This window comes from Blennius ocellaris (genome assembly GCF_963422515.1).
Source record: "Blennius ocellaris genome assembly, chromosome: 1".
Lineage (NCBI taxonomy): Eukaryota > Metazoa > Chordata > Actinopteri > Blenniiformes > Blenniidae > Blennius > Blennius ocellaris.
Window position 1 is genome coordinate 11,859,408 of NC_137650.1, and position 60,296 is coordinate 11,919,703.

General features: G+C 40.6%; 1 pseudogene across 1 annotated transcript; it reads right to left on the reverse strand.

Annotated features, from left to right (window-relative positions):
• Positions 1-4,457: 4,457 nt before the first annotated feature.
• LOC308132356 (collagen and calcium-binding EGF domain-containing protein 1-like) lies at positions 4,458-48,186 on the reverse strand (annotated as a pseudogene). The gene is made up of 11 exons (XR_013937244.1): positions 47,916-48,186; positions 44,679-44,759; positions 12,943-12,995; positions 10,878-11,012; positions 10,646-10,783; positions 9,795-9,928; positions 8,491-8,605; positions 8,056-8,186; positions 6,940-6,975; positions 6,686-6,721; positions 4,458-5,133 (listed from the first exon to the last, which is right to left on the reverse strand). The product of XR_013937244.1 is annotated as a collagen and calcium-binding EGF domain-containing protein 1-like (transcript).
• Positions 48,187-60,296: the final 12,110 nt, after the last annotated feature.

Sequence of the window (60,296 nt, forward strand, 5' to 3'; positions counted from 1 at the left end):
TTTTATCTAAGCCATTACGTACGTGCCTCTCTTGCTGTCACTACAGGAGGTTTCTTCATGGGTGACCAAGAAAAGATGAGTGATAATAAATGAACTGTGTTGACTTTCTTCCGGAGCCAGCACTGATTCTGAAAATGCTCTCTCTCTTGAGAGTTTTTTTTTTTCCTACAGGGAAGGGAAGGACGCCAACTTGTGCTGCTTTTCAGGATGAATGAGCTGTGCTACTTTTAGACAGAATGAAAAGCAGGAGGAGGGGGAAAAAAAAGCAACAGCAGACTGCTGCTCAGTTTCACTGTGATGGAATGAAAACGCTTGCCGCAATATAACACGGAATAGAGAAACAAAAACCGTTCATAGGTTCTGGGAAAGTGGCATTAAACAAAAAAGATAACTGATAATCCCCTGATGTCATTGTCAAAAAAATACACAACAACAAGGGTTTTCCTAGGTGACAAAAATACACAAAGGAATTCATGAAATTCATCATTGGACACATTTCTTGTAGGAATCTATGTTAAAAAACGAACTCCTGCAACTTCAGCTGAACTCAGTGAATGAATGAATGAATGAATGAATGAATGAATGAATGAGTCATTGGACTGAGCCACACAGGGCTGACAGCTCCTCTCATGTGTCACAGAAACGCTACAATAACATGGCTTTCTTCCTTCTTTAAGACAGGCTTAACTGAAAGGAGAGAGAAAGTAAGACACAAACCTGTTGTTAATTTCAAAACATTGACAATCCAACTCCTTTACTTTCTAAAAAAAAAAAAAAAGCAACTAGAAGTGTTGGGAATAACATCACAATAACATAATGAGTGACTGTAACACAAATATTGATTAAAGTTAGTATGCATGTACGATTTGGATCATTTCAGTATAGTTATTACATTTCTGCAGTGTCTCTTCGCATCACTTGATGTTCCTCACATACTCTAAACCAACTCAGTCATGCTGACAACATGTTTGACTGTAAAGACAATTAAAACTAGCCTGTATCTATAGAAGCTGTGATTTATGTTAAGCAATAATTAAGCATTGCTTTCCTTTATAGAGCCGCCTTCATGCTTGAAGTTCACCTCAGCTGTTCTATTGCATATTCTTCTTGCTGGATCAGTGCTGTTATGTCTGTTTTCTGTCACGTAAAAGTGATATGCTGATGTCTCTATGACTAATGACCCATTAACTCAAACGGAGTAACAATAACATATTTGCACCATCATTTAACTTCTAGCTAACTAAATCAACTTACAGAGAAAATCAGACATTAGACTGACCCCCACACAACACAGCTGTACACATTACGAGAAACAACAACATTTATATTTTTGATCTACCGATTGTGTGAGTAATCTTATTTAAAGAAATGAGAATTTTCAATAACTTGCACAATACTGGTAGTTAGCTGGAATAGTATGTTTGCCGATGGTAAGTTAAGTCTGTACTGATATGAGAAAATAAATTATAGCTTGAAGTGTACTATCTGCCATCATTTTGTGGTTTAAATATATAAAATATGAAATATGACGTGTAACAATCCCTCTGAGGTGACACAATGGTTGTAAAGTTCATACTGAGGTCAGCACGCACTCCCACATTCTTAAAAATATAGTTGCTTTATCGTAACAGTGGAATTAACTTGAATGAAAATGACTAAGATGGAACACAGTGTATGAAAAGATTAGACTGTAATAACCATCTACTTTCGGTATGAGTTAAATTTTTATGTGGCACTTATTGAAGTACTCATGAATTCAAAGAGTTCTATTATAAAATTATTCAGGATGAAGAGGTATAAGGGAAGCAATGTGTGTGATATTTTCATACACTCAAATTTGTTAAGTATTGAAAGACTCACCAAAATCAAGCAGTTATAATTCTCAGTGGTTAGTTGTAAAAGGTTTGAGTCCTACTGTTCTTCAATTTTGTCTTTTGAATATATAAATGTATGTTAGAAAGGAACAAATATTGAATATACTGTAGGTTTTTACTGTGAAGTGAGAATTGAAGTAATGCAGGAGTTACCAGAGATGTTCACTTGACCGGTAAAGGGTTGGTTGCTGTCGCCAATTAAATTTCAATAAAATGCTTTAATTGCTGGTGTAGATGAGTCAGAGTTAGTGTTCAGTAAAATACTGTAACTAATATAATGACACTGGATATGTGCCTGTATAAATGAAAGACTGAAAGAACAGATCTAAATTGTAGCTTAGCAGGACGCACACACACACACGCACGCGCGCGCACGCACGCACGCACGCACGCACACACGCACACACACACACACACACACACACACACACACACACACACACACACACACACACACACACACACACACACACACACACACACACACACACACCAAACAGGACCAGACTGTTTTAAAGTGACAGGCCTGTCGTGCAAGACATGTATTTATGGATGGCCGGAGTGTGCCAGCACGGAAATTCCTCTCATACTAGGAAACATCTGGCCAATTTTTATCTGTCGTATCTTTATTCTCATCTAAAGATGCCAGCAAATGGTTGCACAACCTTCCTCGCAGCGAGGCATCAATGGATCGAGGCTTCCTATGGGCTGGACCTGAAACCGCTCATGAAAATGTCTTTATGCCAGCGACTGTTGGGACACATGACTGTGAGAAAAACGTTTGAAAGGCAGAAAACTGTAGGAAAGATTTTGACTCGTGCGTTTGCAAAATGTTGTTCCCGGGCGGTTTGTGTTTCGTATTTGAAATGTGGGCTCACTGGAGGTTTATTTGACTGAGACTGGGACTGTTGTTGCTCCCATTGTGATGGATGTGACAGATCTATTGTCACCACTGGAATGTGAACTTTGAGCATCCAGCTGCACTCCGGTGACCTCTCCTGTGCCGTCCCCTACAGGCTGAGCGCAGGGCCTCCAGCTTGCATGACAAGTGCTGAAGGAAATGAGATAATCTCTTTCAGTCTGTCGTGTTTCTCCCGCTGACATGGTTTCTTTAAACTGTTTCATGTTGTTTTTCCTGATCCCCGTTGCCCCGGCGACGGCATGCACAACGCGCGGTGACCACACGCCATCGGTGTCAGCGTGTCAGCTGCGGGGTGGGGTGGGGGTGGGGGTGGGGGGGTGGAGCCGGGAGGTGTGAAACTGCCTGTCAGGTAGCAGATGCAGGTTTCGGGACACATCGAGGACACTGCACATGATACACAAACAGACCTGACATCCTTCTGTTGGGCGCAGCCAAGCAGAGTTCACGCTGAACCGTGGCGGCCACACATCATCCTCTCCTGACCCCGACCCAGACAGTGTGAACCCCTCCACATCAAACATTGGCGTTGTTATTTTCCTGCTCTCGTCATCATCTCCACCACTCCTGAACGGTGGGTTCAAGCCCAAACAAGCCCCCTCGCTGACATCCAGTGGCCTATAATTATCCCTCCAGCTGTTTATCCACAAGCATTTGACCTCTGAACCCCTGATACCTGCACCTTTCATAATAGCAGCCAGCCACGCCAGGGTTCAACTGTCAGTCCTGTGGATAATAGGTGTGCGTGCCGGCTTCTCACGTAAACATGATTTATTAATTCTCCATGACTTGCACATTTGGGAAACTGTGAATGTTTGCTCGTGGTAATTGCAGCATTGTGAAAGCTCATTCTTCTTTCTTTTTTTTTTTTTTTTTGAGGTGAGTGACTCCCCGCACTCAGGGAAACAATATTCAAGGGATTGTCTGTGATTTTGCGCCCTCTGCTGGTTACAGGGAGTGAAACGTTCGCTGATCATCAGATATGTGATTGTTCTGGAACAAATTCGGGCTATAAATCCATAGTTAAGAATTTTACATGTCAAAGTTTTAACTTGATATTTTAAGTGTTTTGCCTTGCAAAAAAAAAAAAAAGGTTTCTAAAAAGGTTGGGACAAATTTTTTTAATCATATGCATCTTCTATCTATCTCCCAAATGAGCACAGATAAGACCCCCCCCCTTCTTTTTTTAATAATTCAAGGTATCAACAATACACGTGTCAGTGCTCGTATCTGCTAGGTTAGGTAACATTCATGCAGTACCCTAACCCTAGTGATGGCAGGGAGTCAGTACCATTAAATAAACAAAAAACGGACTTTTGCTGTGTGGTGAGTGGGGACTGCTGAGCACCAAACCAGGAACACTTCAAATCGACACTTGTTCAACTATGTTGAAACCAGATATTTGGAAAATAAATATACATTATTTTTAATGTGCCTGAATTAAAAATATTAAATGAATAGCTAACAGCTACAATAAAATTGTCTTTCTTTCTAAACCTGACATTTCAATATTACATATTTTTACATTTTACACATTTGGAAGGTGGGGACATCAGTCTGAACCTACTTTCCACATCGTTGTACACCTCACTCCCAAAGTGACAGATAAACAGACGTTATCATAATTATAACTTTAATAAAAATGTAAAGTTGCATTACTTATTTGTACAATTCCAACAATGCCGCACTCAACAACGTGCTGAAGCTGCCTCTGAGGGTCGGTACGTGTTCGCGCCGGTTCCCTGCAGCCGCGGGGCCGGTGGCACAGCAGAGCCTCCACGGACAGACTCAGGAACAGGAAGAGATGCAGACGATAAAGTTCGCCGTTTGAAGTGGTTCAGTTAAGAGGCGCAGCTCAGCGACTCAGACGAAAAGGCTCATGCTGGCATCTTCCTTGCGCCGCGTCCTGCACGCACATCCCTCGCCCACGGAGGCGGAGGCGCGGCGCTCGCCCAGCTTCAGGAGCGTCTCATTCTGCCATGCTTGGATTTCTCTGCAGCGTTGTTGACAGTTCAATCCAGGCTCATAATCCGGCTCATCCAAGACGTTATATACATGTTGATGCTTTCCCAGTTCTCAACAGAACAAGAGTTTGATGTTTGCTTGGCGGTGCTGGAGTGGCTGTCCACTCTGAGCTGGACGTCAGGGCGGTCAGGTGTTCAGCATGAGATCTCCTTGTCCGGAGCCCCACTCCACAAAGTCGGCTTCGCCGCTGGAGTGAGGAGGGCTGTCCAGAGAGATGCCCCGCCGCTCCCCGAACACCTTCTCCTGCAGCTCGATTATGTCGTTGCGGATGTCGGCCATCATTAGAAGAAGGAAGTCGAAGGAGCCGGGCGGTCCCTGGGAAAGAATACAAAGTTGAGGAGTTCATTATGTTTCCCAGCATGCTATGCTTCAGAGGCTGGAAGTAGGTAAATACTCACTGGGGTCAAATTGACAGATTTTGTCAGGTTTTTGTAAGTTTTACATTATGAAACTGTAATCTGATTCCACTTCTTCAATTTTGCCGAGACAGCGGCTTGCAAAGGTTTTCACACCTTTGAACTTTTCTACATTTATTGGGACTATTAGTGATGGACCAAAACAACGTGCCTCGTAATTGCAAAGTGAAAGGAAAATTACATATCCCTTTCCATTTATTTTTGAGCAAATAAAATATTGGAAGGTGTGGCGTGCAAGGATTCAGCCCCGCTGAGTCAACACTTTTTAGAGAAAACTTCATCTACAATCCCACCTCAGCTGCAGGTCTGTTGAGGTTTGTTTCTATCAGCTTTGCGCATCATGAGACTGAATTATTATTATTTTTGCCCATTCTACTTTGCACAATGACTCAAGTTCAGTCACAATGAATGGAGGAGAGACTGTGAACAGTAATCTTTCAAGTTATGCTGGACATTTCTAAGGTCTGGACTTTGACTTGAATGAGTATTTTTTGATGTAAACATTTCTGTTGTCACTTCGGCTGTATGTGTGGGAGATTTCTTTATAACTTAACTCTGTTTTAAACTTCCCCACAATGTTCTCCATGACAACGGTGAGTGTAGCTCGGTAGTGTGTTGTAATGTCACAAGATGTGGAAAAGTTCGAGAAAAATTAATACTTTTTAAAAGCCGCTGTATTTAGGCTTTTTTCTTTCATTATATATTTGCCAGGTATAAATGCATTCTGATTATGAAAAACAACTAAAGATGGCCTTTATATACTCGGAGACTCAATCATTGGTGTGTTTTTATTTATAAATGTGTTTTCGCTCCGCTCAGTGACACAAACACAGGCACTTGTCATCTTTGTTTGCAGGATCTTCTTTTACTCTGATCTAAAGTCAGGACTGAACTGGAAAAAAAAGAGGAAATAACTCTAAATAAGACAAACAGAAAACTGTTACTTTCATAATTTCTAAATGAAAAGCCTCTAACCAGCACACACCAATAAATACTATGTATGGCTTGAAAATCCCAACAAGCTTTTTTAAATGAGAAAGTCGAGCTTTCAACCAAAAATTACTATTTGGTGTTAAACGAAGAAGCATGTGTGGCGAGTTTAAAAGTAATTTTGAGTTTCACGCTCCTTTTTAAAATTTGAATCACTATTAGAAGAGGAGCATAATAATTTAGTGAAAGCAGCAACACTTAGAAGTGAAAATAAAATATGGAGCAAATGAAGAGTATAATTATTCATCAAACAATTGTTTACGTTAAATATACAAACAATGTCTACATGAAAAAAACCAACAACTGGTAAGAGCCTGAAAACATGGTAGACATTATTATTATGGGTTTCTAAGGAATGCCTTGTAATGTTTTTTTGCTGAGAGCAAAGTGTGGAACATTTTCAGTTCTAAAGAATTTGATTTACATGTACAACGTGTGTTTAATCTAATCATTAAACTTACAGGTGGACCTCTGGGACCCGGAGCTCCTCTGTCACCCTGTAAATGAGAAAGAGCGGTGAAACCAGTTTTCTTAGCATCATGCACGGCACAAACAACGCAAAGGTGACTCAGATTATTAGCCATCAGATGTTAGTCACATCCTAACTATACGGATCAGTGAGTATCAGAACTCCTGGATAAACCGTGTTAGATACAACATGTGATGGTGCTTTTTTTTTTTTTTACTAATGACTAACAGACATGCAAGAAAATACCTTTAGTCCATCTCTTCCTGAGGCCCCTGGTGGTCCCTAGATGGGTCGATGAAACACAAATATACAAATGAATTACTTGCTTTCCAATTTAGAGTGAAATTCCACCAATCTCTAAATCCGTTGTGCAGAGGAGAGCCAGTGTTGCAGGGCAGTTTTGGGAACTAAAGACCAAATTATTTCTGATGTCCTTCTGTTTAGAATGCCTTGCCCAAAGGGAGGATGCAGACTTGCTACATATCCACACAGCGTGGCGTTAGACACTGGCCTCGACTCTGTAGAGTTGAAGCAGTGACATGTCGGAATGACCTAACTAGCGCCAAGTTGTGGCAAAGAGGGTGATCTCGACGGAAGTAGAGAAGAAGAAGAATGATTAGAAAAGGAGCACGACTGAAAATTAGTAAATGGAACAGGCCCAATGGATGTGGAGCTTTATATAAAGAGGGAATTAAGATTCTCAGCAGGTTTCAAAAGGTGTTCATGATATATGCTATTCTCAAAATACAGGAAATCCACATTCAGCCACAAATACTCATAGAACATATATACATATGTACAACGTAAGAGTTGGCAGCACTGTTTATCGAAGTTTTGTTGCTGGTGAAGTAGCTTTAATATGTTCGACTGTATCCCCCACTGCAGCGAATATGTTTACACAAAAAGGTAGATTTTGATACGAGATGAGGGCACAGCTCTGTAATTCCTCAGCAACTCACAGTCAGGCGCATTCTCCACCTCGATGGAGGCTATAGTTCATCTGTGTGCCACTTACAAACGCATCCCTGCTGCTCGGCCATCTCCCATAGAAATATCATTTATTAACTGCATTGTTAAGTGTATGTCAACATCTCCTTTGCAATGGTGGTCCATGGAGAAAATGGTTTTCTTCCTTCATGGAACTGTAATGTTGCTACTCAAAACATCCAAATGGAAAAGAACAAGTTTATTTTCTGGATTGAACTTGATGGTTAGCTCCAGCCCACCAGCACTGTGCAATGGATGAAGAAGAAGTATGGATGAATGGATGGACTGTTATCTTCTAAGAAATCTCTAAGAAATTAATATCTAAGAAATCCACATGGAAAGTGTTGTGGTCCTTGAGGCAGTTCCGTTTCTTACCACTGGCCCCCTGCGACCCCTCTTTATGTGCTTCAGGTCCGGCTCTGGGCCCATGGGTCCCATGTCTCCCCGTGGACCCCGAGGACCAGGAGGGCCCGCCTCCCCGGACTCCCCCCTCTTCCCAGGTTGCCCTGGTGAGAACAGATGGACGGTTAAAACACAACACGGATGCATGCTGAAGGTAATCATTATTTATTGAATCAATAACAGAAGGAAGAGAAAACTGGGGAATTTGCCAAACTAAAAGTGACTCGAACTCGCCTGAAGGTTTGATTAATTATTTGTGTTGTCACATCTTCTTTGAATTATCTTGTGGGAGACGATTCATTTAAATCTGATGGTACATGCTAAATTGATTTCACGCCTTTCCATACACCTCACTGTGCACTCATGGTCATAGTATCTAGTGGTACATTACAGTCTGTTTCACATTACCTGGAACCCCAGGAGCTCCTGGAAGGCCCGGTAAACCCGACAAACAGGAGTTGTCAGGACTTTTTCCTGCACACCCCAGTGACGGTTTATCACTGCTGTTAGCCAGGTCGGGGACCTACGAAGGGAAAGAGGGACCGATAAGATTGAAAGGTGTGTTGTACACATGTTCATATTTCAAGTTGTCTCCGCTGTGTCTTTGTAAGGTTACAGTTTGTTTCAGTACAGATTTATTTGCCTCGGTTGGATCCTTCTGGTGTCGTCCTCTTGATGTGTGTATGTGTGAACACTGCCACCTGAATCACATGTGGCTCAGAGGGTTAAAATGTCGGTTTTAATTTCACTCCCAAATAATTTGACTTTTGTTTCGGAATGCAAACAAACAAACAACGACGTCAGGTCCTGCTCTCCTTATTGGTGAAGGTGTGTGCAATGGAGGGATGAGTGGCAGTTTTTATGTCTCAAAGCAATTAAATGGGCTCAAGTGTAGACAACTGAACCCACTTCATTAGAGACAAAATGTCGACCACACAAGTCAAACAAAGACCAGCTCATCTGATTCAACTTAAAATTCTCTGCTTGCTAAATGTAAATTCATCTCTTGATCTGTGCCAATCAGATTGTCAGCCAAACTTTAATTATTGATGTATTTGACCAATAACTTCTCTTCGCTGTCCCTGTTGAAAATTAGAAAACTCATCCCGGTCTTCAGATAATTTTCTGTTTCTGCAGGCAAAAGAAATGTGCAGCTTTGCACTGCAGTGTCTCTTCTGCATCATCAGCAGGATCGTCTTCAATATGAGCTCAAATCATTTAATTTCAAGCACTTTCACCACAACTGTCTCCTCAGAATATAACTTTATCTATCTATCTATCTATCTATCTATCTATCTATCTATCTATCTATCTATCTATCTATCTATCTATGAAGATATGACATTTTTGTACTATAACATAACAAATTCAAGCTGTAAGCAAACCTAAAAAGACAACAACTTGAATTTTTATCAAATCAATTGTAGCTGGAAAATATATAAAGGTGCAGTCCAGTGGAATTTTAAAAGAAGTATTTGACACCATTGGTCTGAACTGGCCTTCAACAAGCCCATTTAGCTGCTGCCAACCTTGAGTATTACTGTAAGTCCACTCAGCTTCATTGTCAATTCATCAATTCATGTGCAGTACACATGAAGAATTGAAATCACATGTAGTCTAAAAGAACAATAAAGTAAAAAGATCAAATGAAAAAAAAGGTTTATTGGCTCCTGCACTTGCTTGAGAAAACTGCCTGTGAGTAAAGACGTTACCTGGTTGGATGACTGAGTGTTTCCCAGCCGCAGTTTTAGCTGGAGCAGACTGTTTTTCATGTTTGTAAAGTCCTGACAGGTGAAAGAGCAGGTGCCGGCGCTCATCAAGGTGTCCGACTTCCCAGAGGAACTCACTGCAACGTGAAACACATCGTGGAAGATACACTTTATGAAGCATCCTCGGAACCCAACCACTGAAATCTTTCATTCACGGGTTTATTTTTCACCTTTAGAGATGGCCTACTACTGATTGCTCATTAGAAGAAGACATGAAACCATGTTTTGACCACTTGGCAGTCTCCTACCTAAATGGATTGGATGGATTATTTACTTGTTGGGGCAAGAGTCTGATGATTTGGGTAAGCCTGTTACTCCACTGACGTCATCAGGCCCTCTGATAACATCACATTTGAAAGGTTGTGCTTGTCCACTGTATTGTCTGTCCGATTGATCCCCACAGAGATGTTAATGATTGGGTGCAGCCTTATTTACAAACTAATCAAACTATCTTTTGGATCTCACTGTTTTCTCAAGAGCTAATTGTTTTGCGTAAATAAAACTCCAATCATTGAGAAACAAGGGAGCTGAGACCAGATGAGGGCTAACCCAAAGGACAACAAATGAGGAAGTAAAAGAAAAAGGGCAGAATAATTAAATATGCTCATAACAAATCCAGTATTCTATATCTCACACAATGTAGTTCTACATACCCTAACCCTATGTGATGGAAAACGTGCCATTTATCCAGTCAGTCTATTCATGATAGTGTTCTGACATAACATTTACAATAACAGAGACACGTTCTACTAAAAAGCTCAACAGACTTTGATGAGCTGGATGCAGAAACTCACGGTTGTGTACGGGGATGCAGGAGTGCTGGTCCTGTGCGAGGATGTAACCGCTGTGGCAGCGACACGTGAAGCTGCCCGCCGTGTTGACACACTCGTGATCGCAAAGGCCGCTGTCCGACACCTCGCACTCATCAATGTCTGCAGAGAGAGAGAAAGAGAGAGAGAGAGAGAATGTTGGTGCACAACAGAGATTTGACCTGAACATGAGGGGAGGAGATGAGAGGGCACTGACCGAGGCAGTAGGGAGATTTGTGGTTGCGGTGTCTGTCTCTGTCGAAGCGATATCCGGGGTAACACGTGCAGACGACTCGTCCAAAGTTATCGGTGCACTGCTGCTCGCAGGGCGATGCCGCACACACGTCAACGCCTGCAGAACGACGGGGAGCAGACGGTGTGTGGACTGAGTACGCAAAACAGTTTGGCTACAACCATAAAAATCAAAAACAATCTGTCAAAATCTCATAACTCACGGAGAATAAAAAATGAGATGAGAGATGGGTACGTCACTTTACCGTCACACTGTCATGGCATCATTAAAAAGAAGCCTTTTTAAATCAAGCACACTTGTTTACAGTGATCAAGTAATCATAGTTCCTATAAATACATCTCTAAAATACAACATACTGCATTGTTGGATTGTCATCACAAAGAAAACTTGTATTAAATATGGTGAATATGGCCACAACATCCACTTTGAAACAGACTGACGTGTCTTCTATTGTACAACAATAAAACAGTTTTGAGCCCACCAGAAGTCTTAAATTATCACAATATCTGATGTTGGTGTTGCTGCACATAAAATAAAGCTGTGGGAGGAACAGGACTTTTTCTTAAAGCCCTAAAAAAAATGGTTTATCGCTTATCATAATAAGGATTTGGTTGAATGTTTCAGTTTTGGTTTATTTTCTATTAAAACATGTTTATGTACCAAATACACTTTAAAAAAAAATCAGTTTAATTTGTTTTCCAAATAAATACAAAATGTATTTTAGCGTGCTAGTTGACTTTAAAATGAACATATTGTATTTCTAATTTGTGACAAGAAATATTTCTGGCTCAACAAACTACATCCTGCCTTACTTTAACTCAGTATTATAAAAGTGAATAAACTGTAATAAGAAAGAAGAATTACCACTAAAGATCTATTACAGCCTGCAGGCAGCTGGATCAGCTGGATTAGTTCATTTATTGTGTATTTTTGACCATCTTCACTTTGATGAAAATCACAGTTTGAATCAGCATTGCTGGACAAATCCTGCAAAGAATTACAAAAACCTGACTGATCTCGATCAGGAAATGAAGCTTATCAAACCCATGTACGAAACAGATTTTTCTTAGCTTTTTCATGTGAAGCAGATGTGAGATCACTTCATGAATTGGCCTTCAAATGTAGTTTTTCATGTGGGTTTCTTTGGAATATTAGTAATCCAACACTGATATAAAGCCATATTGATTACAGTATACCAGACCGCAACACTGTAAAAAAAAAAAAAAAAAGAAGAAGAAAGAAATATTTGAAACAAAGGCAACACCTGAAGGTAATCACCACATGTACTCTTTGATTTTTACCGTTTTCTGGCTCAATAGTTTTCAATTTGTATCTTGTTGTGAAGACGTGTGTCAGCCCCAGGCTCGATGAACTCACAACTACAAACAGGAGTCAGTGTTGCAACAAAAACATGTTCAGCAGAAAAACCCACCTTCAGTGGACTTCATTTCAAAATAGCATACACGGCAACTTGTCAGCATGGTGGAGCTACGCCCTCTATTGGTCGATGCAGATCACTACAGATGCAGTCTGTACTGCAAACTCCAGTACAAGTTGTGTCTTCAAGGTAAAGATATTGAACGTGTTTGTCAGTGCAGTCCACCAGCATTTCTGCTTGTGATTTCAAAAGTTGAAATATTTACAATTTCTAGATTTGGCATCTGCCGAAACTGTGGGTAGTTTCTCTTTTGGCAGCAGCGAGTGTTTCACTGCAGTCTGCAAGTTTAATGCAAAGACTCCAGACTGACCACAAGAACAACAATATCAGCAGAGGTCCATGAAGGCAAACGTGCTCTCCAAGGTTGTTTGATGATATGTGCAGCTTGTTTAAATTTATCAGGTCCTGTATGGAGGAGAGTGTGACTGAATACAGTAACCTCTGTGAATTAGATGTGTGTGTGTGTGTGTGTGTGTGTGTGTGTGTGTGTGTGTGTGTGTGTGTGTGTGTGTGTGTGTGTGTGTGTGTGTGTGTGTGTGTGTGTGTGTGTGTGTGTGTGTGTGTGTACAGCAGAATGTGAGGTTTACCTACTTTCAGGTATGCACTGGCCCATCACAAACCTGAATCCTTCACAGCATTTCCTCCTGGAAAACAGGGCAGAGTGATCACATGAGGGAGCTTTACTTCAAGTTGTCCAAATTGATTACATTGTGACCTCTCTGAGCTATATACCCCCTTTAGTGTTCATAGCCTATTGTCACAACCCAACTTGGTGAAAAGGTGAGTATGAAAGATGCGTCAGTCGTTGGAATTTCTATTATTCTGCGTAATTAAATAAGAAGATCAGATTGTTTCTCAACCACACATTCTCATAATAAAGTCTGGAAACTGGGAAAATGTTCTGTCTCAAAGGTTAAAAATATGACAATATACTCATTTATATATATTTACTAAATAGGTTATTGTGATTTTCCGTACTTTGTGTTCCATATATGACTCGTCATTTACAGTGTCAAATAGTTCAATTAACTAAGAGATTCCTTTAAGGAGAAAACTCAGTTTGAATGTGACTGTCAGCTTGTCACACATCTCCTTTTTCTCGTCATTTTCTCCAGATCAAACATATTCTACTCTGAGAGATATGGAGGCTGATGTCAAATGACAAGAATCTGGTAGCATGTTTCAGAAAGATCATCACTAATGAAAATGGAAGATAGATAAATGGAAGAAAGTTGGTTTTGAGGGGGAAATTGGGCTGAAATGATTAATAGTGACTAAACAGCCTCTCTATTGGTGTTTTTGTTTAAAACTGTAACTCAAGCAGATCCTTTCCATGAGATGCACACCCTCTAAATCTACCCACCACAGTCCTGCATGTTTTAGTGTGTCACCGCTTCAACACACATGCTTGTAATAAGCGAACCCATATCAGGCTTTATGTCGAGCTTCATAATGACACATTCATTAATTTCATTACACGAAGGACCAGGAGTGCCTAACCTGTGGTCTACAACATATAAAAACCCTTCAAAACAAGCATAATTGGTCCCTATTTAAATGATTACAAAAGTGCGGTTCGTAAATTATAGAGTGGAAATGTTGTTGCTCACTGAGCCATCAGACAGCCACGCAGGTGCCGTACAGCAGGAAGCACACTGCATTAATGTGAACGTCACACTGAAGGCAAATCCAACAGGGTCTGTTCAGCCTGGACGGTTGAAGGAGCCAGTGTAAATGTGGTGTGCTCATCATATTCACATCAATATGGCAATAAATAGCAGATATGGAAATGTTCATTCATAAAATGACATCATGTTAAAAAGGTGTCACTCAACACTGCAGATTAAAGATCCATCGACGACTGACAATTGACAAAAATACCCACATAATCATCCATCATCAACCATCCATTTTCTATACTGCTTAATCTCAGCCCATGATGAGGTTGGCTGTCACGGTTGCTTCTGTAAGACTGGCTAAGGACAGCTCCTCCTCCTCCTCCTCCTCCTCCTCCTCCTCCTCCTCATCTTTTCTCTCCTCCTTTCCCTCTGCCTCCCCCACTACTACAAAACCCTCTCCTGAAGGCCGTCTTCCACTGTCCGTTACACTGGATGAAGCCAGGGCGGGGCTCAGGAAACTTTGTGCAGGGAAGGCTGCAGGCCCGGACGGAGTCCAAGACGACTGAAAGACGGCGCCACTCAACTGGCAGAGCCCCTCCAGTGGGTCTTCAGTCTTCAACAGGAGCCCTCAAACAGGCAAAGTACCAGAGCTGTGGAAGACATCCTGTCTGGTACCAGTGCGCTACGGCAAAGTGTACTCAGAGCTAAATCTGGTGCGATTGCTCTGCAGAAAGTGTATAGTATAGAAAGAGCTATACAGATATGTGACATTGCAACAGTAATCTCAGACGCAGATCTGGATCTTAGATTGCCGGTGAGCTCGAGTGCCGCAACTTTCGTGTTGTTTCGGAGAGAGCGAACGCAGGCCAGCATTGCATCACGACACTCCGGTGCTCCGGCAATAGAGCATTGGCCAGCGACGCGACCAGCGGTCTGCTCCCGAGTCCATCCCTGCCTCGCGTCTGCTCTTTTGGGAGCAACATGAAAATTGCGCAGCAAAAAAAAACAAACAAAAAAAAAGTGCGAAGCTGAATATGTTACAGTAACAACAGAGGATTCATACAACCGACATATTAAAATGTTGAGGGTGTGTAGTAAATCACTGACCAATCAGCAGACAGCTCCTCAAAGGCATTCTATGGTCCTGAGTACCTCAACAGAGGAGCGACGGAAAAGCGTCCACCTTTGGAGCGGTTGTTTCCGGAAAATCCCAAATTCTTGCAGTGGAAACGCGAATCTTAAAGAACTATAGGCTACTTGTCCATCCCTGCACTCTTTGTGTGGTGGAAACGGGGCAATTCAGAGTCACCAATTAACCTTGTATGCATGTTTTTGGACTGTAAGAGGAAACTCACACACAGGGAACATGGAATCTCAGTATTTAAATACATTAAATAGTTAGATGTTTTTTGGGATTGGGTCTCAACATCACATTGACCAGTCGCACTCATCCACCACTGATGAGACAAACAACGACACTCCATTCATTTCACTGCTGTTTAATTTATTTGATGACTAGTTTTTTTTTTCTTAGCAAGAGAATAAATACCAAATTATGAGTGGACTTCAGTGATTTTAAAGGGATCTGTAAATATTGTATTTTTTTTCTGAGGACTTTTAACTTTTATTTCTACTTACGTAAGTAAAGAAAGTGAGCACTTTTGCCAACTCTGAATATTAACTGCCACATAATAATACAAGGTTCTGACTTTTAGATGTAAGCATATCCTGCGTGTTTCCATGTGTTGTTATTGTTTTAGTGAGGCGTGTGAAGTACAGCCAAAGAACACAACAAGTTAAGAGGTGTGAAAACTATACACCCAGTTTAGAGGTGCACAGACAAACATAAACGTGATTAAAGCGTCAATTATTATGGCAGCTGGCAGTCAGACCATTCATACATTCAGTTATTCAAACACTAAACACAAGATTATTTGCGAAAAAAAAAAATATAATAGGCTTCTAACCAAAATAACAACCTATGACTGTAAACAGAAAAGGAGATAGCTGATAAAACTGGGACACTTGTGACTCTTGCACAAGAGTTTGAGTTCATTCACATCAGTTCTTCCGGTCATTTCTTTATCAAAGCCTGAACATAAATCTTTTTTTTTTTTTTACATCGTATTAGAAGAAGCTGTATTCTGATTTGACCTATTCCTCCTTCCTCCTTCCCTCCACCTCCTCTCCAGCAAGTCAACCATACTTACTAAAAGTCTCATAAAGTCATTTACGCTCTTACAGCTATACTTTATTTTTCCATGTCTGCTGCTAACGGATTGTTGGATTCTATTCGTCAAACATGGTATTGTGAAATAATTGTTTGGCAATGGCTTCTCGGAAATAACCAATACGGTGTTTGGAAATGACGCCCGTCGAGCCATCCCACAACAAATCCACCACATGTGCAGACGTAACTTAAAAAAAAAAGAAAAAAGAAAAAGAAAACTGAGCGGGAAACTGAGGCAGAAACAAGTATTGCACATGCTCAGAGATAAAATGGGGGGGGGGGGGGGGGGGGTGCCGCACGCTGTTACCGGAGGGGACCTAGCGTGCACGCCGCCTCGTTCACAGCCACCCCCCCACCCCCCCCCCCCCCCCAAGACAACAGGTTGCTTTTATTCTCCTCCAGCCTCCATGCAGTGTAACTCTAAATCACTCGGAGATCTCCCCCACCACCACCTTTTTCTCTTGAATGAAAAATAACCCATAAAACCGCGAGGCCGGCCTTAAACTGATGAGATCCAGATGAGAGCAGCTTTAATCTGCAGCCTGGAGCTGGGAGTGTTGAGAGGGATGGATCAGGCCCTGCATGGAGCAGAGGTGGAGAAAGGAGAGTGACTGCAGAGATTAGGATTGTCGCTCCTTCAGTCACTCGGCCAATCCATCAATCAGTCAGGCCATCAGGGCTGTGAAATGGTTAATGTGTTGCAGATGCAAGCCCGGCCAGGAAGGTTGGTGCTTTAGTGTGAAACCTGCTGAAAAGTTTATTTTCCCTAAAGATCAAAGTTTGGTTGTGACTGTTCTTTTCTAACGCAACCTCTCTGCACACCGGTCACAATACACTTGTGCGTGAATGTATTTATTTATTTCAGTCATGTAATTCGCCTGTGAAGGTAAAAAAGAAAAGAAAAAAAGGGGCTGTGTGTACACATAGTGCAGGAAATACCAAAAGTAGAAATCCATTCAAGGTTTTTGAAATGTTGCAGGTAGGTTGAGTCATTTCCAGATTTCATGTTGATGCTTTCATAACCTGCTGATCTCAACGGTTTCCATTCTTATCAAACTGCACAGACGCAAAACCGAAATCTGACTTTTTGGTGAAATTGCCGCATGTCCAGTCATTTGTTTACTGTGTCCCTTTAAATATATTCACACTTTGCAAGTCCAACATCTTGAATTTGTTTGTGATATTGTATTTGGATTCCTCAGTGGAAGTTATGAGCAAAATATCAAAATCAGAATCCGAGTCAGAAAGAATCTTTTTGCCAGATTCATTCATGGTACAAGGAATTTGTTTTGGGTTATTTGGGCAGATTTAATTAAAACTAAAAATAGACAAGGGCACTTTCACTCACATATGGTCATATAACTTACATTTACACATATTTGCAGTATGGAAAAGATGTAATTTTACTAATATTTCTGTATGATAAACAGCATGTATACTCTCTGACGACGCCCACAATTTGAATGAATATACAACTCTATTCAATAAGTTGTTATATTATTTAAACAGTGATTTCCTGTTTTACACCAGCATTATTTTCAAAATGTTTATGTCCTTTATTGTTTGAGAAATGTGCTAATTGTTTATACCAGTAAATCAGACACAGTATTTAATGCTTGCGTTTGATGATTCAAGAAGCCTAACAGTATTTGGACTTGAGTACAATATATCAGTACACTCTTTCCAAACTCCTATGAATTCATGGTGATAACCACCACTGGTTTGGAAAGTCCAAAGAACGTGTTTATTAACTCGTATTATATTTCATTTTATTCCTCAAGGTACAAAAAACAATCCCTGCATTTGCCGATTATTTTAATTGCATTAGATGCAGATGAAAACAATACTTTGCCGTAGTAAAAGCAGACTCGCGCTTTGTACATCGTTGCAATATTTTCACTCTCAGTCTTTCAGAAAATAGTGAAATCTGAACATCTAAAGGGCTGCCCTCCCTGTGGCGCTCTTATTACATCCAATCACGTTGCCAACTGACCAAATTATCCACAAGATCAGATGCCTTTCATCCACATGTCTTTGTTTCTTCTGCCCCAAACTTTTTTCCTATAATATTTCATGGGCATCAAATTCAAATTGACTTGACATTTTTTAAACAGTAATTGTTCTCAACTCAGCATTTGATTCAGTGTTATTGTGTGAATTCCAATCTAATTGGACTTATAGTTGACTCAACGTCCTAACCTTTCTGGAAGCTGAATCTCAAAGTGTAATTAACACGCCTGTCTTTTCTATTACAATCCTGAAACAACCAGTTTCAGCAGCAACATGTGGTTCCCAGCACAGCAGCAGACAAAGAAGTCAAACTGGCTGCATGCGATTGTGCAGCAGGTCCCTGTCAGCAGCGACTCTCCCTCTGTGAGGTTCTGATGGATGGACAGGGCTCGGGGTGGCGAGGAGGTCTGGAGGAGAGGCCGAGGGGGGGCGGGGAGAGCTGACCCACGTGTTTTTGTTTTGGCACGTGAGACTATGTTGGTCCCAAAGACAACGGTCACCATGACACAGCCGCTACAACTCACTGGAATCCAACATCCGACTCTGCACATGAATATAACGGTCTGTGAGAATCCAAGAGTGTTGCTTTTATCAACTATGTAATAGTTTTAGAAGGTACAGTGGCTTTATGTTGGCCTGAAACTGCTACACTGGCTCCAAATATCAGCTATTAGTATCTTTTACGTGAACTCTGTGTGTGTGTGTGTGTGTGTGTGTGTGTGTGTGTGTGTGTGTGTGTGTGTGTGTGTGTGTGTGTGTGTGTGTGTGTGTGTGTGTGTGTGTGGGCTGGGACATCATGCAGTAATTGGGCACAGCCTTTTAATGTCAGTCAGGGTTTATTAAGAGAATGATCCGTGATGTTAACAAGCTCCCTCTTCTTTTTCCCTCGTTCCCGTCCTTTCCATGCACTTTACTCCACTTTCCCAGCGCGCGGCTTACGATTTGAAGCATGTCAATTTATATTCAACTTTGCACTCCATAACTTCACCCAGTCTCACGCCTCTCTTCCCTTCAAACAGGCACGCTGTCGGCCTCCGTCCATGAAACCTGATCAAGTGTCTACCTTTTCCATCTTTATTCCAGTCAGGCGAATATTATTCTGTCCTCTCAAAAGTAGACAGATTTGCTCAAAGCTTTTAGTGACTTTGTTGCTGGAGAACTTCAAGTCTTTTGTTTTTTTTAGCCTGTGGAAGAAACTTTTTTTTTTCACGAATGAGGCTTGTAATTGTTGTGGCCATAGCAATTTCTTGGCGCCTGGTTTCACGGTACATGTTTAACTTTTTTGGTATCACATCCCTTGAGCTTACAGGCTTGCAGAGAAAAGTCATGTGAAACACTGCAGATCTCTGATTGGTGAGGGAAAGGTGTAGCTAGTATCTCTGTAATTGCAAAAGCACCACTGTTTAATTAAAGCAATTAACATATTGACCCTTTTTAGAGCAAGTAACCATCTGTACCTTCTTTCTTTACAAGCACTCATAATAGCTTAATAAAAGATTCCAGAACATCACTTTTCAAATCAATTGTACTATGTAGACATCAGACTCTAAAAATACTATTAAGATAAAAACCATAGTTCTTTAACTACACTTGGGTGTTGATATCCCAAACTAAAGAGCAAATATGTGACAACGTAAACTTGCTTTATATTGTTAAATGACATCAGTATTGAACCAGCTATTGCATTCAGACAACAAATGGAAATAGTTTTCTAAATAATATTTGCCTTCGGATGTGTTTGATGACTTCAAAGTGTAAAAGATTTGACATCCAAGTTGGAAATAAAAAAACAAAAAATTCAAACTCTAACCCCCCCATTGATGAAGTAGCAAGTTTTACCACTTTGAGAATGAACTATGTCAGAATCTAACTTGACACAACAGCATTTGGTGTTTTCTTGTGAGAAAAAAAATCCCATAAGGATGTACTCGAAACTGATAAAAATGGCCGCACAGCGTTACTGGGCAGTTGAGGCCTGGAGGCTAGAAAAGCGGACTTGGTTTTAGAAGGTTGCAAGTTCAAATCTCACAGTGGACTGATCCCTGAGAAAGACCCTTGACCCCCATCAGCTCCCTGGAGCGCTGTTATGTGGCTGCATCACCGCATCCTACAAATAGAATGGCTAAATGGATGAAAAAGAATTTCTCCACAGGGATTAATAAAGTACTATGAGTTTAGTTTGTGGTTTCCCCCAAAACAGCCACATTTACTTCGGACATTTCTGAATGATGATGTTACAAGTGTCATTCCTCTTGGACATTGTTTTAGTTTGGTAATGAAAACAGTATGTGTTGTTTATCTGCAGATTTAGTGACAAAGCATTAGCTTATAATTTAAAGTAAAGATTCCTCCAACTGGATGATCATTGTGGGGTCTTTTCGTCCAAATCTTAAACCAAGGGAAAGCTTCCACATCTCTTTCTCACATAGGAGCTTTTATGACCCTCACAGGACACCTGCTTTAACAACCAAACATGTGCCATTCCCATCATCTGTTTAACAAATGTTAACATGAATTTAAAAAAAAAATCATGCAAAATATGGGATTTTTTTTTTTATTGAAAGCTGACCTCTGAAGTAATGATTTACAAGAATTAATAGTAAAGTTTAGTTTAGGGCGGAGGGTGTTTTTAAAGATTGAAACACAAACATATGAAGCGTTGCCAGTTAATTAAAGCTGCACAATCAAACGTCGTTTATTTAACCCAACGTTTCACACACCCAGAGTTAGAAACAACTGCTCTAACATACAAGATAGAGAGGCTTCAGGGAGACTGGAAACATCTGAACCTGACAGTCTTTATATTTCATTAGCTGAATAAATAGAATCACTTTCTTTTTTCAATGTGTTTCTTGAACAAGGTAATTGTCTGGATCCCTGACCACATTTAAAAAGTACTCTGGGTTCCTACCAGTGTCCAAAAAGTTGAATTCGAGGCTGATTGGTAACTTTAAATTCATGCATTGGATTGGCAACCTGTTCAAGGGGTATCCTGATTTAATCTGCAGTCATTTGGGATCAGTTCTGGGACCTTACAGCTTTAAGTTTTATAAAGCTGTATTGAATATAGACGAAGACATTAACTTCATTATCTTCAGTAGATTCACTCTTTAAGGTAGATGCAACACTGCAAGTGATTTAAAAAAAAAAAATAAATGAACACAGATTCAGCAGAATAAAAATCACAGTTGACTCAAACTATGACTTCATTTCCAATGACTAATCATTATTCTAATAACTAATTTATGTTCTCTGGAATAATGAACACTTCATTTCCAATAAGATGTCATTAACGCAGAGAACATACAATATTTATTGGAAATTACACAACTGTATGTTCCTGAAGGCTCTTAGAGGAATTTCGTTGCAGTTTCACAACTCTTCACAAACATCAACTATGTCGACATTTTTCAAATGCTTTCGCAATGCGGTACATTCCACAATAAAAAGGAAACACTCACAATTAATCAACTGAATAAAAAGATAATGCAAACGCAGCAGGGGACAATACATTTTTTGACCAGTGGTGGAATTGAATTGCAGCGTTCTCTCTCTAGTTCCTGCATACTTCATGCAGACTGGATTTCTAAAATGGCTTTTGCGGCTTTGTGAGTCAAAATTGAAATGTATAGTCTGTGTTGCAATAAGCAGTACTTTGCATATGTATCACAGATGATTAGCTGAGCATTAAGAAAACACATGGACGATATGGAGGTCTGGACAGGATCTGGGCAGCCGCCCTGACACACTGTCCACGCAGATATCAGTAACTGTGGCAGCTGGCTGCTGTTTTTGACAGCTCGTGTATACAGAACATAACGACTCACAATTAACAATAAACTGGAAACGTGTTGGACATGGCTCATCTTGTACTGATTAATTAACAATGCCTGGGAGAGGCCTCGACTGGCTTTACAGTAAAAGTCTGACGGATTTTTAAAGAGAAAAAGTGGATTAGGTTAAAAAAAAAAAAAGGGAGAAAAACAGACAACCTGGATACGAGCCAGTCGCAATAATTTCCACCTTTTTTTCCCCTCAACCTGCAACCCTCCAGTGTTTTATACTTAGGAGCTATGTTGCCTCTTTTAATGATCTTCAGTCATGCAGATTTACATGTCATTTCTTTTGGGTACCAACCCTCCAGCCACACTCTTCTGTTGCTGGTTGACCCTGCAGCCACCTGCCCAGTGAGGGGTGCAGGCAGGCCCACATCCGACCTCAGTCTCCACCAGCAGCTGCTGCCAAAATCAGCATGGCGGCGCTGGAAGAAACAAGAAGACGGGGTCCAGAGGCAGGCGTGAGGCTGGATCACTTTACACTGGAGATTATGTACTTTAGTAAAGGGTCTGCCCGCAGGGGGGAGAGGGGGATGCTCACTGTTATGGTTTCTGATCCCGAATTACCATGATTTATTTGTGCATTCACAGGCAGGAATGCGTTACACAAAGGATAATGCTTATGGCATACAGGAAAACCTTTTTACCTTTGCAATTCCCAAACCAGAACATGCAGCGGGCCTGATCACAGATTACATGTTGGCTATGCTTTCCATGGAGATTCAATTCGCTCCCCAAGTAGAATCCATCCACAATTTCTCAAGTGTAAGTCTTCCAACAAAAGACAGACCTCACATGACATTCAAGTATTTGGAAATGGAAAATGTTGACATCCAGGTTGTGTTAAAAGATTAAAAAAAGGTCTGCATTTTTATGTTTGGGACTTTTTAAATATTTGAATAGCACAACTATGTTTTATTTGCATGTAATGGGAACCTGTTAGAAAATGTCAAACTGATGAGAATGACGCAAAATGTGTTTTTATCAGAAAAGTGATGCATTCTGTAATTGCTCTAAACTTTTTAGAGAAAGAACAAAAATCTTGAAGTGACTATGTAAAGATACAACTTTTATCTGATATTATTCCCACAATGAGGCTTAGAGGAAACATTTCTTGTGATGCAATTCACTGGAGCGACAAGAAATATACATGTTCTCCCTGGTTTGTCTTTTTCTGCACAGTACAAAGAGTTGAGTCATCTAATGATTTAAAATCACCAATAGATATGAATCCACCTCCCAGTGTTGGTTCCTGGTATGAACTGGGGCTAATCCCAATTCCAGCTGGTACTGGGTCCAGTTCCTCTAAGTTAAGTGGGACAGATTACAAATAAACATACAATAATATGCACCCAATGTGTAATTAGATAAAATCCTACAACACCATGATCTTGTATGTTTAAATTGCAGAAAGAACAAAACCATTCTGAGACATTTAGCTTGTCTTGCTTCTCGCCTCATCAAACTGCAAAGACGTGGGATGATCTGCAGAGGACGTCAACATGATGAGGGGAGGAAATGCCACGGGTAAGAAATGAGGGAGGATGACATTGAGGAGGAGGAGGAGGGGGTGGAGGATGAAGATGGTTTGGAGGCAGAGATGAAGGTTGGTGTCTGTATGGAGGGGTTCCCTCTCGGGAGTTTTGAGGGGGTGCAGGAAGTAGAACTCAGTGGAGGTCAACGGCCTCTTGACACACCAGGACAAGAGTCTGTCCAAGTGTGTGTTCATGTGTGTGTGTGTGTGTGTGTGTGTGTGTGTGTGTGTGTGTGTGTGTGTGTGTGTGTGTGTGTGTGTGTGCGTCTTGTCAACTTGATGGATGCTTCTCACTGATGTGGCCTGTACGTGTTACAGTTACAGCATGTTGTATTCATCAACTGTGCTGCAACCCATTTATTTGTTCAGAAACCTTCACAGTTTCTAAACTTGGCCGGTTGTGTTGTGTGTGACGGAGCGATGATGGATCATACTGACACACATCTGTATGATGAAATCAAACAATAAAACATAACTCTGGAGGGGCGCTACTCCCATCTTCTTTTTATTGATATACGTTTGCTGTTTATTTTTTTCATTTTTATCTTTTGAATGTGCTGCTAATTTTCTGCCTCTGTAGCTGGTTGATATTTTATTTTTAAGACATTTTTATAAGGCGGTCTTTCTACAAGCCCTTTGTGGTTTTCATTAAATTCCCAGTGGAAACCACATGTACAGAACTATAATTCATCTCTCTTGGTTCAATTACCTCACAATATATAATATGAATAAAATAAAATAAAAAAAATCAGGGGTGAAAATGTGCTTGTAGTTTTTGTTTCTAATAATGAAACCAAGCAGTTTCAAATTGGCTTACTGTGACGGTGTGACGGTGTTGCTATACGTCTTTTCACTGTTGTAATTCCCTTTGTGTGTGTGTGTGTGTGTGTGTGTGTGTGTGTGTGTGTGTGTGTGTGTGTGTGTGCGTGTTCTTTTTAGCTGTTGTGAGTATACATATGTGAAGGTGTCAGAGTGGTGAGCGTGAGCACCTCCTCTCTGTTTATTTGCTCTGCCAGCCTACTTCCAGGACCCCGGCCTCAGGGGAACCATCAGATCTCCGGCCTAACAGAGGAAGCTTTGACTGGGAGCACAGGAGGTCTGAAGCACTTCCACCAGAATACGGGCTGACCTGCTACTCCTCTTCCTCCTCCTCCGTGTTATGCCTCACCTCTCCCCGGTCGCCTCATCCTCCCATCATTTCTCATCGGGGACCATTTGCAAAAACCACATTTCGACCGTCTGCCCGTCGCTTGTATTTCTTTGATGCAGCTTGCTCCTCAGTCTGGACCAGGAGCCCTTTAGCTCCCACAGCTGTGAGGTGTTGTGAAACACTCATTAATGGAAGGTTTGTGCCATCACCTTAAGCTTCATGTTTATTTTTTTAATCACATGACCTTCACCTGCCTCACAGAACCTGTTAAGAGTTTGAAACAAAAACTAACAAACCATACCCCATAAATGGCCAGCGTTATAGTCGTAATAGCACAATTATTAAACAGATAAAACACAAAGCCAGTTGTATCCCAGCCACTCCATATATCACCGGCTGTTGGAAAACATCCAACTGATCTTCTTTTTGTCTGTTATTCGTATTGTGTGATTGATATATTCTTCTAAATCTACTCATTCACTATGTTCAAACCAACAACTCCTAGCAGTGTTTCTTCTTCTTCTTTGGTGTATGGTTAGCAACTCACCATGTCTAGACTGCATGCTTCTGACATTTAATAACTGGAAATCGGGTTTTGCTCCAAGATGGGAAGATAGATTCTCTATGTTGAACAGCAGTCACAGTAACTAGTTGAGCTGCAGGGTTGAAGAAAAATGGTGAGTTTCGACAGGATGTGAAAGCTTGGCAATATTAGACTGAAGTGGTTGTTTTCGTATGATATGTGCATGTGTCATCTGTGGTGGACAGACTAAAAAAAAAAAACCCAAAAAACTTGTGTCATGAACAGTAATGCGTTATTAGGTTATGCCATAGTTTTGGAGCAGTACCTGCAGTAATACCAAATGTTCATCTGTGGGCTGTGGCCTCTGTAACCCCGTCTGGTCTCAGTGTCTCTGTCGGAATCTGAGATCTGTGACCCTGCAAGCAGCTTTTCAGTGACAGAAATGATCTGCTCTGCCCAAGTCTATAGGGATCTGGAGGTTTTGGTGCAAAGCAGCATAGAGCACTTGTATAGGGAACATATGTGGAAGAAGATAAATGGAGAGCCAAGCTATGTTTACTGCTACATAACTAAAGGAGCATTAAAGAGTGAATGCTTTCAATGCGGCCAAATATATACTTTAAATCAGAGCAGTTGTTCGGTTGAAAAGAAATGCACCAGAACGAACACCTGCATCCCAATACGAATGTAGTGATTTTACATGTCTGTTCAGCATGTCTCTCTCTCAGATGGACAGATATTTTACAGATGGCATTTTAATGGCTGAAGCAAATCAAAGACTGTGGTTTACTCATTGGCCCACTTGCACCAGATGTTAGTGCTCTGGGCCCGCATTGTAAAAGTATCTGGGGCACCACAAAAAATATTTCAGAATTGCTTTTACCAGCCCAATGTGTTCCCATTGTTACTCACTGCATCATTTTTTTTTTTGGCAGAAGATTTTGGCATAAATACAAGTGAATGAAAACAAAGCTGCGGCCTGGCAGAAGGTATCGCCTCGGCGTAGGGAAGGAAGCTGTCAAAAGTCACACTTAGTCTTTACTTGGACCGACCAAGCTACGCAAACTGTCTGGGAGAGTGACAGAAACTCTGACGGGGAAAGAGGTAAAAGTGGACCAAAGTGAGACGCCAAAGTGCTAGATAAGGGTGACGGAGAGCAGCTAAGTAGTGAGGTCAAGCTAATGACGGATCCCTTCAAATGACGTGTCTGGTTGACTTTTCAATACCAGATGGGGAGGCTGTTATTCTTAAGAAGGTCTTGAAATATCCCAAGAGACTGTGGGGTTCACAGTAACGTTCTGCTCAGACCAAGATGCTCTTCCAAGTCTTTGCAATGTCCTTGATGTTGTAAAATTGTGCAGGTACTGCGGGATTTATTGCTGTGTTCAGTTGCGATGCTCTCAATTTTCAATTCTGCTCCATGTGACCACGCCTCGTGTGCAGCGGTCACGTGCACCCCGCTGGACCGGTCGACTTCAAACAATACTGCAACAACAATGTCGTTCCAGGCTGTTATCAATTGGCTGGTGATTTGTTTTGTTGAGGTATTGACAGTGACAGCGTAACCATGAAAACAACTGAAAAGAGCTAATAGGGAGCAGATTGTTATGTAAAAACAGAAGAAAAAAAAAAAAAAAACAGCCATTGTGCTTGTCCAGAGGGCCGTTCAGGTGTGCACTAATCAGAAAAAGATGGAAAAGGATGACTGGAGTTTTTTGGGAGGTCCGACTCTGGTTTTGCAGCTTCTACGGAGACAATTATACCGCCATTAAACACAGGAAGCGTAACTCAAAGGCCTTGTTAAAAGTTTTTGCTCTGAGAAAATGAGGACGGAGGACAGCGTTAAGTGCAGAAGTCAAAGAGCTCCAGCGCATTGCTGAAAGAATCTTGTGTCAACTCCCAGCGTGGGAGAAAAATGAACCGATTAGCATTAACTTAACTTTGGGTTCATTGACCACCATCTAAAGAACACAGAGAGGAAACAGAGGGGAGAGCGGAGTGATAGTTTAATTAGGATGCCCCGCTGGACTTTTGTATGTAAAGCAAACAATCTGTGAGTAGATCACGTAGTAAAGCGACACACAGAGCTCAGAATCTGAAGAGCGAAAACAAAACAAACAAACAAAAAAACCAAACCCAAAATGACTTCATCCCCTACTTACAGGCACCGACTACTCTGGAGTCGGCGCCGCCTTCATTAACCATCCCTAACAGTAGGCCGCTGGCTGATATCGATGCGTGCGTTGCATATTTGCACACATGTTTACAGTTTATCAAATTTTGTCCCACCCAGTTCAAACTGAGAAAGCATTGGCAGCACTTTCCCGTGTGCGCCCACATTTACGAGCAGAAAGGATGATCTCATTTCTGTGCACCTGTGCACACAACACACATACACACACCACACACACACGCACACACACACACACACATAAAAGTATCAAATGCAGTGATATTTCATCCATACATCTACACATCCCAATGTCGCGTGCGCGCACACACACACACACACACACACACACACACACACACACACACACACACACACACACACACACACACACACACACACACACACACACACACACACACACACACACACACACACTGCTCATAAACATGGGTTCATGTAGACGGATGCATCTGGTCCTTGTTACCTGTTTCAGAGCAAAACTCAATCACTTTCCTCCATTCTTCATCCAGAGGCTTCCTGCTGTTTGACATGGCTGATTTCACTGCGTAATTGAGTTGTTTGTTTGTCCATTTGTCTGCTAATCCTATCACAAAAACATAAGATGACTGCACGTGCGATTGAAACGGTGGAGAATGATGCTAGGAAAAAAAATGAATTCAATTATAATTTTTCCCTGCCGACAGGACCGACATGCAAACTTCTCATAACTGTGTCTGCTAGACTGTAAATAATATCTGGATGTTTGAAAAAGTACCCGGCAGCAGAGAAATAGAGCTATCCATACATATTCTAGAAATTACAGAGGCCCCAAAATGTCTCGAATACAACACATAGCAAGACTGAAGAACTGTCAGATACTGAAAAATCTTGGGAAAAGTTGCACAAGTGTTAATTTATTGCACATTTCTGATATTCCTACATCTGTAAAATCAACATAAATCCAAGGGGCCAGAATATATAGTCCAAAGTGGTTTCAAAGGATAAATGTAGGATTCTAACCAATCTCTTATTGGAAATTCACAATCCAATATATCAAATAATGTTAATTTGAAACAGTCCCGTGTCAACATTCATTCCCAAAACTCATTTCACAAACACTGAATGTTGCCTCAGGTTTCAATAATTGTCGCGTGTTTCAGGATCAATTCATCATCTCCTGAATCCAACATTTTCAATGTTTGACAAGCACGCGACACACTTCAGCTCCCATGGTCGTTTCTACGACGTCGTATTGTTCTTATACATGGGCATTGTGGTTTGGCAGTCTTTTGCTGAAATCTGCACGGTCTTTCATGAAAAAACACATCTGGATGGTCACATTTGTTGCTCTAAGAAATTCAAATATCATTCAGCGCCGACAGAGTTTTCATAGTTGAAAAGCTTCCAAATGAAACCTTTAAGATGCTGAAGTTTCCTCATCATTAGTCTGGAAGACAAAGCATCCATATATCCAACTATCTATCTGACAGCCACTTCATCAAAGTGAGTCCTTCAAAGAGACAAATATAGCGACATAGCAAGAAGCTCCATGGTTTGAATCGGCTCCTGAGCCTTTTGACCCTGAAGTGGATGAAACGATATAGAAGATCGATGGTGGGGTCTCCAACCCCGGTCCTCGAGGGCCCCTGTCCTGCATGTTGTAGTTCTCCCCCTGCTTCAGCAAACCTGAATCTAATGATGATGTCATCACCACGGTTGTGAAAAGGCCTAATAACGAGCCCCTCATTGCAATCAGGTGCGCTGAAATGGGACAGAGCTCAGACATGCAGGACAGGGACTCTCCAGGACCGAGGTTGGAGACCTCTGGTTTACACTGAGCAAGTAACCCAACCTAATGCTTCCAAGTTTTTGTTTTTCCTCAGATTGTCCTCAGGACAACATAACAACTCACACATCACCGACCAAGTCACTCACTGGGACAACGAGCAAACTCCATCAAAAAAGGTTCAGAGCCGAGAACCTAACCACAGAATACCATGAAGGATTCCGAAAGAGAATTTCTCGTGTTTGCCAATTTGAACTCAGTCCCTCTCAGGACTAATTTATGCTGTATACACACAGAAATGAGCACGTCTGTTTGAAATAATGCCCTTATATCTTTTATTTTTGGATGTCATGTTTTATAAATTACATGCATGAGTACATCAATAAAGTATTAACAGATAATAGTTTTCAGAAGACTGCATGAAACATTGCTAAAGTGTATCTGTTGTTAATTCACTGCCAGAAGGACAGACGATTCTGATCATTTGCCTTTTCCCTTTCTTACAGTGAATTGCCTCGATTCGTAAAATGCTTTACTGTTATGTTACTTATGGCTATAAGACATGGTGAAATCCCTTTAAATACATTTTCAAGGGGTTATCCTTCATCCCTCCTTCACATTGCACCCTGATGTTAATTGATAATTGATCTAATTAATAAATGTGAGGTGCTTTTTCATTTTCATTAATTTGAAAATGAGTCACATTTATAGGCTGGTACAATTTTCAGTTAAAGAAACAATTGAAACAATTTGACAACAATGCAATCGGTTTTGTTGTGGTTTCTGACCAAACGTTTATGGAAATGGGGTTGTTCGCACGTGAAGTAAATAAATTGACTTGTGACATGAGAGATAGGTAAAGAAATCCATACAAGACTGCAAACACCCGGTTTGCTGAAAGACATCTTCCTTCATGGCGGTGGCATTATTGTGAAGGATTGTGTTCTGGTTTGACCTTCGACTGCACATCCCTGCAGGCCCCGCGGCGTACAAGCCACACACGCCAACAGGTAGTGCATGGAGCACAGACAACATGTGGACAAGCAAGGCCCACACGCCTGCTTCTCATCGCCAGGCTTTACAACAAGACACAGATGAGTAACACATCAGTGATCCATCCCGTCTGCATGCTGCATCCGTTTAACAGACACTGCCAGTGTGCCACCGTCTGAGCTGCGATAAATTATACTGACTAAAAGCTGTTAAGTATGGCTGGGTGAAAGAAAGAGCGAGTGCCCAGGTTTCTTGGATTTGACAATTGATGAAGCAAATTGTTGAGGAAAATGTACAGCCTTCACTACTTGTCTGAGTTTGCTGGATTTGAACAGGTCGTGAACTATTTTAACTAAGAGAAATATTCAGTCGGTGATTTGTCTTGATCTTGATGGGCAAAATATCAGGCACTGATCATTTTTTCGCCGTCCAACATCAAAGTTTTTTGAAATCTGCATAAGCAAGTATATCACATTGAAAAACGAAAGGTCTTTTACACACTTGAAAAACAAGACTGTAAATACTCTCAGTGATGGTTAAATTGTATTAAACTTAAGATCACATTTGTAAAGATCAGATTAATGTTAAATACAGAAACGATCAGAAATTGCTGTCCATCATGTTTCCAATTCTGTACTTTTAAATGGTGAATGGTAATTCCAGCAACAAGCAAAACATATGGCTCTACTCATTCTGTGGTTACTCAGTGGTAATTTAGAGGAGAGTGGACCAGCCAACCATCATCTCCGTTCACTTCACTCAGACAAGGGTCACTGGACGTGGAGCCAATCCTTGTGTCATCAGTTCATCACAGAAAGACTCACACTCGTCCAAACACACATTCACACCTGAGGATGGAGATAACAGAAGTGCCTACAGCCAGTTTACTGTCACCAGTCAACCCGGACAAGAATGTTTTGGAGATGAGGTGGGAAGTCAAAGTGCCTGAAGACAAATAAAAGAAATAGCAGTTTGAGGAGTTAGAAAACACTTTTTATAACCATCTCTAATGTTAATAATTTATGTGTAGATGAATCCAACTACACCTACTTAAGAGAATATGTTTTAAGGAAACCTTGATTACAGTTGATAAATACTCCCTGAAAGAGAAATTTTCCTTTCTTTTCTTTCAAATCCTGAGAAGTCCTCATACGATAATCCCAGTTTTTACCTGCAGCTCTGCGGTGGTGAACTTTAAAATTCTTGTATAGTAACAGTGAATGTCAATAGGCAGCCCACATGTGACCCACCAGAACTTTCTTTTCTTTCTGGCACCCATTGTATTACTGAATTCAGCCAAACAAAAACATATTTTCATTTTAATGTGGAATAAGAATTAACATCGACCGAGTGGTGATATCAAACTGTGTTCTTTTATCTGCAGCAAAGACAAGCATTTCTATAATTGTACACAACATGTTTGAATAATGTATAAAAGCAGAACAATCAAAAGTCATGGTGTCATGGTCAGAAATGTTGATTGAGGGATGAACGCTCTTCTGTAGAGGGTTAGCAATCCATGGTGGTGTGGTGTTCTGTGTGAAAGTAAAGCAAACGTTCTCAACTTTTGTGTGGTCGTAACTATGCAAATCTATAGTTGATGTAGTTTCAAAGCATAAAACACAAACGGTGTCCCATACGGCGTTCATATGCTCTCCATCAATATCATTTAAACAAACAAGTTAACTATATTTTTCCCAGGTTTTTTTTGCTTTTTATGGATGTAACTAAAGCTTGACCAAGTCATAATATTTCAGTGTATAACTGTCAACTCCGGAGGGGGGAGATGGCATTCAAATTTGCCATAAAATAGTTTTGAAAAGTAATAATGCGCACTTATAGCAGGGGATCCTCAGGGCCATTTTACGGAAGATTTATGCACATGCTTGATGGTGCATGAGGTATTGAGCATGAACATTATTAGGTGTTTGTAATATTTTGGCTATTCCAATGACATCCAGAAGAGAGGCTGAATATCCATCTTCTGTACAGTTTTATCGAACTCTGAGTGGTGGGGAGCTGAAGTCAATCCCATGACAATGTGACACACTGGACGGGCCACCAATCGATTACAAACTCACAGTCAAGCCTATGGGCAAGTTTAAATTCACAGATTAAGGAATTAAGCTTCCTGTGAGGAACAAGTGCTAAACAGGGTCCTCACTCACATCGAGAGGTGGAAAAAGTGAGAGAAAAGAAGCAATTGACCAAAATTGGTTGCTAAATACTAAATTTAGCAAAGTAGCGTTTTTGGCCTAGTAAAGATAATAAAATTGGGAATGTGGCAATAAAGAGACAGCAAATAGTCAAAGTGAAACAAAACAACATGGAAATGGGAGAAAGTGTGATGAAAGAAGCACAAAAGGAAAAACAAAGGAACACATGGGGGGTTCAGAATGTGAGAGGACGTCAGGAGAGGAAGAGTATAAACGGCCAAACTGAAAGTAACAGATTGAGTGAGTGATGAATGAATGAAGAAAGCCGCCATCCTCCTCCAGGAACATGTGATTCACCCGCAGAGTCCCGTCAGCACATCCATACTCAACATTCTCTTCTGGGTGGGAAACCCCTCACAGAGAGAGAGAGAGAGAGAGAGAGAGAGAGAGAGAGAGAGAGAGAGAGAGAGAGAGAGAGAGAGAGAGAGAGAGAGAGAGAGAGAGAGAGAGAGAGAGAGAGAGAGAGAGAGAGAGAGAGAGAGAGAGAGAGAGGGAGAGGGAGAGGGAGAGAGGGAGAGAGAGAGGGGGGGTGGAGAGAAGGAGAGGGAGAGAGATAGAGAGAGAAAGAGAGAGAGTGGGAGAGAGATAAGAGAGGGAGAGAGAGAGATGGAGAGAGGGGGGGTGGAGAGAAAGAGAAAGGGAGAGAGTGAGAAAGAGAGAGAGAGAGAGATGGAGAGAAGGAGATGGAGAGAGACAGAGAAGGAGCGAGAGAGATGGAGAGAGATGGAAAGAGGGGTATGGAGAGAAGCAGATGGAGAGAGAGACAGAGGAGGGGAGAGAGAGAGAGACAGAGAGAGACAGAGAGAGAGAGAAAGAGAGAGACTGCAGGTCTTTTTATAGACCATTACAAGCGAGTCTCCCACCAAGAAGAGCGCTCCAGCAGTCGGGGTGCAGCTTTATTTCATTTGGATTAATAAAAATACCTCTCCTTCCAACATCGCCCCACGGCTCCTTTACTACACCGTCTTTTCCTTTAATCCCTACTTTTCCTTAATGTGTCCCTGCTCTGCATATTTTTGTTCCTATTTTTGTATTATTACATTTTTCATGTTACATTATACTTGATGAGTTACGAGTGGCAGAGAAACTGTTTAAATTCTCAATCTTCCCTTTAGTTCCAGAATATAAAGACGCTATAATGTGATCCAGAATCAACCAATAACTTGTCAAAACCTGATTTACTGGTAAAATAAACATCTGATATATAAAATGGACTTTAACTCATTTCATTTCTACAGTATTTACACAAAGTATTGTTATTGGAATTTGTCAAATAAAAGATAATTGTTCATGTTTCAGTAATGACTTTTAATGAGCTGTAATTCAGAGGTTACCAATGCTGGAAAGTACAGTATTACCAAACTTAGGAATGAGGGCCGGGAAATCCAAGCTTGAGATCAGGACTGGTGCAGCATGGTGAGGTTAGAGACCCAGGTTCCTTTCTATGAAATGTTTGCATGTTTTCCCTGAAGGAAAATCATTAGGCATGAATGTTATTGGTTATTGTGAACCCCCAAGTGTATGTGGGTAGATTGTGTGTCTCTGTGTGTGTCAGCCCTGCGACACTGATGACCTGTCCAGTGTTACCTTGTCCTTCACTCTATGTGACGCTGCTTTAAAGTTGCCTCAGGACGGGAACACTTCTGGTATAGCGTCCAGTTAAAACAGTGAAAACAGTACAAATGTGTCAAGTTTAGATGTTCTTGTGCTTCCTCTTACTAAAATAAAAACATTACGCCACATTTGATCCCAAAGATCGGCATAACTTTATAGGCACGAGCACACTGCAGCAAAGCCATACGTACGAGACATTGAAAGCTTCCACGAGCTGTAAAAACATCAATGAAACACTGTTAGGGCTCATCTGCAACTAGAAATGGAAATATGTGGATGATTAAGACGGCACTGAGAATGTTTTCCCATCAACCACTTTATCAAATGTTTCAAAATCTGTCTTTGAAGAATTTTGATAGGGCATTACAATTATTTAGTTCATCAGTAAACACAAACTATTAGTTTGTGGCGGACATTGCTTGAAGTTGTCAGTCACTTTATCAAACTGTTCCACATGGGTGAGCCCAATGCAGCAGAGCAGAATGCAATATTTTGCTTTAAAAACATACTGAGAGAAAACATTTTTATTCTTACATTCTTTATCTGCCCTGTAATGTAAACGTCTTGATCTTCTTCATGATCTTGTGAAAGTTTTATAACTATTTCCCCTGTTTATTCAAATTGGTATCATTCCCATGGCGTCAATTGTGGCTGTTTTGTCAATGCTGTGTGCCTTGTGTCAGCGACAGAGGCAATACAGGGGATTACAGAGAAGACGGCGGAGAGGACATGATATACCTTCACATTTGAAGGTGGTTGGAGCCTATTGCGCCAAATGTATTTCTTTGTATATTACGTGATAAAGCTATCCCATGTGTTCATTTGATTAATTCTCAGACAGAGGCTTACTGATCGCCAGAAAAAAAGTTAATGAGCAACAGTTAGCCCAAACCGGCAGGTTTTCATCTGAGACCAGTGAGGAGGCCTGAATACCTGGAGGAAATTCCAAACAAGTAAATGGAGAATATGCAAACTTCACACAAACATTCCTCAAGCACAGTCTTGTCCATGCGATGTGAGAGTGATCCCAACCAGTTCAAACATCTAGAAGCGAGGTGACGGTGCAAACCACTGCACACTTACTTCAAATAAACGGAGTCGGTTTTGCGCCTGAACAAAACTCACCAATGGTGACATGTGCATTTCTCTGAGGCATCAAATGGCAAAGCAGCAGGATTTGATGGCAAAATTTATTCCACTTCAGTTCTGTTTGTTTTGTGAATGAGCCCAAAACAGACTGTGTGTAACACTTTAGACACAAGACACTGGAGTTTCCCTGTGTGTGTATGAACGCTTGCGTACAATGCAGAGATGAGAGCCAAATGAAAGCAGTAAATCCAGAAGGAAGCGGAGGAGACGATGAGAGGAAGCTCAGCACTCTTGACTTACACGTCTTTGTCAGCACTCCTGCGGTGAACGAGTCATGGAGCAACGTTAACAAGCCTCCTATGCACAATGAACAGCGCTGATCCTACACAACGGCTGTCAGCAGATAATGGCTCACGACAGAAAGTAAGCAGACATTGGATGACCCGGTCTGTGAGCGAAAACAACTCAGACTTCGTTCGAAAATGTTTGAACGCTCAAGTACTACACTCGTCGAAACATCACGACACAGGAGACACTGGTCCGTGGCATTATCCGACTCCTTCACGGGACACAAAGGCGCTAAGAGTTACTTTGTAGGACACAGGCAGAATCTGCTGGATTGACTGATTGTAGCCCAACACCTCTCCTGCCGCACTTACCTTGATTGGATGTGATACTTTTTGACAAGAGCAAGGCCAGGATCACATTCTCACCACTAACCTCTCAACCCCATTGAACTTTTCTTGTTAGCGCAAAGCTGTCAAAACTGTGATTATGTTCTCTTTTAAAACAACATTTAACATCGACCGAACTTTTTGTTGTTTATTCCACCTGACCTGACCCCGACCCCAGCTTTAATACCCCGGCTACTAGACGCAGGTCTGGCTTCTGTCTCCTCCGAGCCAACCCGAGTGCGGAGATGGAGACGGAGTCCAGGCCAAGAGTTGAGTCAGTCTCTGTCGGGTTTCAGTAATGGACACTCTAAATGTTTCTGGGTGACATGCGGGGCAACTGTGGGTGGGAGCAGTTGCACTTGGACCTGGTTCCTGGGAACACATGAGAGCCTCTTTAGAGGGCACCTTGAGAGTTTCCACACATGTAAATATTTCTACCTTGTCCCCACTGACAAAGAGATACAGACACCAGAAGAAACAATGGGCAATGTTTGTTTTGCTGGATGTTCAGAATTTGTTGTAAATATCCACTCTGGCGTGACGTTTCAAACTGCTGCTATAACCACTCGTTTTAGGCACGTCATGCCAGTTCTCTCGTCTGTGGCAGAATGTGATTAGATGAAGTGGAATCATTGAGAAGCTGCAAATCTGTGCTTGTAAGCTTGTGCCAATCCTTCCAGAAGAGATATACATACATTTCTGGATATGTTTGGTTGGTGGCACTTGATCACAGGACAATCCCAAAAAATGTTAAGTCCTAAATCATCTGGTGAATCAATCAAAAAGTTGGTTAGATATTTCAGTTTGGCCCACAATGGATCAACCAACTGTCGATATGGTTCATTCCACCAGTAAAAAAAAAAAAAAAAAAAAAAGATTGTCGAGACACAAGTGCATTGTTTTAAATTAAAACAGAAGGTTGGTCCAAACTAGATTTTGGCAATGGGAAGGGGAAACTGAATGCAGATTAAGAATATCTGATATGAAACGCATGTGACTGCCAGGTGTGGAGGGGCTACTGACGTCTGAGCATCAGACAGCACGCGATCACATACTCACAGAGGAAAACCCCACAGGAGTAGTAAAATGAGACAAGACGGGAAGTGGTTGTGGTTAAAATCATAGGTTGAGTCAAACTAAACACATTATTAAAGCTTGTATAATATTCTTAACCTGAGAAGCTTTTTTTTTTTTTCTGGACCGGACTCAGTCGATTGAGACAAGCAACTTGTTTGGAGCCTATTACCATGAAAATATAAAACTTTTCTGAACAACACTGTGACACAATGACCATGTTTTTTGCACTCAACACTTTCGAGAGAGTGAAAGTGAATGACATTAGTCATCAATAAAAGATCACATGTATGGAATTATTTTATTTATTTGAAAAGACGTTTTAGAAATACTTGGGGAATTTTCTTGCTTTCATGTTTCCAATGTCAGTTCCAAAGTCACAGTTATTTATGCATACCATGCAGTCGAAGTCATATAAAAAGCCATAATAATGTGGTAATAATTCATGTGAATAAACTCTGTATTCATGATCCAATTGAGCACTATATGGCATTCACAGATTTGGCAAAATAAACTAACAAATGGTGTTGAGTGACTCTGCGGTCATGGACACACTGAGGCACATGATCTGAGTTTCTGCAGTCATTTACAGACTTTGCTGATGCGTACGTTTGAATGGAGGTTATAAAACCATAAACAGAGCTCAATACCTCTCGAGACAAGAAGTTGATATTGTAAAAGCTTAGTGGTTGATGCTGATTTCAATGCATTTTTTGAATAGGATCTTTAGATCTCATAAAGCATTTCCTGACCTTCATGTTTCTGGCATTTACATGTTTCATTAGCAGTTATGTGTGTTGGAGCAGTGACACAAATGCAACCAGGTCACTGACTGCTGGTAAACAACTCCAGAGGTGGGCACCGGTAGACCTGAGGGCTCAAGGTCCTGCATGATTTCCACTTGTAACTGTGTCAATACACTGTGTGAGTGCCACCTTCTGTCTGAAGTGTGAGGTACATGGGCATTTGAACGTGTCCAAATCCACTTTTGCTACGTCACCAATAGAGTGAGTTTCAGGGCTCGGAGATAAAAACACCGTTTTACTCTGCTTGTCTTTCCAAAAGAGAAGCGGTGAGAAATGGTGGTCCGGGTTGGAAGGTGCCCTTACAACCCAGCTAACATCCAGCAGTGTGCCTCAACTCACTTCCTCAGGACGTTTTGCAATTGGTTTGGTTATTGGGGGAAAAGAAGTCAGATTCTATGGTCATCACTTAATGTGAAGTGCTTTTTTTCCCCATTAAATTTGACTTAATGTTGTAGTAAACTTTACTGTATGTCTTGTATTGATGTTCAATCCACTTTAAATTATTCATATTATAGCTAATTTTACAATTTAAAATGTCCTGGTCTTTGAAAGTTACACTGAATTCATAGAAATATTTATAGAAAACATTAATCTGTGTTCTTTAGTGTTTATTTCTTCATTTGTCTTCAGGATGGAAAAAAGAAAAATTGGCTCATTCAAACCCGGCTCAGGTTATTTTTGTAGGGATGAGTAATGTTGCACTTGCTGAGAAAGGTGAGTAAATAATTTGGCGTGCGATTCGATTCTCAATGCCAACAATTCAGAGCCCCATTCATGTGAACATGCAGCCAGATCAAGCACAGATAGATCTGCATGTGTGGACAGCGAGGTGAGGAGTATCTCTCTGGACATTTTTCAAACAAACAGAAAGGATGAAAAGTCAAATTGAAAGGGAAAAAAAATGTGGAAAGAAGGCCAGGAGTGTAATGATACGAGACCCCCACAAAGATGGTTCAGAGACACAAACACAGCCAAAATGACCAAAGTGTGCGTGACTCAGTCTTGAGATATTCCTAGAGGCAACATGAATAAGCTGCAAGCATTCGTCTTTTTTCCAGCCAAATGCTCTACTTGACTATTTCACTGACTCCCACATATAGTTATCTCTTCATGAGACCATTACTGAGTAAATAAGTTCATAGGGTATCAAAGGAACATAAATACGTTCACAATATATTAGTAAATATTTTTTCATTGAGTGTTCCTTATTGATTGTGGCAGTTTGCTTTCTATACTGAAGCAAACAGCAACTGTGTAACAAGGTTATTGATGGAAACTGACTCAATTCTACTCAGTGAGCTCTGCTGTTGAGAGTCATATAAGAAGCAATTAGATTTACTGAGGTTTGTGAATATAGCATCCAGAGAAAGAGCAAGATATGGTTGCAAAGCATATGGTTTCTGCAGATAATGCCTATAAGAATGTCAGGGGTGACTCAGCAGTTTGTTGTTGTTTTAGATCCATCCTGTCTATAAATAATGATAAGTTACTTGTCTTTTCACAAACGTATTTGGATGAATAATATAAAGGACAAACAAACCACAATGATTTGAAATCTTACCAGATGAGATGAGCAACATTGTTGGTGGACAAAAGCATGAACTGAGCCAAGTTGGCTTTTTCATTGATTACTTTTCTGTATGAAAACAACCACAATTATAAAATCCCATCCATCCATAAAAAAAAAAAACAAGACAAAATTGATCTGTAATTTAAGACTGATCGCACACAGACATAGCAGTCGGAATAAAAAATATCATTGCTGTTTGGTCCAAACCAAAAAAAATAAAATTATTATGAATCATTCAAGCAGTTCTTCATGAAAGTATTATGTACTTTCCTAAAGTTTAACATGTCTTCTTCAATAAAAAACAAGCCATATCACACACTCCCACATTATTTAAAAATGAGAGCTTGCTGCTAGGTGAGGAAATATGAGAAGAGCGCCAGAAAGCAAGGCTTGTGACAAGAGGCTGAAGACAAGGACTTTGACTTATAATCTCAAAATTATTTGCTTACTCTGGTGTATCTTTGTTATGTGTGTGAGTTTCTCTAACAACAAACAAAGATATTCTTTCAAAACATTGGCGTGGAAAGCTTCATGTCCTCAAAAACCATACGGACGCCTCACTTCCTTCTCCTCCATCATACGACAGAACTGAGAATCGCAGCTCAGGCACTTCGAGGCAATGATGGAACACAAAACTCTAATGTTCCCACTGGGATGGATGGATCATTTTAGCAGCAAAAGTAGCTTAAAGTATGGAAACAATTAGTATCAATCATGTCTCCAAAACTTTTATCACCATCCCCAACTTCGTCTTGCGCTCACACGCTGTTGCTGGAGGTTACGGGTGTTATCGTGTGCACTGACGAGTCCAGAAGATGTCAATTAAAGAATGGTTTACAGTTTAAGGGGAACCCATCGGTCCTCGATCAGACTGTACAGCTGAGAGTGTTTAGAGAGAGAACACACATCATCACAAACCTGCAGCCACTGCCAGCACAGACAATCCAGACACAATTCATTCAGACTCATACATAAACATGTGAATTCACACACACACACACACACACACACACACACACACACACACACACACACACACACACACACACACACACACACACACACACGCACACACGCACACACGCACACACACACACACACACACACACACACACACACACACACACACACACAGAGGTTACTCTCCCAACATGTAGAATCAGAGTATGAACAGTGTATATTTGGTTTGGCGAGGATGAAATCTGACCTTCGATAGAGCAACAACATGAAATGGGCAGAGCGATAGAAATGTGGAAATCGGGTGTATTCATCCTCATCACTGTAGAAAACCACCAGAGAGAGAGGCAAACTGTGGCCTTCAAGTTTCTGTTTGGATGGCGAGGATATACTTTTTGCACAACACCACAAAGCCATCTGAAATGAAGCCATTACATTTACATTTTCAGCAGTTGGCACACAGTCCCCGAGTACAGCAGACAAAAACAATGGATGAAGCGATAAATGGCAAGAGCCACGGAGCCCCGGGCACTGATCAGGGTTGTTTTCATTTGCTGAAGTTGATTGGTACTTGTTAAAGTCAGAATTTTGCACATTTGGCATGTGCATCAAAACGGTCATTCTCACAAAATGCCTTCCACTTAAGAATCTCATGTCAAGTGTGACCATATTTTAAGTATCGTAATTTGCTTCAGTGTTTTGAAAGCAACCTAAGTCCATTTTCTTTGGGAAGGTGTGAACTTTTCCAAATGTTTGACGTGTCCTCTTCAATAAAAACGCAGGCCATAATCACACATTCCCACATTATTTGAATATGAGAGTGCGCTGCCAGGTGAGGAAATATGAGAAGAGCACCAGAAATGATCGGAAATAGCCTGTCTGGACACTGCAGTGCTGTGGGTAGAGACCTGACTGTTAGACTGACCAGGCCTGGCTTGAATACAGTTCAAAAAACTTCAAATTGTCTTATCGCAGCTGAGCATCTGTAAGTAAATATGTCAGGTCTGTAACACCTCAGGTTTCTGGACATGTGCTGCAATACATTTGCAATACATCTGAAGGGAAAACATTGCTAAACATGAGCAGAGTTCTTCTTGACTCCCCCATTGAACAGAAGAATTACACCAGTCAAAGTGTGACGATTTGAATAAACTGTGTATTTAGCTGCTCGAACTGCACATGAAATTGTTAGTTTTTCTTACTCATCACCATCTGCCTTCAAACGTAACCAAGCGTTGCTCCCAAAACCAGAGATTATCATTGACAGATTCAAAGTCAACATTTCAGGCCTCCACTTGTTCTTAAGCAAAAGCAAAGACTAAATCCCTGCATGAGAGTGCTGTCATATCAAGGTTTTTTTTCCCCCATCATTTGGAACCTGAATAATGGCAATAATGGTGATGAATGACTTTTTCGAGGTCCACATCTCCATTCTGCTCCCTGTTAATCACAACATCACTCCCCTTTCCATCCATCCAATCATCTTTTATTCCTGAATCGTTCAGCTCAGGGTCACAGTCACGGCTGCAGCTGATCCCAGCAGGTATTAGTCCACAGGCAGGTACACCCTGGATAATTCTTCAACCACAGGGCGATCACAAAGATACATACAATCACACACTTAGGAGAAATTTAGAGCTTCATACAAATATATGGCTGGACTCAAGAAGTTAGAACATCTGGGGGGAAAAAGCAAGTCAGCAAAGAGAGAACGAGCAAACTGAAAAGAAAAAGGCTCCAAGTCCAGAATCAAACAAAGTATTCCCGCTAAGAAAGAATGTGGATCACAAAGCTTTCATGTGATCGCTGAAAAACAATCCTCTGCAGTAATAATGTGACACAACTTGATGTTACATTAATTCAAATTAAACACAAATGAATGCAATTCCTACTTTTTCATAAACCAACTTCTACTGTCATTTGCTCTTGAGTGTTAAACTTTTTACCGACTCTCACAGTTATCATTCCAACTCAGTGTTTTTTTTTATTTTTGGAAATGTATTTCTCAAGTTATTCCCACACCGAGGAAATGCAGCTGGTGAGACAGCTGGTTGTCGCTCCGTCTTAACAAAAATGTATTCCTGCAGCCACATGAAGTTCTGCAGAGTTTTCATGTTTGAGTTTAGTCGTATTTGTCAATAAAACTCTCAGGATCGAAACATGCGAACACGAAGCATACGGCTGTAACAAAAACTCAACATGAGTGACGGGACCTTCACAACAATGCAATGCATGCGGAATTATTGCTTCAATATTTTTACCAACTCTGAACTCACTAACAAATTCAAACCGTCTGTAGCATAAGGGCAGTGTGTTGGTTCTCTTTAGACATCTTTGGCCCAAGCAGTGACCAAACTTCAGTCCTGCAACACCACAATTATTTAAAGCGAATAAGGAACGCTCCTGGTCCATTTATTTAATGTGTTTTCTGAGTGTATATGGCTGCATTCATAATTTCATCAATTGACCGCACAATTACACCCAATTACAGTTCATGTAATCCAACCAAACCTGCAAAAACATCTTCAATAAAAGCTCAAAGCATGTTTTTTTACAGTGATGACAATAATACAAGAAACAGTTTACAGGTCACATTCAACTGCAAATGAATCGCCTTTTGGATTTTACTTATCATGTAAGTGTCTCACAACGTCATCGGTGCAAGAGGCAAACAGCAGGAACATGTAGCCTCAACCTCAGAAGAAATGTTTATCCAATAACACATTAACCATTCCCAGCTCCACTGCTGCAGTCCAGCAGATGGTGGCAGTGTGACAAAACAGCAAATCGAAGCAAGTTCGTCAAGCCTGACAACAACGTCGCTCACGACACGAGTAAATAAAAACCCAGACGGCTCTGATTGTTCATGGTACGTCTTCTCTGCAGTGGAAAGCCAGACATGCAGAGCAGCAGAAACTAACTTTAACTGTCCAAGAGGAGCTTTCGCTGAGTAAACGCCACAAGCCCTTCACCTCGTCAGATTACCGAGACGCCTCAGACCTACGAGGAAATCTTTCAGTGCAACCAAGCAGATGGAAATATGTGGCGTAAAGTCCATCAGCCGTGTCTGGACAACATACTACCCTCGCTAAATCTGAACTGAAAGCAACGTGATGCACGCACACAATGGATCAATCTGCTTTTCCCAAAAGTAATTTACAAAATCTTTTGATCCCGGTCCCTGCTGCACGGAGCACGGAGAGAAGCACGGCGAGGAAAATGCAGCCTCATCTAATCCAACTCCTGCAGCTCCACACATCTCTTGTAGAGCCAGAAATTAAACAAGACGCAGAGCCCGTTACAGTCTAACCTTGACAGTAAACAGATCACATGGTCTGGCCTCACACCAGACCTGGTGCCTCATTTATTAAAGGATCTTCTTACGCCAACAACCAGATCCAAGCCAAAGTTTGTTCTCACAGGAAAGTTATTTAAACGTCAAAATGAGCTATTTACATTGACGTTTTAGTTTTGGAGGGTGATGTATCATGAGCTGAAGGTCCTACAACCTGTCTTATAATGTCAGAAATGTCTGCATTGAAGTCATTTATTACTTTTAACCTTTGTTTCACTACTTGTACAGGATGCGATATCAAATGGTCTCATAAATAAAACCCTGGAGACAGTATGTAATAGAAAAAAAATGGCCAATTTTCGTTACGGAATATGTGATACCTTTAAACCTTTGGCCAGTATTCTCCTCTTGAATCGCCGGTGCAGAGCTATGTAATCCCTTCAAAAAGAAAACCAGCATCTATTCACCACCATCTCATCTAAATTTGGTGTTTGTCAATCACGGTAGAGTTTTCTTCCTCCCTGAATTGACACAGTGCAATAAAAATAACTGATGGCATCCTCTGCTGTCGGACTTCGACTTTTTAGGTTATGATACATGCCGGACTGCCCGAGGGGAATGCCTTCCCTGAATGTTTCAGCTCTGGACCCAAGCTGAGAAAATTCAAGCTGTGTTTAACTGTCATGGAGCCCGGCTGGTGGAAATCAGCTCAACACAGGGCAGAGAGAGCAACAACAACAACACAGCTGAAAACCAAAATGACGGGTCAAGGAGGACGAGAAATGAAGGACGAATAAGTAAAAACTAATTTTGACTTCTCGAAGGGTGGCTGCTGTTGGCCGACACATCTACCGACTGGAGCCCATTTCCCATATGAATACAGAGGGTTTCCAGAAGGGGGATATACTGTGTGGAGGAGTGGAAATGACGCAGTAGATTCAGTTAGCGGTCGTAGAAACCGTTCTTTGACCCTCAGAATTAGTCAGATTCAATTCCCCCTAAAGACATCAACACCCTGTCGTCCTGCCAAAGAGTCCTTGAGCAAATTGCAGTTCTGGAACAATCGGCCATCTGAACAGACACAGATGACGATGAGGAAGCACAGCAGCTACCTGTCGCTTCACGTACCTTTACGAGCTTATAAGAACCAGACGGGGTCTTGAAACCACAGAACTTACCTGAAACAAGTGCTGTTCTTCCCCCCGGATCTGAGGCAGGGATATTCCACCGTCAGGATTTTGTTCTCTGGACACTCTGTCCTGTGGAAAAGATCAACACATGGGAACCAGAGCAGGTTGGTTTGACTTGCACCATTATGCGGCAGTGCGAAGCTGCAAACTCGTAAAACACAAGCTGAGAGATGTGGAGAATTATGAGCGCAGGAGGTCCAGAGCTGAATTAGAGTATGTTACATTTTATGATCAGCAATATACCACATACCCCCCAGGACTCGCGCTTTTAATTCTGAAGGTATTAAATCTTGCTTGGTGGTACACTATTGTTGAGTTGAACGATGAATAGGCTACCGCAGTCTGTCTGCAGCCTTTATAAAATACAGGAAGTCATGATGCTTTAATCAGTTCATTAATTGAAAACAAAGGTATCATGTCGTGTGTAAAATCTGAAAATACATTTCAGTTTGAAACCCTTAAAAATCCTGTTTTGACTTTTATGTCTGCAACACATCTTATATTGGCTCAGGGGCAAATTCATCTGCTCTTTTACTACCTGACGAGTGTCTGAGAACAGAGAAGACCAAATGCCGTTTCCCTATTTTTTCCATTATTCAATAGGTTTACTTTGTTCATAGTTTCCTGTTCTTTTTGATCTTATAATGCAACAGATATTTTCAGTGGGTAAAATAAATCAGTGAGTTTAACACCTGTACATTTTTTATGATGAAGCCATGCTGTTGGTCTTCATGTAAATTTTGGTTTGTTATTGTCTTTTTCTAATAAATAGTCATCTGGACGGCAACACAGGTTGCTCAGAAACCTGCAAACATTGTTTAATGGTGGGGATCCTGCACAGATGTGCGAGCAGTACACGCATCATGCTTTATAGCTCCTTTACACTTTTACAGACGCTTTCATTTTAACTGTCATGAGATCTTTAATGATTTCTAAAACCGAATCAGAGATTGGATCACGCTTTTTCATTCATCTCAACCAAACAGTCGTCTTTAGAGATTTAAAGATTAAAGCTTTAACTCCCATTTCAGAATACTTTCAAAGCCGGTGCCGATATCTAAGGATTTTTCAGAAATGTTCTTGACTTGATGCTGTGATTTTTCACAGTGGAATTTGTCTGACTGATTGACTTATCTTCACAGGAATAGTTTCCCATTCACAGGATTTATCTTAATATTAATATTTACTAAACAATTAATCCACATTTGAAACTTGCTCTTCATTTTTAATGACTTTGAAGGACACTTCTGGATCTACTTCTTACATGTTGTCGTATATATCACTCGTTGTAACTGGGTTTTAAACATTGCAACTTTTCTATGTTTAGCTGTCTTGTCCAAATTTTCCCTCTAAAACATAAAATCTTCATAAATGTTGTTTAATACAGTCAAGTTTCCTCAGTTTATATATCTCATATGGGGTTTTGTATAATTTTCATTGAATCATCAGGCCGAAATGATAGTTTAAATGATTTTCACGTCTTAACCAGTCGTGGAACTAGAACTCAGTCACACCATAAACACAACAAATCTGCACAAATATCAACGACAACTGAGCCCAATATAACCAACAGTACTGACTTTTCTGCTGTTCATTTTGTGCATGTCATAGAGTGCACTTATTGCTCATAAACAGTCAAAAGGTCGCAGAAATCCCTTTTTCTAAACTAACAGCTTAATTACAGCAGCATGTATACAACACAACACACAACAACATGTGCAGAGTCGGTCTGTAATATTAGTCCTGGCCTCTGCAGCACTAACCATGCTCACCTACCTTTGATGTGTGTTTGCCGATCATTAGGGAAGGTACAAGTTATGTGCTAATATACAAGTTATTTCCAACATGAGAATCTGATTGGAGGAGAGACTGTGGGTGCTGCTTGACACTTCACAGCTGTATCCCACCACCTCACAGCTGTTTTAAATGTGGTTAATCACACCAATAACAGCTATATATACCTCACATAACACTAATGAATGTTGGGGGTTGTCCTCAAGTTGCAAAAAAACTTCAGATACACAGTTCCGATTAATTGGAACAAAACTTTCTCTAATGTAGATTTATTATAACAAATATTCAACTGAATTGGGTCAACTTTACTTGGTCATGTCTCTTGGACAACATTTTTCCTCATATCCAAGTGGCTTCATTTGATACAGACCAGGTCATCTTAAATCCAGTTGATATGATTTGATTAAATTAAGTCCTAAATAGTATTTGCATGCATTAACCACACAATATTACATTTAAGGTCCTGCAGTTGGACTGAGTATCAGCTTGTAGGCAGTACACAATCACAGCCACTCCCTCTGTGTAATATTGTTTTATCATTGGCACATCACATTGAATAATGCCCTGCTCCAAATTGGCATAATATTGCATTATTGTGAATTTCACTGCATGCGTCACACCAACCCTAATTGGAGGCTGACAAGTGTCATCAAGCCCACATCTGAGAACAGTCGAAGTTTGTTTCCCAGAAATGATTAACACACTTGTTGAAGCAGTAAGTGAGATGATTCCATCTGCTTGTAACATACTGTGATGATTTCAAACTCAACCTGAAAAAAGAAACGTGATTATAGACGCAGAGAGCTCTCAGGTCCACTGGAGGTTTGCATCTCAATGGTCTCCTCCTCTCCTCCCAGCGTTATTGAGAGCATGTGCTCCTCTCACATCCTCCTGACCTGCCCTCTCCGGGCACCTTAATAGCATCTGTCATGTTATGTCTAAGCGCAGCAACATTTGGCTCTCTGAACCGCGACCGATCCCGACCATTTGGAGTTTCCCTTCTTTGATTTTTTTTTTTTTTTTACTTTTACATTTCCTTGAAAATCACATCGGATTAGACGAGCTGCGGAAGTTCATCCAGAGGTCTGACTCTTTGACAGCGTGTCTCACAGAGGAGAAACCAATAAAACGCAGACTAAACTCGATTATGGCTTTTTTGGCACCGTGCGCTAATCTGACAGTGAAGTGCTTGTTTTGAGTTTAAATTAAATGTGGGAGCTTTTACTGAGTCAAGTATCAAGTCAATATTCAAACTGAATTTGGATCAAATGTTGTGAATGGATTAATAACTCATAAATGTGAAAAAAAAATATCTTCATGAGCTCCTCTTGTTTCCGATTCCTATATACTTCCGATTTAACTGTTTGACCAACGTGTTTTAATGAGAGCATTCGCCAACCATTTAAAGAAAATATGTATCTTTCGACTCACTTCGAGGTGTCCACTGCAAGCGTCGTCCTGATGGAGCTGGCACTAGATTCCCACAGCAGAACAGCACAAATAACGCCAAATGGTAAAAGAGTCGCACCATGAAGTTGACCCATGTCCCCCCTGTGCGCTCCGGGACTGATCATCCGTTCGAGTGAAGACCCCTTAACATCCGCAGAACGCCACCGTTTTCATCTGTCAGCGACTCTCGCGGGGTAGTTGGTGTCAAAATATCCAAAATCCTTGTCAAGTGCCCCGCAGAGGTGACGCACATGGAGCCTGTGCAGATAATGCGCGCTGCGCCGTGCGTCCGGATCCCTCTCCCAACTTTACGCACTGAGGCAGAGACCCCTTGGAGAGCTACTGGAGGCTTTACAGCCCAGCGTGTTCACACTAATCCCCATGGATTTACATTCCTGCCTCTAAAGAGGAAACTTAAAACAATCGAGCATTACAACCCCCCACCCCCCCACCCACACACCCCGCGCGCCACACTCCGCGCGCCATCCACACTGAAGGTGATGTCAAAAACACAAAGTAATAACCATTATGAAAAATCTGCAACGATATTTGAATGAGCGCAAAATTTCTTTCTGATTTGTTTTACTCCTTCAATTAATTGGATTGGTATGTTTCATAACTTCACAGTGAGTTAGGAAACAAATCAAACAGTAGAGGGCGCTGGGAATATGACTTCAATAAAACTTTTTGGGTTGTTTTTTCCCCCCACGACTGAAAGGGCATAATGTGTGTAACAACCAAAATGAGTGGATTTTTTTTTTTTTTAATGTAGAACAGTAATTCTAAATTAGTAAGCAATGTACACATATTGAATTTAAAAAGAAAAGATGGAAATAAAATGTAAAAGATGTTCACACATAAAAATTGACCTCTTTTGTAGAACAGCAATTGAAAACAGATGCATATAAATCCTCAGTTTTAAAATTCGAATGTGTCCCAGATTTTCTTTATATTTTAAACATCTGTTGCAGAGATGCTTAAATCAAATTCGGATTTCGTTTTGCCACAGTTGTGCGTCAGAACTGTACCGGACAATCCAAGATGTGTTTTACTTCCCAAACATCTTGTTGGTTTGTAAAGAAATAAGCTTCAAAATCAGTAGTTTGACAATCTGAATTCAGATATTTGACAGTTGCAGTGGTGCGGTGTGGTCTTTGTCAGTAGCATTCGAAAGCATTCAGCTGCCTTGAGGGCTTCGTCAGAAAGGCCAGAGAGACACATCTGTGATACTGAACAGATAAAAACCGCGTCTCTTCTTTGAAGCCAAAGTGTTTATCAATGTGTCATCATGGGACATGTTGGTAGTTTCAGTAACTGAGTCAGTTAGCTGATTCACTTACTTTTCAAAACAATACTAAACAGACGATGAGATGTAAATATAAATGTTACCCCTTTCATCCAGATCTTGGAGTTAATTGATTCTGATGCATTTTGTAATATATATTTATGAGGAGGGCCAAAACAGAATGAGGGCCACAGTGCTGTTTATTTATGAAATTTCGACGCTGATGAACAGTTAGCAAAGATCGCAGTGTAGTCATAGAAGAAGTAAATATCGCACGGCAGATATGAAAAAGGAACTGTTAGAGCTGCTAAACAGTGACAAAAAATAAAGACAAAGAAGATCTAAAGTATGTGAATGTTCTAAGCATCTCCATGAGAATATTAGAACAACCGACTCACCACAACTAGACAAGAGAAGATTGGAAAAATGTTGCCTCGTCTGATGAGTCTCCATTTCTGCTGCCACATTGATAGAGTCAAAATGTGATGTACACATCATGAACACAGAAAACTCCGTCAATCCCAAGCCTCCTTTTTGAACATGGTGAGTTCACTGTACTCAAATAGCCTCTTCAGTCCAGAATTTCTGAGAAACGTTTTAAGCTCCTTGTTGAACCGATGATGCCAGGAGATGGTATGTGTATATTAATGTCTTATGGAATCACTAAATATCTTTTTGCAGTTACTCATTATTTAAGTAGGCCATTGCCACATTTTCTAGTGGAATATAGTTTTCACAGACCACATTAATTAAAAGATGAGTATAATCCTGCTACTCATATAGAGTTTGTTCAATGAAATTCGTTTGACAAAATGATCACTGCTGAAAACTGAATTTACATGCACTTGTGACCTCTTACAGAGAGTATAAATACATAGTATGGATGACTGTTGTTTTAACTTTAAACTTGTTTGGGTGTGCAGCACTTCACTGACATTAAAATACATCAATGCACATTTCTTAAACATGGTGCACAATTGGTGCATGTATCAGTACTTAATTATGGAGACAAAGATAGAGATAGATGGTATAAGTGATTCAACATAGTTAAATGGAATATGGAACATAAGAGGATTCCTGCACTTTGCAGATTGCACTCTGTTGATCACCTATGTTCTTACTTCCTGAGACTTTAACACAAAAACAAGGAGTCCTTTACATCGGACCATACGAGCAAGGACTGAAAGTTGTGCTTTGCCCATTTCTGTCAGTCTCTTTATTTAAAAGATAAAAGAAATTTCACATCTGATTGAGGAGGAATAATGTGGATTCTGTCCCGGCCTTGGAACAACAAACTAACTTTCGATTCACCTGCAAATCACTGGCAGTGAGTTTGACAATTTAATCAACATGTGTTTAGTTGATTTTCAGAATGCTTATGACCACAGCAGGTGCTTCAGGAGCATCAACAAGCAAGGTCACTGCTGCTTGCTATTTACTTTGTTGTCCTTACACTCGGCTTTAAGTCGAACGTTCAAGGCAGGTTTTGAACTCAAAAGTTGTGCTTCGTCTTTTCTTCTGTTTGTGACAAGGAAGCATGTTCGACAGCAGCCAAGACCAGATCGGCATTTTCTGGACAGGTCAGGAAATGGTGTCTGTTTTTTTTGTTGTTGTTTTTTTTTTTTGGGGGGGGGGGGTGATTCTGCTCACAAATGCCTCCACTGTGCAAATACAACAGTTCACCAATGTGTGTGAAGCAGCTGATTTGCTGATCAATATCTCCAAGTCAGAGTTCTTGAAAAAACATGGAATGCTGTGTTCCGTTGTAGATGGAAAGCAAAGGTCTCTGTTTACCATCTGCTGGTATCCCCATCCTCATCTGTGGTAATGACCGAAAGAATCAGAACAGAAAGTTGAGCTGCTTCTCTTCCACACTGAAAAGAGGCAGTTTAGGAGGTTCAAACATTTGATTATGGTGAGTCCTGATTGGTTCCAATTTACCAGGCACAACCAACTGGGAGGAGGATTCAGGGTCGATACAGGACCAACCGAGAGGTTTTATCTCTTATTGGTTTTTGTGATGGCTTGGTGCCTGGAGGACATTGCCACGGACACAACAGTCTGGGTTTCTTCCTGTTCAGTAACAGAAAAATACTTTTTTTAAGCTTTAGAGAGCAAAATGAGAGCAAGTCTGTTTGTAATAGTTGTTCATGGAGCTCATTAGTTGATTCAACTTATTATCTTAAGGTGATTGAGTTGCTCGGGCTGATCAAGCTGGCTTTGTTTATTCCAGAACTTGACATATTTTAAGAATAAATCAATGTAAAAGCAGTTTGCTCATATTTCAAAGAGGGCAAGACCCTAATGGATGAACTTACAAGGTTTTCCACAGCTAATCTGTCATGTTCAGTTGGAAGACACCCTAAATGTGGAGAAAGGGTATCTATTGAAACCAGGAAAATACATAGGGGGAAAATTGGTATTTTTTTCAATGCATGATAATTACCCACTCATTATTATTTTTTTTTTAATCAGGGTTGCAATCACTACCTGATTACTCAAACTGTAAGTTTGCCATAAACTTTTATAATTAGACTGTTTTATCTGATCAACCGAGCAAACTGTGTGGAGGTTCTATTTAGTTTTTCACCATAAGGACCAAGTGTAGTGTTGTTTACTTTAACAGAAGCAGACAATGACGCTGATGGTCTTAGACGAGCTGGTTTGGTTTCACTTTTTAGTGTTGTGTCGTTTGTCCTGAAGGGATTATTCTTTTCTTATTTCTGTTTCAGCTTTGCTATAGCGTAATGTAAGCTTTAGGCTCGAAGAGACTGAAGTTGCATTCCCCTGTTGATAATATGAAACAACATTAATACAAATTAGAGGTTTGAATAAGTCAATGACTAATTGTGTGAAATCAGAGCCAGATTGTGCAGCGTGGCTCAAAGAAGCTGCTTCCAGAGACTGATGGGGATAATTATAGTAATCCTGTAATGCACTTTAGTGGCATGCTGCCCATATATCAGCAACACTGTATATACACCAAATAACAGTAAGTGTTGTATATTATATGACTAATAATGTAGCATAGGGTGAAGTGATCATAAGTGCCATTAAAAACACTCCCAAAAGATTCCATTGCGCCTGAATGAGATATAATTGTTGCACTGAGTTTTTATTTAGTAGTAGGAGTAGTAGGGTTATTTCTTGCCATTCTCAGGTTTCTGATGATTCATTGTGAAGAATAGGATGTTATTCCAGTGTTGCGAGGGAAGGAAGCTCTGACCGACAGTCACCTCGGAACGAAGCACAGCACGGTGGTCAGTAGATGATCGGGCGCTGTTCGGTAACTCTGTACTTGCTGGTCTCTTACACCGTCCATCCCCTGGGTCCACGGGGTTTCTGGCACCAGTTCAATAGAAACAGCTGGTTTTATTCACTGCAAATGAATCATGTTAGAAATACACATGCACTCACTTACACACGGAGCGTATACATGCACACTTACTAGGGTCTCGCACATCGAATTAAACTGTGAGGTCTCCCCTGGCTCTGAATCAAATAAATTTATAAAATATATAAAGCATCGTTATTAAAGGACCGCAGCAAAAGGCAGCTGTTGAAATGGCGACCTCTGCTTCATTATTACGACCACACAGGCCACGGTTTCTCTTGTTCCCACGAAGGAAAGTCTCCTTTCGCCGTTTACTTTGGTTGTGGTTTTTATTTGGTGTTTGTCTATCTGCACATAAGCAGGCGGGAAGCAATGTGTTTTTCATTGAGGGCCGAATCCACATTCAGCATTGTTACCAACTGCTTGTCATGCATGGATAAAACCGGCCAATTGTGAAACACATGAAAGCAAATACATTTCAGCTAACTTCCCAAAGGAGTAGGAGGAGATTTTAAGCTTGTGTTCAGAGGTGGACGAGGCCGTGTTGAAGAGGTTCCTCCTTGCTTTGGAGGAATTGATCCTTTTCGCAGTGACACATTCGCTTGTTGTCACCCAGAACTGACAAACATACATGCGCATCACAAAAGGATAACTTTTAAAACTTTGCAATACAGGCATTTACAATATCATAATGGTTTGTCCTTTCACTACAGTGCAGGAATGGATGCACATGTCAGTTTTGCTTCGGTTGGCACTGGTTTCCTCCCACAGTCTGAGAAGATCTGAGGTTAAAAAAGCCAAGTAGAATCAGCTGAGAAGCTTGTTCTCTGTTAGCAGAGGCTCTATCAAAATAACAGGTTCCTACAAGGGGAAGGATCCTCTACGATGTTTCCATGAGTGGACTGAAAGTTCATGATTGGAGTCTGAATAGCTCAGGTTTGATGTACCGTATCTTTCCAGATCACAGCGATTGGTGCAAACTGAAACATTGTACCTTCTGTTTTGATCCTGTTGTTTAATCTGATAAAGTCAAAGCAGGTAAACATCCAATTTCATTGTGATCACTGTAGAAGAGATCATTATTGTTATAGGGTCATCGTAGAATATCCATTCACAACAGCCATTGAGCATAATGTTTGAGCTTTGAGTTTAATGTTCCACTATGAGTACAAAAGACAAAATGGACTTGAAGGCATAATTTTCCTCTTTTTTTACAGCTTTGTTCTAGAACAAGGTCCCACATCAAAGGTGTGAAGACAGGCTCTAATGAGAACAAGTAGTTCTCCTTCAATTACCCAGAATGCCAGCGCATCCATGCAGAACAGTAAACTCGTGTTGTGACTGGTGTTCCTGCTGTTAAGTCTCTTTGGCCTGAAATTAAACTCTTTGCCATCTGAGCTGAGACTTAAACTGCAGACTGATGGATGTGCATGAAGAAAAAAAAACACTTGAAACATGAAAAAAGGATGGACAATTTGTTCTTTCATGTTGAGAATCAACCTGAAAACAGGTCAAAGTTAAAATTCACACGGAGGTGGTTAAAGTGTACAAATAGGTCAACAAGCATATAAAGAAAAACTTTCTGGAAGAATCGAACCGTATGGATTGTACAGAGGTGTACAGTAGTTGTGGTCGTTAGCACTCTCTATTTTATAGCATGTACATTGTGTGTTGGAGTCTGGGTTGGGCCTTTCCCTGTGGTGTTTGCATGTTCTCCCTGAGTTTTCTACAGGCGATCCAGTTTCCCCCATCAGGTCAAAAAACATGCATTTCAAGTTTGGTAACTTGAATTTTCCCACAAGTGTGGCTATGAGTATAGTACACTCTGTGGAGCTTTATTGGGTTCAGGTGGCAGAGAAGAAGCGATAGGTGGACTTTTTGTTCAGCTGTTAAACATTTACAGTTTAAAAGACTATTAGACTTGATTGATTTCTCTGTATTCATGTTTTCATAGAAGATATTTAGTAAATGTGTTTGAGAGGATATATTTCACATTGTTTTACAGGAAGCAAAACACACACACACACACACACACACACACACACACACACACACACACACACACACACACACACACACACACACACACACACACACACACACACACACACACACACTTCTACACTTACACTTCTCAATCTGGAAACTTTGATGTTTTCTCTCTTCAATGATTGTTGTATCAGACTTATTGATGTTCTCAGGAAACTCAAACTATTTGATATTCTCGCAGGCAGTCGTCACCTCTTTCATTGTTGGCCTGTCACTCATTATACTAAGAACCGGTGTCCCATTTCATTAGAAACAGTCAGAAATAATCCAGCATGTACGCTGTATTTTTTGGCTTTGATTGATATTTACAGTAATCTACTGAAAAAAACTGCAGATCAATATTGAATCAAACTTCAGAGAAATATTTCAAACATTTCCTGAGTAAAAGAAATGTCAAAGTTAGTCAGATACTATAACTGATGGTACTTTCTTTCGCACACATACGGAAAAGTTCTTTCCCTTGTCAGCACTACACAAGTTCGATGAGCTCATGTTACAGTGCCACAGATAATATGTGCAGAAGTCAAATAGACCTTGGTGACTTCTCTCTGTGTGTACTTTACTCAATTTTTCTTCAGCCTGGTTGATTTATTCACATTTTCACCCTTTCAATCATTTCTCATTAAATACTAGCTGACACATGGTCACGAAGCATGAATTTTGCAATTCTGTTTTTAATTGTGTTTCTTTTGCTTGGAAACTGAAACAGTTTCAGAACAATGAGTGCTCATATTGTACTAAACATCTCCCACTTCAGACCAAATAACCAAGACGTGATCCATCAGACTCATGTTGGAGGAAATCCTCTTTTGCAACCTGTGAGTTGCACAACTTAAATGTTTCAATATTGATTCAAACTTTACCAGAAACAAGAGTTCATAAACTGACAAATGTGTTGGCTCTTTTACAACTTTGTTTGTTTCTTTTTGACATTTTTGTCAGCTTGACGGTTTTCACCACAACAGATTGGTTTTTTTCCTCAACAGCTCCAGATCTCATTTAAACTTTTTTTTTTTTTTTCATTTACTATAACTCTTTCAAGAGCTGAGGTCACGTTGTCATGTTCTTATTTCAACGGCCCAACAGTGAAATGTGCCAGAGGGCCTGTTCTCCATTGGGACACTGGTGGGAAATTGTAAAAACATGGCAGCATCACCTCTTATTCTTTCATGAAATTCAATCTGGTAAAAGTACATCTCGTATCGTAAACTCTGGAGATGTAAAACAGCCAGTAAGAAAAGATTTTCTGGTTTTATTTTACAGGGTTCCATCCCCCCGCCTTCCAGTTGCTGATCGACATATGACTTTTTTTCTTCTTTTTTTTTTTTTGAGAATCAATGCTCTTTTTGGAATCCATTTAATGCTTTTCAGCAGGAGAGTGGAAATATACTTATGAATCACTCACACAAATCTCCTCTGACTGTCAAATTTTTCCAATTTCTCAGTTGTCCATTTCTCTGCAGTATATCACATACTGTGAATCATAAAACCCTGTTTCCTGTCTTTCGTCTGCAGTGCCCTTGTGAATTAAATCCTGGTCTCTGAGCCACATTACAGCGAGATGAGAGCAAGAGGCAGAAAACAAACCAGCCTGGCCGAGAGGTGATGGAGCTATCACTGTGAGAAATGGTTTCTGTGATTTATGATAAACTCCTTTAACACATTGGAGTGAACTGATCATCATTTCCCAGTCATTCTTTTAACCACACTCTTGGATCTGCACTTTATAGTTCTGTAGTAAAAATGCCATCAAGGAAATCCTTCTTCTTTTTTTGTGTTAATTTGAAGGCAGGTCATACAATTAGTACATGCTCAATTATTTCTATTGCAGTTAATCCAAACAAACAACCAAATAAAGTTTAATGAATTCAAAGTCTTTTTCACATGTCATAATGCCAGGTAGGATTCTGCCTGCACAGACAACACATCTTTAACTTGTTCAAGGTTGTTAATAGACAGTGCAAGCTCCTGTAATCAGTACCTGTCTTCTCACTTGTGGGGTTCCACAAGGCTCCATCCTAAGACCTCTTTCATTCAACATCTGTATGCTCACTCTGGCTCAGACCATGGAACAATGTAAAATCTATCAGAATGATGGTGCAAATGATGGCAGCTCCTTATACTTGCCGAGTCGGTGCATGAATGGAATCAATAAGTGGATGAGTCAGAACTTTTTACAACTTAACCCAGGAAAATGGAGGTACTTGTTGTTTGGCCCCAATGAAGAAAAGTTCAAAGTCAGCGCTCATCTTAACTCAATGTCACTCAAGACAACGATTCAAGGCATATCTGAGTGCAATTAAGGACTCAGACCTGAAAGACATCAGCTACTAGCGTCTCAAAGATATTGCAAGAATCACAGGTTTTCTGACTGAATAAGATTCAGATAAAAGTGTTCACATGTTTGTCTTTGGTTGGCTGGATTATTGTAATGGTGTGTTTACACATCTCTGTAAAAAGAAAAGTGTCAGACAGCTACAGCTTATCCAGAGTCCCAATCAGCACAAAGACTGTGAAGCACATTACACCTGAGCTTCAATCTCTACACTGGCTGCCTGTGTGTCAATGGAGCCACTTAAAAAATCTTACTTCTTGGCCATAATGCTTTGAATGGTCTTGGACATAAGTACATCTCAGCTTTACTGATAGAACATGAAACATCCAAACCCCCGAGGTCTTCAGGCAGAGATTCATTAAATGTTCCAACAGTCAGTAGAAACAAGGTGAAGCAGCTTTTAGAGGTTATTTACTCAGACTTAAACAATAGATTTAAACAATAGATTTTACTTATTTTATTGCCTTTGTATCAATAAAGTTTTTACTTTATTCGTTCTCCTTTTTAATGCTTTCCTCATTTGCTTGGTCTTACTGTATTTATTCTCCTCTCTTTGGAATCAATCAATCAATCAAACTGGCTTTGGTTTGCTTTGCCATCATCACATGAATTAAAAGTGTCTGCTAGCTTTTTCAACTCTGTTGGCACGCCGCTTGATCCTCTTGAAATGGAAAGATGCTGCCCCGCCTACCGTTTCACATTGGGTGAGAGATGTATTGTATCATTTAAAACGGGAGAAAATTAGATTTGTGTTGAGGGGTTCTGAAAAGAGGTTCTATAAGGTGTGGGGGCCTTTTCTAACTTTTTTTTTAACAATCCATCGACAAAGGTGCAGGAGTGATTCTTTACTCAGTATTCTGGCTGTATGACTCACTGAACAACTATAATATTTGTGTTTTACAGGTTGTTTTTTGGTATAAGTGACAGTAGGGGCAAGGAGTTTGTTGTTTGTGTGGGGTGGAGTTTTTTGTCTTTGTCTTTTCATATATAACTCTGAAAATGTGTAATTGTTGTTTCTATATTTCTGTACAAAAGTTAATAAAACATATTAAACACTAAAAGCGTCTGCTAGATGAAATTGTACATCATATACTGTTTTGCAGGCTTACATTTGAATAGAGCATGCTGATCCAGGATATCTATTTTTACCAGGGCTTTTTTGATGTAATATGTTAAAGAAAAGGGGGAAATCTCAGTTTGCAGTTATAAATATACATCCCCTGTGGAGAATGACTAAAAACAATATCAAGCGTGTTGATCATTATAAAAAAAAGAAGCAAAAAAACCAAAAAAACATAAATGTGGAATAATCTGAAGTTTTAAACTTTCCCATCAGGACATGGTGTAGTCATTTATGTGCACTCTGAGCTGGGGCTGTCAAGTTTCCACATCACACTTATGTAAGTTGAATTCTGGTCCAGGATCGGCTTCCAAAGTATTTCTGATGTCACAAATCAAGCGTATCAGCCTTTCAACCAGAGTTTCTATCGGCACAAAGGTTTCAGCAGCTTGTGTTGAAGATTTGAACTCTGTGGCTGACATGTAGCATTTGCACGATGACGCTAAACCATCCACCGTGAGAACGACAAGATCATACATGCACTCATATATTATCTTCTTTTGCCGTCAATGCTGATCGTGCAGTACAGCTAAGGGTTTAGAAACAGCTTGTGGTCAGATGTTTGCCGTTTCTGAGGCTCGACTAGTTGTTGCTGTAGTAAACTGTGGGACACATAATGTCATATTAAGTACTTCCACAAATAGGGTCGATATAGTTTTCCCAGCATGCATCTGTGCCTTCCTTCTCATTTCATTTTTTTTTAGAAAACAATATGACAATCCCATATGGATAATTGGCGAAACTTGGTACAGTTGTGTTCATCGTGCCAAACAACGATAAACACTGATGTAGTACATATCATTTTATAACAAGTATTTACTATCATTATTGTCAACACATCATTGGAATTACTGAGGGTTTATATTTTGGAATTGATCAGTCCTCACTGCCAATAGCAACCTTTGACCACCCCCCTGTATTCATGTTATCCTTATCAGATGTCTATGTCTACAGTTAGAAAACGTCATTAATTAAAAGAAAAGAACATTTGAAATGTAACTTTTATATGCAAAGGTTTGGGTTTCCAGCCAATTTCCTCTTTTGTAAAAAATTAAGTGTTGATAGATGATCCAAGACATATTTTTCTAATAATTACACAGTGCACATTCATCATTATTTGCTCACAATTGGAAAGTCGTATGTAAAATATACAAACCAATATTAGATTTTTTTCGCCCCACTCTGTGTAATATAATTCCCACTAACCTCAGTGACTGATGAAGTTATATAAATCTGCTTTAATGCTGTAACAACCTGAATGCAATCTTTCTTGCAGTAAATGACCGTCATCAGAAGCTGGTGTCTGGCTTAAAGAACTACTACTGATTGCAAACCTTTTACTGCCACTTTGGCCCCCCCGTGGGATCTGCGCCCTCTCTGTATCAGCACAAACGTGTTTGATTTATAGTTTTGTGGAGGGCTCTGAAAGGGAGGGATTCTTACTCTCACAGGTGCACCCAGCGGTCAGCAGCTGAAAACACAATGGGCCCGGCTTTGACACGACTCAGACCTGAGCACATGTCGCTCCGTTCAGCTCTGCGGCCATGTGCTGAAACTGTGTCAACTGTGATGGATTTGGCTCGGCTTAGCAGATGATGACGTGATGAAGGAGCCAGAACGGGAAGGAGGAATAACTAGAGGGAAAAGTTTTCTGAGGACAGATTGCAGTATTTTATTCAGCCAGAACAACGGCAGTGATGTGCTTGGATACTGATAATGCAGATAATAGCTTCACAACCATTACTTCTTAATTCTGTGAAAGAATGTTTATGAAATACGACATCTGAAAATGAGCACTCTACGTCTTAAAATTTTAACAATCTTTTAAGTTCACAGCTGGCTGCACTGTACGACAAGAATCTAATAAACCCTGGGCATGACATGAACTTTGCTGTGTGCAGATTGCACGATGAAATCGCATGCTGAGTTGCGGCCTACGATGTACATGAGTCTACGTTGCACAGATGTAAAACGTCATAAGTGTGAGCCATCCATTCATGAAAAAGAAAATACCATAATATGAACGGAGCCCTTGCCCTTGTGGCATTCATGTGTTTGGAGAGAAATCCTCAAAAAGGTTTTGTTTACGACCCACAAATGTTCTTTTTTGACGTGTTTTGTCATTGTAGCTGCCAAGCATCTATTTCGGTGCAGAGCCAGTGTCATGCTGATCAACTCATACTGCATTGCCATTGGCTAGTTAGTTGCTTTAGATCGCAGCAGCAGCCACCGTCACCACA